This window comes from Pungitius pungitius, chromosome 13 (genome assembly GCF_949316345.1).
Source record: "Pungitius pungitius chromosome 13, fPunPun2.1, whole genome shotgun sequence".
In the NCBI taxonomy this organism is placed as follows: domain Eukaryota; kingdom Metazoa; phylum Chordata; class Actinopteri; order Perciformes; family Gasterosteidae; genus Pungitius; species Pungitius pungitius.
This window is the reverse complement of record NC_084912.1, coordinates 1,315,924-1,388,012: the sequence shown is the minus strand read 5'-3', so window position 1 is coordinate 1,388,012 and position 72,089 is coordinate 1,315,924. Positions and strand designations below refer to the sequence as shown.

General features: G+C 44.4%; 2 protein-coding genes across 2 annotated transcripts in view; one reads left to right on the top strand and one right to left on the bottom strand.

Annotated features, from left to right (window-relative positions):
- The window catches only part of ciao2b (cytosolic iron-sulfur assembly component 2B), a 2,543-nt gene extending 1,147 nt beyond the window's left edge, over positions 1-1,396 (bottom strand). Inside the window, exons 1-5 of the mRNA XM_037466194.2 lie at positions 1,179-1,396; positions 723-802; positions 464-589; positions 329-374; positions 1-240 (exon numbers count right to left, since the gene is read on the bottom strand). The exon at positions 1-240 is cut by the window's left edge and continues 1,147 nt beyond it. Of these exons, the coding sequence (XP_037322091.2) occupies positions 137-240; positions 329-374; positions 464-589; positions 723-802; positions 1,179-1,296 (474 nt within the window). The 5' untranslated portion in view covers positions 1,297-1,396 and the 3' untranslated portion in view covers positions 1-136. The remainder of the gene's footprint in view (positions 241-328; positions 375-463; positions 590-722; positions 803-1,178) is intronic.
- Positions 1,397-21,294: 19,898 nt separating this feature from the next.
- LOC119214400 (contactin-associated protein-like 4) lies at positions 21,295-55,073 on the top strand. Its single transcript, XM_037466156.2, has 24 exons — positions 21,295-21,557; positions 31,304-31,414; positions 34,815-35,008; positions 37,307-37,454; positions 39,086-39,304; positions 40,624-40,799; positions 40,881-41,027; positions 41,143-41,410; positions 41,573-41,722; positions 41,815-41,986; positions 43,486-43,592; positions 43,831-43,950; positions 44,051-44,251; positions 44,368-44,530; positions 44,694-44,821; positions 44,938-45,108; positions 45,623-45,841; positions 46,648-46,887; positions 47,404-47,622; positions 50,426-50,559; positions 50,756-50,843; positions 51,093-51,308; positions 51,548-51,619; positions 52,001-55,073. Exons 1-24 carry the CDS (start codon positions 21,473-21,475, stop codon positions 52,183-52,185), a joined length of 3,933 nt encoding a protein of 1,310 aa, XP_037322053.2. The 5' UTR covers positions 21,295-21,472; the 3' UTR covers positions 52,186-55,073.
- The last annotated feature ends 17,016 nt before the right edge of the window (positions 55,074-72,089 follow it).

Below are 72,089 nucleotides of genomic sequence, written 5' to 3'. Positions count from 1 at the left end.
ACCTGGATTTGTCTCTGTAGATGTGCAGGTGGAAGGAGAGCTTGGTGCAACCTTCTCACCGGTCAAAGACAAGAGTCAAACATCATTGGCCGACCGACGGCTCAGAGCAGCAAAGACGACAGAGCTGATTGGCCGCTCAGATGGTCTTGGTGGGGGTCAGGCACTGGTTGACCACCTCCAGCAGCGAGGAGTTCTCCAGAGCCGCCGCGACTCTCTCTTTGTCCGCCAGCTGTTTGTTTACTGCACAACGCAAGACAAACAGCGTAAGGAAGGCCGCTCGAAATGAGAACGTAACATCCCCCATCATGCATTCTGCTTCTGCATCTACCTGCTTCCTCTGAGGCGTGAGTCCCGGGAGTGATGTGGACATCGATCTGAGAAGGACAAACTCATTCATCTCACATTGTGGGTTTATATTAAGTAATTAAATATGCATCATTAGAACACACACACACACACATACTTTGAACCGGTCTGGCAGGGAGCGTAGCAGCTTGACTTTGATTGACAGACCAATGAGTGTTGCCATGCTGCAATGGGGGATTGTGGGCGTGAACTCGATGCCCACGACGCTCTCTGCGTCATTCACCTGAGGAAACACGAAGCGACGTCATTAACGAACACCACTCAGAATCATGTCGGACATTGAGGTAAAATGTACTTTGGCTTGTTATGAATAACTGCAGGGGGGGGGGGGGGGGGACAAACTAGAGGGTTGGTACCTGCACGCGGACCTGCTCCACCACGTTGAGCTCCTCCAGGGACAGAGGATGCTCCGGGTCGTTGATGGCTCTGATCAGATGTGACTTCAGTTAAAGAATTTAAGGCAACACAACCTGTGTGCGCATGTGCAGCACTCCCGAGTAGTCTGTATGTTATTATTATTAATATGACAACGATTACAATGCTGTTTTCTACAAACGTACAAGGTTAATGAGAACACAATACAATAGTTATATAAATATATATTCTTGATTGCATAAGTAGCTATATTTGTTTTAGCATTAATTCAAGTACCTGACTAATGCTTTACGATAAAATAAGTTGCGCTCTATGTTTAAAAAGGCAGCTTAACGAGCACAAACGTCCCCTGACGGGGGGTCAAACGCGGGGTGAAGTAATGTGACTAACTTAGATAGTTAGCATAGCAACCGTTAGCTTAGGCTAAAACCGGATATCGAATATTTCCCTATCGTCGATGGGGTCGTGCACGTCCTCGTCCTCGTCGTTTGACGTCAGCAGCCTGTCGCCGGACCGCTGGAAGATCACCGGGTTGGCGTTCTCTAAACGGGACATGTTGATTCCGTCCACGTCAATCAAAAGATGTGCGCAGTTAGCGCAGCTATGCTAGCGCCAGTGTTTGATGAGACAACGGAAAGCGACGAGGCCCAAAAAAGCGAAAGAGAAAGTCTTAAAGGGACAGCGCACCCCTCACGTCCTTCAGCGTGTGACTTCCTGTTTGTCCTGCAGATGGCGGAAACTACCCGCTCAAGTCCAAAACGCCTCCAAGTCAGATGTTCAAAATGATGGATTCACAGGTAAAGGCCACAACACTGTGATTCATTGAGCTACCTTAACATCATGGAACTTTGTAATTAAAATGTTCAGTTGGTTTCTATCAAGAACTTTTAACTCTGTGCTTGCAAGCCGCAAATTACGACTAATTTGTGCAATCATCCATTCAATGGTTTATTTAATGTTATATATATATATATATATATATATATATATATATATATATAATGATTTAGCATATAAACTGGAAAATGGGTTTGTCGCATCTACTTTCAGTTTTTCCCAAAAGACCATTCATTTATCTCTCTGGGAAGCATCAGCAGAAGTTGGTGTCCACAAATAGAATTGTCAAACACACTATAACTGTACGCACTAATAAAGAGCCTGATAAGATCTGAACACGATATAAGTACAGCTGTAAATTGTCAGTTTTTTTTTATAGGAGATCGATCTAAAGAAATAACCTTTGGGCAAAAAAATGATTACATCCTTTACATGTGTACTTCCTCCACCGTGTGGGTTTCATCAAGACCGAATCTTAATGAGCTGCTTAAGTCAGTTTGAATGCAGGAGAAGGGTCGATATGAGAAACTCGATCGCAACACGTTCACCTTTTGAAATAAGTTTGCATGCAGTATAATGAGGCTGCATGTGGCTGCTGACGCCTACGTGACACTTGTAATATAAATGTCACGCAGAAGGGCAGCAGCAGAGGGAAAGGGCAAAACACTTTTCTAATTGCTGTAATTTGGACAAGCAACTTGAAGATTTTTCAATCCCACCTTTGAGAAGGAATACTCTTGCACGACAGAAGCCTCTGAGGACACAAGTACGGGAGCCCTGAGGCTCAAAGCGAGCTGGTGTTGGGGCTGATTTGGAGCCCCGATGTGCACTTGGAGTTACACAACTGCAGAATTGGATTCCTTAAGAACAAGAAAACCTGATGAAAACAAGCCTTCCATTATTTCCCACGTGCGGCGTGCGAACCCGAGCGCTGTCTCTGTGACCTCACGCCTCCTGCTGCCACACTCCTCTATAACTTATCTTTAATATTTACATATGATACCTATATTTGCCCTCTCCTCCCTTTGCATTGCAACTGCTGCACAGCAATTTCTCTCGGTATAAATAAAGTTGTTTTTTTTTCATCTCATCAAAACGTGGAGAGGAACCTCTGTTTGTTGCCGAAACCTCGTCAGACTGCAGCCAGCTGGGTTCCCAGATCCCACAACACTGAACGCTTCCATTCTGAAATCTGTGGATCTGTGACGTCTAACCGCAAAGGCCTTTTTTTAACCTGGACGCCTCGGCGACGTGAATAACTATCACGAATCTTTCTATTTTACATTCCAGAAGTGTCTTCATTGTTTCATGTTAATATGCTTACCTCAGAAACAGTGCAACAAGCGATGAGAGACGGCAGAGGATGACTTTCATAAACAGATTAGCCGGAGGACAAGTTTTGGGTTCAATCATTATTGAGAAGAAGTCACAGTGCCGTTAAATTGCAAAATCTGAGGAGGTTTGTTAGATAAAAGGATCTCACTTTTGGACTAATGTTGGAGCTTAAAGCTTTACGCGTAGCATCATCAGGCTCGACCTTAGGTTTGAGGAAAGGTTGTTAAAAATATGAACGTTATGTGAAAGTACACAAACAACGTAACATAAAAATGGAAAACACGTTACAAACAGCTGTGATTTAAACACAGGTCTCCTGGTTGAAGGTCCTGTTTGTTCCAGTCCCACTTTGTTCAAAGCTCAATGTTGTAACAACTTATAATGACACACAAAAAGCAAGCGTGCCGACGTTGTTGCATGCAAAATCACGTGTAAATTGTGGAGTATTTTGTTTACTCGGCCCACTCTCCTCCCGGAAAAAAGGTCAGGAGAGCTGATGAGACGCTTCCAGTTCATTGAGAAAGAAAACGAGCTTCACTTCAGCCACGCTGAGATGAACCCAACTTCAGTTCAGAAGGAACCACGCTTTGGAAAGCGAGACACTTCCAGCCAGTTGAGGTTTATTTATACATCAAGTTCAGCTCTTCAGTGTCCAGAGATACAGCCGCAAACCAGAGAGAGAGATCCAAACACAAGCCCAAACCCGCAGCTCCACCAGCTAAATGCTGCCTCTTACTTTGTTCCTTATTTAACAGACTCTCGCCCACAGCTCCACCATCAGTGCAATGGCCATTGAAGATGAGGGAGGGAGGGGGGGGGGGGGCACACAATAGCTCCCTGATGGCAACATGGAATAGTTTATTGCCACCTCGGCTCTCTGGTGGTGGCAACGCTATCCAACAATCACACACACACACACGCTTACACACACACACGCACACACACACACACACGCAGTGTTCACTTGTGCTGTTGTCAACTAGCACCTCATCGTGCACTGAAGATCATTTCAGAGATTTTGCCTCCTATTTTAACAATTTAATCTGTACTACCAAGGAGCTTTCATGTTGTGTTGGTTCTGGCGCCCCCTGTGGGCTGAAGCGGTAGTGTCTCTAGTGAGACGTAGAAGCTCTGCTCCTGGAGGAGGAGGACGAGGAGGAGAACCCTGCTTTTGTAACTACTCCTGGTTTCATAACCAGTGGAAAAATTCTCACACTCATTTCAATGATTTTTTTTTATTTTTATCATGTTGAGATCACTAAGCAATCAGTTTCCAACGATCCAAGGGTAATTTACCAGAGCTCCCCGATATAAAACATATGCTCGACACGTAACTAAACCAAAGCTTCTCTGTGTGGTCAGTTCAGCCAAGTCCAGAAATCTATGATGGCTCATTAAATTCTCAGCACAATCTTCAGCGCTGGCTGGTATCACGGCTTTGAAGCTGCGAGGGGGCTGAACCCCTCGCAGGTCGTATTTTCCAGACGTTACTGTTTGAGTTAATGCTCCAAATCCACGCCGGCCAGAGCGGAGGGCGAGGCGCCTTTTGCGTTCCAGATGGTTGAGAGACAGACTTTCCACCATTGGCTTTGTTCCCTCGTGTTTTTCTCTGACTGACCGTAAACATTTCGACTACATGTGTGGGAGGAAAAGATAGCACATCGCTTCTTATTCTTATTCTTCCTGCTTCTCATCTCTTTTGGGCTGCAGTTACATTTCAGAGGCTTTTACTGTGGTTGGACCTTTGATTTCTCGCTGCAGGGCCTTTCACTTAATCTTATATTGTATAAGCAGCCCGGTGCTGGAAATACTTCTGAAAAAAGACATTTGAACATCAGAAGGCGGTCAGATCTTCCCGTGTGAGGCCCTGCTGGTGAAAGCATTGAACATTTAGCCTTTAAAGCCACAAGGTGTCGAATGGTCATGTGACTGTAGCATCTTTCAGAAATCTTCCCGCATTTTTTAGTTAGCAGAAAATACAAAAAGCCTCATTTTCACTTAAAAGGCCGTTTGCATAAGTGTCTGGTTGGGTTTGTTTTGTGTGTCCTGAGGTGGTTTAGTGCCTCTTGGTACTCATTTGGAGATGTTTCGTTGTTACTTTGCATCAGTGTGTCGTTCCTTTGAATCTCTTTTGGTCATGTTGTGTCTCGTTGAAGTCTCTTTGCTGTCACTTGGTGCCTCTTTGAGGTTGTTTTGCCCCTTTTCATCATCACTGTGAGTTTCTCTCTGTTGTGACATTTTGCAGGGATCCCGACACATCACAGCGCCATTGTGAAATTACAAAGATAAAGAAAAAATATTAAGAAAATAAAAACAGACACTTTTTGATTATAAAAAACACTCCGCTGCCTGTGAGCCTCAGGACGGCTTCCTGTTTGTTTGGAAGAGGATGATGAATGTTCCAGACATGTCGGTTAACAGAGCTAACCTCTTTCTTTTATCACATGATGAGCTCGATGACATATTCCAGCAAGTGTTCTTATCTCTCCATTCCACAGAAACCACACTGGCCCAGGTGACGAATGATCTCTCGGTTATTGATGACTCGCGGCCCTCCTGCCATTCCCTATGACCTCAGCCTGTTATCACACAGTTTACACACTTTTACACTTACAGGGAACCACACGAGTGGACTCTAGTGAAGTGGACTGCAGTGAAGTGGACTGCAGTGAAGTGGACTGTAGTGAAGTGGACTGCAGTGAAGTGGACTGTAGTGAAGTGGACTGCAGTGAAGTGGACTGTAGTGAAGTGGACTGCAGTGAAGTGGACTACAGTGAAATGGACTGTAGTGAAGTGGACTGCAGTGAAGTAGACTGCAGTGAAGTGGACTGTAGTGAAGTGCACTGTAGTGAAGTGGACTGCAGTGAAGTGGACTGCAGTGAAGTGGACTACAGTGAAATGGACTGTAGTGAAGTGGACTGCAGTGAAGTAGACTGCAGTGAAGTGGACTGTAGTGAAGTGGACTGCAGTGAAGTGGACTGCAGTGAAGTGGACTGTAGTGAAGTGGACTGCAGTGAAGTGGACTGCAGTGAAGTGGACTGTAGTGAAGTGGACTGCAGTGAAGTGCACTGTAGTGAAGTGGGCTGCAGTGAAGTGGACTGCAGTGAAGTGGACTGTAGTGAAGTGGACTGCAGTGAAGTGGACTGTAGTGAAGTGGACTGCAGTGAAGTGGACTGCAGTGAAGTGGACTGTAGTGAAGTGGACTGCAGTGAAGTGGACTGCAGTGAAGTGGACTGCAGTGAAGTGGACTGTAGTGAAGTGGACTGCAGTGAAGTGGACTGCAGTGAAGTGGACTGCAGTGAAGTGGGCTGCAGTGAAGTGGACTGCAGTGAAGTGGACTGTAGTGAAGTGGACTGCAGTGAAGTGGACTGCAGTGAAGTGGACTGCAGTGAAGTGGACTGTAGTGAAGTGGACTGTAGTGAAGTGGACTGCAGTGAAGTGGACTGCAGTGAAGTGGACTGCAGTGAAGTGGACTGCAGTGAAGTGGACTGTAGTGAAGTGCACTGTAGTGAAGTGGACTGTAGTGAAGTGGACTGCAGTGAAGTGGACTGCAGTGAAGTGGACTGTAGTGAAGTGCACTGTAGTGAAGTGCACTGTAGTGAAGTGGACTGCAGTGAAGTGGACTGTAGTGAAGTGCACTGTAGTGAAGTGGACTGCAGTGAAGTGGACTGCAGTGAAGTGCACTGCAGTGAAGTGGACTGCAGTGAAGTGAAGTCCGATGGTTGTAGAAGAAGTGAAAGCGTTTCTATTGGTCCCCTCAGCAGCGGAGCGTCACAGGAGCAAAAGGTAAATGTTGTGGTTCTAACGGCTCGGTAACGAGCAGCAGCTGCGTCGCTCTCCGGCCAAAACGTCCCCTCCGTCATTAGAGCGCATTGAGTCTCCGCTGACCTTTGGCTGTAATTATGGTCTGTCAGCGCCGCTCTCAGTCTGATTCATGTTCGGCTTCAGTGACTCAACGCAGGAAAGAGACGTCCAGAGCAACAGCGTTTTAATCATATATATATATATATATATATATATATATATAAATATATATTTATATATATATATATGTATATGTATAGAGAGAGAGCGCACTGTTTAACCAACCTCCACTAAGGGGGTCTATTAATTATGAGAAGACTACAAACTATTATTTTAATGCTGTTTAGTGTGTTGACTAAATTCAACATCTACTCCGTTCAATGCAACGTGGAAACGTTTCCTTTCCTCCAACCTTTGAACCGAATATCTCTTTTGGATGTAATTTATCAGAATGAGGTCTTCAGTTGTATTAACTTAACTTGTATTTACAAAGCCAATCTTCTAAAGTTGCCCTTATTGTGTGACTTGTAGTTGAAATGAAGCCTGTGATGCACAATGTTCAATTTCACGGATTGATGGAACCAGTACTTGAAGAAATAGTTTTCTCTGTGTGCTCATTTTTTAAACCAAATGAAATACAGACACTTCAGATATATATACAAAGCCTTTTAATGCCAACTTTGGACTTTTCAAAGCAAAACTTGTATGAAAAGGTGTTGACCTTAAACCTTGAGTCCATGCTGTAAATGAATATTTGTCTGTTAACTCTTGACCGTCTTCCTTTTAGTAAGTACTGCAGGATCCGAGCAGCTACTGCGTCCTCTGATTCAGAATAGCAGAGGTGTGGACTCGAGTCATGTGACTTGGACTCGAGTCAGACTCGAGTCATGAATTTGATGACTTGAGACTCGACTCGACAAAACGTACAAAGACTTGCAACTCGACTTGGACTTGAACACCGATGACTCGTGACTTGACTTGGACTCGAGCCTTTTGACTCGAGAAGACTTGCTACTTCCCATGAAAACTGGGGGAAACATTTTCACACCACCCCGCCGCTCTGTTTATCTGCATCTGTCAAAAAAGTGTGCGCCGCCTGTATGCAGAGAGCGCGCGCTGCCTGCACGACATCCAATCACTGCAGTCCATTTGACCGTATCAACGAGACAGCTCGTTCATGGTTACAAAAATCGGGATTTTTGAACCCGGATTCAGACTCCGATGGAAATCCTCGCCAACATTATGTCAACGTCCGTTTTAAAGTAGTGTAATGAGCTGAGTTAAAGTTATTAGTTAATCAGTTATGCAGATGTTTCATGTGTTCACGTTATGCTCTGTTACCAGCTGTAGTTACGCGAGACAACCCGAGTTTTGGGGGGCCGTGTATGCGGAAGTGTTCGTTCGGCGTGGTGACGGCCAACAGTGACCGAAGTTGAGTTGTTTTATATAAATAAATGCAGCGGAGTTGCAAGCCAGTTATCGCCTCCTTATTTACGCTGCAGCATTGGGGTGAGCGTTACAGTACTATAACACAGTCACAGTCGATCCACCATTACCCTTCCCTTCGTAGTCTAGGTCTGTGAGGCAGCGCACCATCACCCAGGGTTCCCCGTCCCCACTATAATAAAAGGACTCGAAATGACTTGAAACTAAAATGGTACGACTTGTGGCTCGACTTGAGACTTGCTGGCTTTGACTTGTGACTCGACTTGGGACTTGCTTCGTCTTTGACTCGACTTGACTCGGGACTCGAGGGCAACGACTTGAGACTTGCTTGTGACTTGCCTAACAGTGACTTGTTCCCACCTCTGCAGAATAGTCATAAAATGCAATGTAATTGATTTTGTGTACATTTGCAATTTGGCTCAGCACGAAAAAACAATGCAAATGCATCAACGGGAGCAGCTCGTAGCGCAGTGTCCAGTATTGACAACTTGAGCCACGGAGGACGCACACAAGATGGATGGAGCCAACCAACATCAGAGTGATTAATGATCCACGTTCCAGAGCCGCTTGTTTGATTAAAGCAAACCTTTGTGACAGTTTTCCTGAAGCGAACAGATCGCTTTTGTCGCCTCAAAATAAAAGAAAAGAAATGAACTAGTTAAACCGGAGCAGACAATTGTTCACGATGTCACAGGTTCCTTTGGAGATCTGGTGTTCTGATCGCCCCCTCAACCAGCAACAGGTGGGTTCATCTATTGATTCTCAGTCATCAATGTACAGACTCAATAGAACAGTAAAGAACTGGAAGGGTGTTTTCACTGTAAGGAACAAAACACACTGTAAGCTTCTGTATTCAGGAAACGTCCCCATCAGCGGTCGTCTACATGTTAGCGTCTCCTATGTCCACTTCTCCTCAGCGGCCTGGTTCTGTGGTTGGAGGGGGGGAAGAAGAGCTCTTTGGACCTCCCCTCCCCCTCCCCCCCGTGTCATTCAACGTTGTGAACAGAGCTCTGAACCTCTTCACATATCAATTGTCTCGGTGCAAAGGGGCCATTTGACTCGGGGAATGCCATGTTCCTCAGTTAATGAGATTTTTCTAGAAAGGCCAATCTGCTGTTTGACTGGCAGCTCTTCCCCCTTTTTAAATTGATCATTTAGCGATACATCAGACACCCCCCCCCCCCCCCCCCACCAGCTGAACCAGAGGGCAACACTCCAACTCCACACCATTAAGTCTATTACTGGAACGAAGGTTATTCATTTCACACTAAGGCAAAGAGCTGCAATCAGGAGAGCAGGAGGAGGCTTACGAAGAGGCACATGTGCATCTTATTACCTGGAGTGAGCGCCACAAAGGACTCACACAGCAGATAAGAGCAGGGTTACTCATTAGAGGAGAGACCCAACCGGGACGCAACGCAAAACCAAGAAATGGCTTCATTTGACTTTTATTTTGTCTTCAGCTTTGATTCAGGTGAAATACGGTGAGCATGGATCACTATCGTGTTTAATATTAAACACTATATAGGGTAGAAACCTGACTGAATGTGGTCAAACTTTACAGGTTTGACAACATTCAAATCATTGATATCACCAAAACCAACTGAAACGATCTGATCGGAGAAAACACGGCTTTACGAGCCAATATCAAATGTTAGAGTTTATTCGAATTATCATAATGATATTTTCCAAAAAATAAGCACAGGTTAAATACATTATTAAATCATTATTCCTTTTTTGAGTACCTAAATGTTTCATAACTAAGTTTGATGTGCTGTCAGTAATTCTCAAGGTGCCCCTTTGCCAGAAAAAAGATTTCATTTTAATTTTTCAAAGGAAACAAAAAGGCAAAAAAAAACGAAAACTCGATTAAATACAAACCAATTTCAGCTAATCCGTATGGGACGGAATTAATAACACAAACCTCCACAGCACCTGCCGTGTGTGTGTGTGTGTGTGTGTGTTTTGACTCATTTTATCCACTTCCTGTGACCTACGGGGTCATAACTTCCTTCTCTTTGGACATTTTATGCCTGGAAGCTTTTGAACGTCTCAGTGTTCAATCTTCTCCGTAACCAAAGACTGTGATTGGACAACGCAGTGTTTTTTTTCTTTTCTTTCCTCCTCTTCACTAATCGGATGAAGTGCCAACGCGACCCAACCTGGCAACCGCAGCCCCCAGGATCCGAGCGCCGCCAATCACCCGCGCCAATCACGGGCAAGGTGAGATCAATCAGGCGGGAAGAATCAATGTTAGCGGCTCCGAGGACTGAAGTCAAGCTGTTTCAGAGCAGATTAGTTTGGGGCTGATTAGCGGCGTTCTGCTTTGCCACACTGCTGCCGACAGGCCGACGCCTCCTGGGGGGGTAGAGCTCCTCTCCTCTCCTCTCCTCTCCTTTCCTTTCCTTTCCTTTCCTTTCCTTTCCTTTCCTTTCCTTTCCTTTCCTCTCCTCTCCTTTCTTCAAGTACTTCCAATGAAACGGAATAACCGCGAGGACAACAAAGCCGGACCAATGGAGGATTTCGAGGATGTTGTGTGCACAAAAGGTGCAGAAAAAACTAATGCTGATGTCGCCCCCCCCCCTTATCCGCCCGGCCTGAAGGGGGGGGGGGGGGCTCAACACCACTAGCACGCGGCCAAAAAACAACGCTGTGAACTCTCTGCTTCCTCGTGACTCATTTCAGAGGCTGTTTGAGGGTAGTTTCTTCCTCCCCCATTGAAGAAGAGGAGTGGAGCTCCTCACTCAGGAATCTGAGTACATTTCAGCTCCGTTCTGCGTCGTCGGCCATCAACGTGATTACACTAATTTGGCTTGTTAACGAGAGCAAACGAGCTCATGCATCACCTCGCTAAAAACACAGATTTTTCATTTGCCTTTTCCTCGCCTGAGGACACATCTCAGAGCATCGTAGGTTGGCAGCGCCTCCGTGAACCGGTTTAACCCGGATTGACCCGGCTCGACCTGCTGCTCAGTCATTATAGAAACGCATGCTGCGCAGCCCGCATGGTCCAAAAAGAGAGAAACCCAAGAGGGATCGCAGACGGAATTACACGAAAAGTCATCTAAATGGATGATCTAGACATCTACATCCTCATCTTTAAATATGCATGAGTCTCAACAACAAGAGGTACAACATCCAACAAATTGTGGTTTCACAATGTGCATCACAAGGCCTTCACATAAACATCACATCAGACGAGTTCTTCTTTAAGCTTCAGCACAGTCCGCTTTTATGAGGAAATGACTCTACTTCTGTGTAGTGACCAGCAGGGGGCGACTCCTCTGCTCCCATAGACGTCTATGAGGAAATGACTCTACTTCTGTGTAGTGACCAGCAGGGGGCGACTCCTCTGCTCCCATAGACGTCTATGAGGAAATGACTCTACTTCTGTGTAGTGACCAGCAGGGGGCGACTCCTCTGCTCCCATAGACGTCTATGAGGAAATGACTCTACTTCTGTGTAGTGACCAGCAGGGGGAGACTCCTCTGCTCCCATAGACGTCTATGAGGAAATGACTCTACTTCTGTGTAGTGACCAGCAGGGGGAGACTCCTCTGCTCTTATAGACGTCTATGAGGAAATGACTCTACTTCTGTGTAGTGACCAGCAGGGGGCGACTCCTCTGCGGGGCGGGGCCACACTGTGATTGACAGCACTCTATGAGTCGTCTGTGTTGTCATGTTACAAGTCAAACCATTTAATGTCATTTTTACAGTTAATAAAAACAATTTCAACAATTTGGTCGCAAAAATGTCGTATTCTCATTGACGTTTCATTAAATGACGTTCAATGATTTTTACACTCTAGATTTTCTCCCATTTTCTGACCTTCTGTCCACACACTCCAATCAGGTGGACTTTCAGGGAGTTAAACACGAGGTTCTTTTTACACAAAGCGCCGTGTTAATGAGGGGGATGATTTCTCTCTGATGATGTGTGACTCCGCCACTGATCAAAGAGAATTTATAAAGAAGGTTTATTTTTTTGTCAAAGCAGAAATTGCTAAATGTGCCGTTTTAACACCAATATACTGTCATTGTCAAATGGGTTGTGATAAATTGGTGCAATTACTGTAAAAAAAACATGCGTTGGGATGTTTTTGTAAATGTCAATGTTTTTGGATGACTTAAAAACTGTTTCTGATCTTGTAGATAAATCTAAAATTTAGTCTGGTAAATTCTCTATAATTTAATATTTTATTTATTTTCACCTCAACATTATATGTCATAAAATACAAATAAAAGATTTTTTCTATTCACATATGGTAACGTTCCTTTTTTAACGTGCCACACAGCAAATGTGTTCTCTTTGAGAACCTGTTTCAACAGAAGAAAAAAGAAAGCAGCATTAATATTTGAAATGCTCCACTGGAAGGAGGCCGTCTGGTTCTCCTGTAAAACAAGGTCTCTCTCTGGATGAGAACACGGTGTGAAGTTCACCTCACACGGCTCCATCTTTACCACAATAGTTTTAAGCAACATTTTAACATTTTGGGGGAAAACACTGATCAGCGTGCAGCGTTAATTCCACTTCGAAAAGCTAAATGAAAGCAGCAGCAGATTAGCTTAGCTTAGCTTCACATAGAGACTGAATGAAGGGAGACTTCAGGGCTAAAGCGGTTAAAATAAATCCACGTCCACACATCACAAGTCGGTTGTGTAATAAGATTCTTTATCTTCATTTCTTTGTCTGGAAGAAGTTGCAAAGCATTCAGAGAAAGTCCAACGAGTTTGTGTTGAGAGAAACATTCACTATGTTGCCTTTGGACTTAATCACTAATCCATCTCTACTATGTCCTCAAAATAATAACAAAATGAATGAATGTTTTCCACAATTGTTCCATGATCTACATGTTTGTTTTATAGTTCATTTCTGTCTCACGTTAGGAAGCATTTCTCAGGATCTCTTCAAGGTGCTTGGTGCTTATTCTGATCTGTAATATAGCTGCAAACTGCTAGTATATATGAAAAGATATATTTAGGAATGTCTACCTGGGAACAAGAGGAATAGATTATGCAATAAATGCTCCAAGGTGACATTAGCAAAACAGAAACAATAAAACAACGCATAATATGGACAATGACACAAAAGGGAAACAAACCAACAACCTCTGATTCTTTGTGACCACAAAGAGCCGAACAGAGGCACTGGAGGGGATCTGATGTGTTACAGTGAATAAGTGCACAAACCCAAATGTGTCACCCTCTTGATCCACAAACCGGGCACCTGGCTCCCAGCCGCCAGAACACGGACCCGGCGAGCCCTTCTCAGCGCTGCACATTTAATGGAACAGACCATAAAATATTGAATGTAATGATGAAACCGAGGCAGCACTCTGTGGGCACATTTACATACTGCTAAATCTGGAATTTTGATAAGCCGTCATCAGGCTGTGCCTTTCTCTCCCTTCCGTCCTCTCAGCAGCACCCGGCTGTTTGTTATGAATAATTCTACCCGTATTTCTTTTCAATGGGATGAAATAACAAAAAAAAAAAAACCTTTGCCGCCATCAGACAAATAACTTTTTATTCACACAGAGCCACACTGGACCCTAAAAACGAACTAATGGCAGAAAATGATGCTGTTGTTCTGCCTCCAAGACAGAGAACACAATGGTTGAGGAGCATTTTCAAGAGGAATGTGTCCTGCACAAGCTGAACCGCAGGAGAGGAGCTAGATGGAGACTTCCACTGATGGACGAGAGGAACTTTCCCTTTGGACACTTTCAGGTGAAGTTGCTTCTCAGGGTTGGGATCTAAAAAAAAGGAGATATAGTCAATGTTGACGTTTTTTCAGACTGATAAAAAGAGAAAAACACCTGTAACTTTTAGATTTAATGATATTTCAATGATTGTAACTACTGCGCAGGCTAAAGAGCGAATCTATGAACCAGGAAGTACAGAAACCACAAGACCCCGTCTCACTGACACGTGACGTCACGTGAGCCGAGGGTTCGTTGGCCTGAATAAGAGAAGCAGATGCAGCTTTCGTATCGTCGTGTCGTGTGTTAGGAAACATCTGGAGCCAACACAGATTCTTGTAAATGTTCCATGTGGGGTCTTTCTCAACTCGTGGTATTCAAACAACATCTGGACGCTCTGGCCTCAGCCGCACACCCCTCCTCTGTCTACCACTCCACATCTGCATTTCAATGTTATTTACTAAAGAACCCCCCCCCACCCGCCCCTAAAAATAAAATCACAAATTCCCAGCTGCTGTTGTGTTGTTTTGAGCAGTTTGAACAGTTGGCTCATACCCCCCCCCCCCCCCCCCCCCCCCTCACACTTAAGAGTGAGACAGCTGGAGGACGGAGGGAGAGGATCAGCATCGACACAGCGAGCCTACGGAGGACCAGCAGGAGAGGATCAGCCTCCTTCGTAGTTTCTCCCCCCGACACCTCGACGGTCATCAAGTCATCGATTAAAGCTGCTCCCAACAAAAAGCAGTTCATCCATGTAGTTGTATACATGTATCTATTTGGTGACCTTTTCTGCAGTTGGTTTCCACAAAACTTTACTCACTTCATTAAGCACTCTTATTTTATATATATATATAAATGGGTGTTTTGACATGACTCCCTTTGAGTAGATGCAGCAGCAGTTGAATGCTGCTCTTCTCTTCACAGCTGGACTTTGTCGGCCATATTTCACGCTACAAAGTGTGTTCACCTCCATTTCATCGTCCTCTAATGGCTGCTGCGACTGCCGATTTGGTTTGAAGCAGGTGTGTGTGTGCGTGTGTGTGTGTGTGTGTGTGTGTGTGTGCGTGTGTGTGAACGAGGAACTGATGACAGGTAAACTTCACAATCACGGAGTCCTTTGAACAAACAAAAGCGGTTAAATCTGGACACAAACCGAGAGCAGTAATTTCTGTTTCTGAAATGTAATCAAAGCTGTTGGATGAGCTTTGATTGTGTCGAGCAGCGACGCGGCCTCTTGTTCCCACATTTAGAAACAGAATAGCAAATGGTGGCGTGGAGCAACCGCCCTGTGAAACTAAAAAGCCTTTGAAGAACATTTAGAAGCTTCTTCTAAATGCTTCACTCTTCAGTGATGGAACGATGAGGCAACAAAGCTCATTTAAAGATGAACGCCTCTCTTTCATGATGCCCAAAAGGTTTCATTTCATTATTTGTTTTAGACAGGTGAAGTTATGAGGCAGGTGCTCAAACATAAATAAATGCATTCATCTGCAATTAAAAAGCTGGCATGTGAACTTCACTGCATTTACCACAACATCGTTGTTCAGATATTTCAGAATAAAAGCGTGGTCGTCGTTGTGCGTTCGAGGCCTGACGTTGGAAGCATGCGATCTCCACCCAAACGACACCTTCCATGTTTGTGTGTCAGAGATCCAGTGGAGTGTGACTACCTGAGAATACCTCGACCCCCCCCCCCCTTCTTTGAGGGCGTGTGAGGCCTCCCAGACTAAAGAAACAGGAGAAACACTCTCACACACACACACACACACACACACACACACCCACACACTCACTCACACACACACACACAAGAGAAGATCTGATCAAACACGGCTTTGTCCATTTTCTTTATGTGAAAATAAACTGTGTGATTTAACGTTCAGATCTTCCCTGCAAGAGTTTTCCCTTCTTGCGTGTTTTCAGAATATTAAGCACTCACAAACAATCTGAGCCTTGTGACAGAACTGTGGATGTGATTAAATAAACAAAAAGCTTCTCTCACATCTTACCTGCTAAAGTTCAGGTGTGTTCAGATGCAACATGAGATTTGTCCCCTTACCTTTCTAGTGCAAGATCAATGTCAATATATACCATTCTCAAAACACCTCATATTTTTCTATAAAGATATGTATATATAAAATGCACATTAATGTGAATCTGCCTATTCAGTCTGATTATATCAAAGTTTGGTTTTCAATGTTTTTTACGGTTTATTTCTTTATCAGACATTCAAACATCTTTAGAGAAACTTAAAGAACCAGAACCATCTAAACCTTTAAGTCACAAGACATACGACATTCGAGACGGACTTGGATAAAAACTGCAACTGGACAAGCTGGTAATTCAACTCGTGCAAAGACAAAAGCGAGAATATACAAAAGTAAAAGTTGCACCTTGAACAAAAGATCACACAAACTGGATGAATACAGCCATCACATCGGGGTATTTGTGAGAGCTAAGTAGCTGCTTCAATTATTTAGGTAAAGTTTAAGGTAGTAAAGTGGTCTAAATAAGAGCAATTAAAAATGAAAAAGGGCACAAGTTGCATGTGAATGTGCTCAAGCACGCTGAGCGCTTTCTAGCATTTGGCAGCCTCCGAATAAATCAGCCACACCAAATGACACGGTGGGTCTAACGATGTATTTCAGCAGATAAACAAGTCAATTATCACGATTTTATCTCAAGAAAGTCTACAGTAGATAAGAGAAACATCTTATGGATCCAGGCCTTTTGTTTTTAGATGAGTTGATATGCAACCAAGTGTACTGTAAAGTTTAATATGAAAAGGGATTTTCAAAATAAAAGTCTCATTGCGCTCAAAGCATTTTTTGAAGAATTTTTTCAAAGTCGAAATATGTCAGGTTAAATGTACAAATTAAAAAAAGGTCAGATTTATTTGGACAAAATCCAGATAATGTCAGGTCCAAAAATGTCATTGAAAAAAGTAGAAAAATATTATACAAAAAATGTGTTTTTTGGTTGGAAAATGTTAAGAAAAGAAAAACAATAAAAAATATGTTTGGTTGAAAAGAATTATGAAAAAAAGACAAAATATGTTAGGTCAAAAAGTTGAATGGAAAAAAGTTCAGGATGAAGATAGTTTGAAAAAAGGGAAAAATATGTTAGTTGGGAGTATTTTTTTTAAAAGTTGAAAAAATAATTTTGAAATTTAAAAAAAAGTCTTAATATTTTGGCCCGGAAAAAATATTTAGACTTTTTAGACTTTTTTGAAGTACTTTGAAAAAAAGTTAAAAAAATAATATTTAAATTAAAAAAAAAGTCTAAATTAAAAAAGACTAAAAAAATGTTTAGGTCAACGAATGTTTTGAAAAAAAGTCCAGATTTGTTATGTTGAACAATTCAAGAAAGTCAGAAAATATAAGGTTGGAAAATATTTGGAAAAAAAGACCAAATATGTTACGCCAGAAAAATAATGAAAATGTTATGTCTATAAAATGTCATGAAAAAAGTTTTTAAGAAATGGGTAAAAAAATAAGGAAAAAAAAATTTGGTTGAAAAAAATTATGAAAAAAAACAAAATTTATTAGGTCAACAAATTTAATTGAAAAAGGTTCAGGATGAAGAAAGTCTGAAAAAAGGGGAAAATATGGTAATTGGAAGTACTTTGAAAAAAAAGTTTAAAAAAATAATTTTGAAATTTAAAAAAAAAGTCAAAATATTTTGGGCCGAAAAAAAATGTACAAATTTTAGGTCAACAAATGTTTAGAAAAAAAATTCCAGATTTGTTATGTTGAACAATTCAAGAAAAAAAGTCAGAAAATAGAAGGTTGGAAAATATTTGGAAAAAAGGACCAAATATGTTAGGCCAGAAAAATAATGAAAACGTTATGTCTAGAAATGTCATGAAAAAAGTTTTTAAGAAATCGGTAAAAAAAAAGAAGGAAAAAAAATTTGGTTGAAAAAAATTATGAAAAAAAACTAAATTTATTAGGTCAACAAATTTAATTGAAAAAGTTCAGGATGAAGAAAGTCTGAAAAAAGGGGAAAATATGGTAGTTGGAAGTACTTAGGCCAGAAAAATAATGAAAACGTTATGTCTAGAAAATGTCATGAAAAAAGTTTTTAAGAAATCGGTAAAAAAAGATGACGAATTTGATTATTGAAAGAAAATTTAACAAATGTTTAAAAGTTGAAAAAGGGTATTTCACCCCCCCCCCCCCCCCCCACCGGGCATGTCACTGCAACCTTTTGTACCTGTTTTATTTTGTAGTTGCCTGCCTCTTGTGTCCCTGGTTTACATCCGGCCCTGTTGTGTCCACCCCTGTGATTGACTGCCGTGTCCCTGATTGTTTCCACCTGTGTCCAATCACCTGCACCGTGGCAGTGTATTTAAGCCCTGTGAGTCTCCTGAAGAGGCCGTTTGTGAGTTCTTGTGAAAATAAGGTATGCAGAAGCCCACTCAACTCACCTGACAAATCGAGCTTTTATGGCACAGTGCGTTGCCAATGAATAGTACTCCAGCAACAGTTGTGAATTCCACCCACAACTGTTACTTAATACAAAAAGCAAAGAATATGAAAAAGTAAGAAAGAAGCACCAAGAAAAACTCATCGAATGCTCACCAACGCCTTGATGCAAAATAACGTTGTGCAAAGTGTTCCTGAAGGCTTGGTAACCGTAAAGATCTGGCGAGGAGAGCCTGGTCCACGGATCTGAGGCGAAGCAGGAGTCAATACATCTGTGGTGTTTTGAGCGAGCCCATTTGATTCTTGAGCGCCGGAGAGATTTGCAGACAGCAGCTTCGAAGAGGTGGTGAACTCAACGCTTCACCCAAACCTCAACGCTGTTCTTTCCCTCCGACCTGAGAGGCTCTTTCCTCCCCTTTTCCAGACAAGTTGAGGGAGAGACAGCGAACTACGAGGCGCTAACACTCGCCAATCAATGAACGCACTGAGTTGGGTTTCTCAAAGAGACTTTTCATTGATGTTCCTTGGCGTTATTCGTGAAGAGAAAGTGTCCAGGTTAGCTTTTCGGAGGTCAGCTGTGCTACAAAGAAAACAACAGTGTCCTCTAGTCAATAATGGAAAAACAAACCCGAGTCGATGTTGCACAGAAAGCCACCTGTGCGTAACGAGCTGCCCGTGAAGCGCTCTGCGTACGGGAGCTCCGCTTGTCACCGCTCACGAGGCATGTGCAGTGAATCGTAAAAAAGTCCTTCTGCTACCAAACTGCAAGAGGATGCAGGTTTTTTTTTTTTTTTGTTCCTTCAGGCGGCCCAATAAACAAGGCGTGACTGTGCAGGAGCCCTCGCAATCATTCACATTCAAGGTGACCAAAGAGTTAGCATTAGCATCTCTTGTGTTCAGTAGTCCTACCTGTGTCTGCTGAAAAAGAATGTGCTCTGATTTGTAGATTCTCAAGGTAAACGGCAAAGTACAAGCACCGTGAAAGTAACTTTTGGAAAAAAACTCTCTGCATAACAATTGAAAATGAAGACAGCAGCAGTTTTGTTTTTTTAGGAAAGCTTTTGCGCCGCAGGACACTCGCACTCTCCTTTCCCTCCTGACTGACCTCGTCTGCTCCTCCAGCACGAGGCTAACGGGCTGCATTTCACAAGCAACCACTTAAGATTTAAGACAGACATGATGTTCGGGTTTGGATAAAACACACAGAAATCTGATGATCGAAAGGGATTAACGAGGTCCGGTGCTCCCTTCAGTGTTTGAGTCTGTTCACACTGACGTGTTCACAGCCGACAGCAGGTTGTGTTGTTTGTGTTTGCTTGGAAGCATCCCTCAGCTCTCAGAGCGAGGGTCCTCTCTCCTCCGGCCGGAGCCAGAGACGCGCAGCAGCTGGTGTGAATATGAAGCAGAGTCGGAGAGCGTCCGTCACTGGCCGCCTTCGTTTGGCATGCAAAATAAAAATGACTTGTACAAAAGCAGCCCCTGGCAGGGCTCGAGTGCAGCTGCAGAGCCAAGCGACAAAGTCGCAGCAAAAACAGACCATTTACTGCCCCCCCCCCTCCTCCCCCTCCCCCCACACACACACACACACACACACACACAAATAAACAATGTCAAACCAAAGTCAGCTGTTTCACTTAAAATGAGCCAAAGGAGTTCAGCAGCTGTTCCAGTTGTCAGCAATGCAGTTAAAAATGAACTCATTAAACCAAAGCAAGTTGGTTTTTTTTATAATAAAGGTTTTTTAGTTACAGATAAAGTTACAAATTATGACACTAAAACTAAAACACAATTAAACATCTCTCCTTTGTCACTGAATTTCCTCCCTCTAATAAAGTCTTTAAACAACATTTTGTCAGAGTCTTTTTATGCCAGATATCTGTAAAGGTTTCAGTGAAAAGATGGAAGAGAGAGAGAGAAAAGGGAGAGAAAAGGGAGAGAAAAGGGAGAGAAAAGGGAGAGAAGGGAGAGAGAGAAAAGGGAGAGAAAAGGGAGAGAAGGGAGGCGCAGTGTGAGAACACGAAGGAGCCGGCGAGCCTTCTGGGGAAGGTGTTTGATTCCCCTGATGCTTGGGAAGATCTGCTGTAGTTATTGGAGCCTCCGTTATAATACTCAATTATAGATGTTAATATTTAATATTTCATTCCCAATGAGCTCACACTGACCTCACAAACACAAGTCTCTCTTCTAAAGAGTCCTTCTCCTGCCAGGCTGCTCGTCAAAATGAGTTCCTCTGGGGAGCAGGAACCCTGTTGCCACCCCACAGCACCTCCAACACCGACCCAGAGCATCCGCCCAGTCAGACCCGCTGAGCCAATCCGGACGTCTCCGCCAGCTCCCTGAGATCCTCCGTGATGAGGCGTGAGGGTGGAGCAGGGCACCAGGCACCATGGTGCTGCTCATGATGAAGAGTCTCTGCAGGAGTGAGGTATCTACACCAGCTTTGTGTGTGGAAACCCAATGTTGGAGAGAGGGAAATGCCTTCTTCTCACCTGGCTTTTATGATATTGTGTGGTGGTTTTCAGATAGAGACGAGTGTGAAGTCTCTGTGCCTCAAATGTACAAAGGCTGGAAGTGGGAAAAATACTCAATGTATTCCTCTTATTTTAATGTCATTTAGTATTTGTTACTTGACATAAGACTCACTGTAAAAATCACTTGATATATATGTATATATATATACAGTCCAGCCCGAAATATATATATATATATATATATGTATGTATAAACTATTTAATAAAAATTTAGAATATATATTGTAATTCTGTACAATATATTCCTGGTTTAAAAGCAAGAAATATGTCACTAGGTTTCCTTCGTTGGTTCGAGCTAAATATACAGCAATAATTATTTGAATAATCACACACCCGGTGGGATGCTTTGACTTCAAGTCCTCCTCCACGACTGAAGTACCGTTCATCTCTCTCTCTCTCTCTCTCTCTCTCTCTCTCTCTCTCCCCCCCCCCCCCCCCTCTCTCTCTCACTCTGCAGTGCAGCCGAGCCGAGAGAGCATCCTCCGCTGTCATCGCCGTGGAGACGGGCGGATGCTGCTTTCCCTGCAGGAGCAGAAGTGCAACGTCCAGGCAGGCATCCGGGAGGTGTGGAGAAGACGAGGAGAGGCCGCCTGTCCCCCCTCCCCTCAGCCCGGCCGGGGGCTTTTTTTAATCTGCAGCATCCCTCACCATGGAGCTCTGGAGTAAAGAAGTGTGGGGAATTGTCGCGCGGGTCACCCTGATACTGCTCAGCTGGAGCGGGGCGGCGGGAGCAGGTGAGCAGGCGGGGAGCTGGTGTTTGGGCTGATGAACGTGTGACAGACTTGATGTTTTTGTCTCTGTGGAGAAACTTTAGTTGTGCGTTTTGTGAAAAGACACTTGATTCAACACACTGGTTTTAGAGCTTTAACACTTTATTGGAAAACATGTTGCTGCTCAACACTTTCCTCTCACTCACACGTAATAAACTGTTACCCTTGAGCAAGGCACGCCAGCCTCAGCACGCCAGCGGCTGAAGGAAGTCTGTGGTTAAACTTTTGCTTGTAATTTAAATATATATATATATACAATATAATATTGTTGTCTTGGTGCTGGGGAGCAAATTGAAATCAGTGTTGTTGGAAGAGACACAAACGACTGTGATCATTTTCGTGTTTGATATTTTTGGGATGCTTTCATGATCCCTCCAGATACGTTTGTTCCTCAGTAAAATCATGAATATAATATCAATGCATTCATCATTTTACTGTAGAGCAAAGAAAGCTGCGTGAAAGTCGTCCCCTGAAGGGCTCAACGGACGTCGCCTGGTCAGTGAGTCGTGAGGGCTTTTAATGGTGTGAATCTGAATGGGACGGAACAGACACGCGTCACATGTCACCCCACATGACATTTATTTCATGCATTTGAACGGATCCCACGTGCCAGCGGGGTCACGGTAGTCAGTTGTTAGTTATTTATCATCATTTAATTCTTTGCATTTTGATTATTTATATATAAATGGTTGTATACTTCTATCTGCATTTTGATTATTTATATATAAATGGTTGTATACTTCTATCTGCATAGACTTCTTTGAACACTAATGTGCTTCATACCTCCTTACTGTCTATGCATCATTCTGTGAATGGGCCTTCAGGCAAAAGCCTATTTCTAAACAGTTTATTTTGACTTAATGTGCTGTGATTCTTGAGAGCAACACAGACGTGTGAATATAATCAAATTAGTGTAAATTTGAAGAAGAAAAAAAGGAAGTCCTCGGCTGCTGTGTATTATTCATGAGACGCTGGAGAAGAAGCCGAGGAGAAGCTTCCTCTCGTATTTCCTCTTTAGCGCCATTTATGAAAATGTGTGTTGGGGGGTGAAGAAGAGCCGTGAAGACGAGGGGGTCGAGGCTGCGTCGAGTCAGTCGGCGATCGGGATTCATCAAACCCGGGGACACGCAGCTTGAGTGATAAAACCATCAGAGTTTGTGACCCATTGATGTTTTGCTGAAGGCCATTCCCACTGGAGCTCCCAAACCCACACTCATTCATCACACCTTCATCGGCTCCTGGTCCGTCCGAGAGGCCGTGAAGTTCAGTAGAGGAGCGGCTTTGAGGAGGTGAACCCTCGTGGAAGGAGGGAGGACATGGCTTTAGGATCCAAACGAGCCACAGGAAGGCTGAGATAGACGTGACCTTTGACCCTGGCATGAAAAAAACGTTCAAATATGTCATAAATCTTTTCCATGAATCCAGAGAGAAACATAATGATGTTGATGATGAAGAGAAAGAAGACAGAGTAGACGTAGATGAAGGATTTGATGATGATGATAATTGTAATGATGATGATGATGAGGAAGGAGAAGCAGATGGGGTAGGTCATGAAGAGGAATATGGTGACAAAGACGATAAAGCTGGAGAAGAAAAATAATAGTAATCATGAAGATTATGACGGATTAAGAGATATTATGAGGATAATATGAGGAATGTTATTATGAAGATGACACTGATGAAGAGAGGAGAGAAAGAAGAGCAAAGAGGGAGTCTGGAGAACAAAATGATGAAGACAAAAACAAAGATGAAGATGATGGCGAAAAGAAAAACGGTGTTCAATTTTTTCCTTCTAAATAATAAAAATGTTGTTTCAGTTAAGACAAAGAACCAATATTTTAAAGCTGTATTCTGTGGAGTGACCAGCAGGGGGCGACTCCTCTGCTCCCATAGACGTCTATGAGAAAATGACTCTACTTCTGTGTAGTGACCAGCAGGGGGCGACTCCTCTGCTCCCATAGACGTCTATGAGAAAATGACTCTACTTCTGTGTAGTGACCAGCAGGGGGCGACTCCTCTGCTCCCATAGACGTCTATGAGGAAATGACTCTACTTCTGTGTAGTGACCAGCAGGGGGCGACTCCTCTGCTCCCATAGACGTCTATGAGAAAATGACTCTACTTCTGTGTAGTGACCAGCAGGGGGCGACTCCTCTGCTCCCATAGACGTCTATGAGAAAATGACTCTACTTCTGTGTAGTGACCAGCAGGGGGCGACTCCTCTGCTCCCATAGACGTCTATGAGGAAATGACTCTACTTCTCTCTTGATTTATTCCCTCAGTAAACATTGTAAACATGAGTTTATGGTCTCAGTCTCTAGTTTTAAGTCTTCTTCAATGCAGCTTCATGTTCATTTAGTGAATGATGGTCCATGTGGAGTCAAACATACCATAAAGAGTGGATGCTTTAGGGCGGGGCCTAACGCTGATCGACACATTTCTTCATGCTTTTGGGTTTCGTCGCCTCGCTCCACAACTTACAGCAAAGGAATTGATCCAGCAACCAGAAAGAAAGGTCAATTAATGGCGGGCGTTTCTGCTTCTGTTGTACGATTGAACCCGTGCTGTTGGTTTATTAACATGGCCCCCTGTTGTCTATCTGCTGCCAGCATGTGTGCTCAGAGAATTCAAACACCAATCTGTCATTTGGTAGAATCTGTTTCCCCGGGCCACGGTTTAAGGAAACATGAAGTCACTGAGGCTGACGGCGTATGGCTTCAGCCTGCGAGGCGCCGGCGGCCCGCCCTCTCGCTCAGATCAGCCGCGGGGTTATTAAGCGGCACCGGTAGCGCAGGCTGCGGCTGACGCTGAACACAGCGGGACCGAAGCCGCGTGGAAGCCACGGCTTTAAGATGCAGCGCGGGCGAGGTGTCTGGCGAGCAATTTAATGACTCATTTAATGAGATGGAAGCCACATAAAGGAGGAGAAAACCTGCAGTTCCCTTCAGAATGCCTGAAACTTTCTCCCATCGTCAACTCATTTTCACAGTGTTGCAGGTCAGTTGTGATTCAATGCAACAAAAATCAGGTTAATTTAGGGATGTTATATTATTTAAAAATAAAATAATGTGGTGTATTTCCTCTCTTTTGTGCAGAAACGTGCAATGTTTTGAGCCAAGGTCCACAGTTTGTAGTAGAAAAAGAAAATAATGTTGTGTGTTGCCCCAAAGATGTGTAGCGATGTAACACACACAGAGCGATGTGTAACTCTGGGGAGGAAGATGTTTTACTGAAGTAAAGCTTTGACCCCAGAGGGGAGCGATTAAAAGAGGTCGGCCACAAATACTCCATCCTCCCTCTGGGCCTCCGGGTCCTGCAGGTCGGCGAATGAAACGCCTCTAAATGAAATGGTACAAAAGCATCTTTAAGAGGAGGTCCTGCTGATGGGACCAAACCGGACCCAACCAGACCCAACCGGACCCAACCAGACTCAATCGGACCAAACCAGACCAGACCAAACCGGACCCAACCAGACTCAATCGGAACAAACCAGACCCAATCGGACCTAACCAGAATAAACCAGAATCAACCAGATCCAACTGGACCCAACCAGACTCAATTGGACAAACCAGACCCAAACAGACCCAACTGGACCCAACCAGACCCAACTGTTCCAGCAGAACATCACTCAACAATCTCTGCATCATTGTTACATGTCCCCATGTTTTGTGTCTCTGCCTTTAACTGTGAGTGGGGGTAGTGTTTTGTTTTTTGTCATGGCTTACAGGTGTGCAGTGCTGGTTGGCTGTTGGCGAGGAGGCGTGGCTGTATAAAACCTGGGGAGCAATCAGCTAACGAGCTGGTGGCCTATATAACCAGCCTGGTTGAGGAACAGAGGAGAGAGAGAAAGAGAAAGGAGAGGCTGTGTTTTGTTGTATGGCCTGGCTGACATTGTTTTGTGTGGGATCTGGTCGAGTGAGACCCAATGGTACTCTACCTCAGTTCTGGAGAAGGGTCAGGTAGTTCAGCCCATGGGTGTACATTTTCCATCACGTAGGTAAACCTTTGTTACACACACTAAGTTAGCTGGGTGGGGTCACCCCTGTACTTTTTGCAATAGAGAGGTGAGCTGGTTAGGGATAGATTGTGTTAGGCAGGGAAAGGGGTGTAGAGCAAAAGGGACCTTTTGTTTATTTCCTTACTTTGACCCCAATCCCCCCAATCCCCTTCTCCTCCCTGATTTGGTTATGTGTGTACCTTTTGTTTTGTTGTTGTTTGTTTGTTTGTCACCTACTAAATGTCCCACGGGGACCAAACACAAATTTTACGTGTCAGGACTCATTTGTTTCAGCTGCACCCCCCCTCCACACTACTTCACTGTCCACTGCTGATTATACAGGGGGCGCCAGCACAGGTTTTTACGTTCCCCACCTGTAAAACGAGTTCCAACCTAGGTGGGAACGTAACATGGGGGCTCGTCCGGGATCTTTTGAATCAGCCTGTGCACACACTCTGTGTTTGTAGCTTTGGATTGTGTAAAGTGTGGTAGTGGGTTTAGTGTGTTTGTTTAGGGTGACTCATAAAATGGCCACCTTTGAGGGAAAAGACTTTCTGGATAACCCTACATGGGAGGGTTTTGAAAATTGTAGAAGAGTGGATTTAGAATCCTTGGCAGCCCAGTTGGGTGTCTCTGTGCCAAGGGGATTTGTTAAGGCGGAGGTACGTGCTTTAGTGTTGGCCGCACTGCTTGAACAGCAGGTGCTAGTTTTGTCTCAACCTGTGTTTGAGGAGGGGGTGGATACTCCGGGGTCCCCGGATAGACCTCCTGAGGCTGAGTATAAGGCCCCGGCCACCTTGCCTCGGTTTGATCCCTTCTCTCCCATGCCTTCTGCTGTACCGCTACAGCTGGACGCCGAAGAGAGGGCTCAGATCCGAAAAGAGGAGCTCCAGCACAAGTTGGAGATGCGTAAACTGGAGTTGGAAGCTGAGAGGGATATCCGAATAAGGCAGATGGATTTTGAACTGCGAAAGTTGGAATTGGACGCAGAGAGGGCGAGGCTTGCCGCTGCCGCTGCCATGCCCACTGGGGGATCTTCCGCTCAGAGCGCTGCAAATACATTTGACATCAGCCGGCATATTGCTTTAGTTCCTCAATTTTGTGAGACTGAGGTGGATTCGTACTTTAGTGCTTTTGAACGTATAGCAGTGGCCTTAAATTGGCCTAGGGATGTGTGGCCACTGTTACTTCTGTAAAACGAGTTCCAACCTAGGTGGGAACGTAACAATCACGTTAGATTTCTCCTTCACAGGGGGAAATGTTTGCGAATCACAAAGCAGAACTTTGTATATTTATAAAACGATCTCGCTGAGCTCAGACAAACCACAACTCAAACTAAAGCACCAATAACGCACATCTTATAAAATAATAGCAAGCTGCTTCTCAGAGTCACATTTTCTGATCCATCAGCACAGAACCATGCGGCCTTTGGTTGCGTTGCTCTATTTTCCACTGAGTCTTTTAGGGTTTTTTGTGCCGTGATTCGGCTGAAAGGAAAAAGCCCGAAGCTGCTCGTCCGTCTCTGTCCAAATGTACAAAGTGTATGAATGAGAGAGAGAACCCTGCTGTGAAAACAAATAATCATATTCAAGTCTTTTTTTTTATCATTCGCTAATAGCTAGCAGCTATTTTAGGACATGTGCTGTTGGATTTGGTGTTTTAATGAGTCTAATGGTTTTAATGATGAATATTGAAGAGTGACAAAAAATAATCCCTTTAGCCGAGGACTTTTTCCTCTTCTGCTCCTTTTATCCACACGTCCATCCACACATGAAAATGCCACTAATATTCTTCCCTATTCTTAATGTTAGCGACTTCTTTTTCACGAGCCAGATTGCGTCACCTTTTCAACACGCCACATGAGGGTGTTTGTGGAGACCAGATGAAGGTTAAACCTGCGAGATTCAGAGTATAAAAGGATCTGCAGCCTCGGGGGGTCAAAAGAGAAGAATGGTGTGTAAAGTATATATAGTATATATATATGTATATGTGTATATATCCTCCAAGTATATGTATATGTGAGCTGATATTAACAAACAGCAGGTAAAGGAAGGTGTTTCTCAAACAGCTGTCAGAGGGAATCTATTGAAGTGATCTCAGCTCTCTGGGTCAAAGTCATCAGTCAGTGGAGGATTTTACAATAATAAAAACCCCCATCAGGATTTCAATGTTCACGCAGCAGCAGCATCAAGAACCTGGAGCTATGACGGAGTAACGTCAAAAAGAAAAATAGAATTGTTAAGGTTTTGAACATGTTTTAATATGTATGTATGTGTTTGGGCCTTTTAGATCCACGGAGGGGGGGGTTGATCCTCTGTCAGATCCAAATGAAGGGTTTGAATGTGGCCTGCGTGACGTTGGAATCGTACTTCTGCTTAAACATACGTGTTGTGAGGAGGACTTTAGTGAATCCCTGAACTCTCCCCTCATGTTTGCGATGCCCTTGTTCTGAATTAGATGCGAGTCCACTGAGGACCTGCATCCGTCAGCAGAGTAGACAGAGAAGACCTCTGAGATCACTGCTGCTTACCATCGACTGCAGGCGCTTTTCCAGCCTTAAGATTCTCCGGCAGAGAAGAGGTCAGGCCCCCCAACCGGGGGGGCGGGGGGGGGGGGGGACTACAGACGCTCTGCTCAGCCAAGTGTATTTTTAATCTGTCAAGAGGGACCAGATCTAGAACTTGAGCTCAGATGTTGTTGTTTTTTTCACACCATCTCTTTGTTTTTTTTATTCAAACCGTTCGGCCAAGAAGGGAATTTAAACCTCAACTACCTCCTCGTCGATTTCAAACATAACAATTTTTTTTAAATGCAGGTAGTGTGCACATACATGTAAAAACACATCAATGAGTTATTTTTCATACATGCGTGGGAAGGAGCAGAAGAATACAGGACTGCATCATCAGCAATGAAAATGTTTAATTTCAAATAGAGGTTATTAACATGTAATAATACAAGTAAAGGGCCCAGAACAGACCCAATACTGTATGCCTCATCGTGTGCATTGGTGCTGTGGGTGTTTGCATGAGTGCATCCACACCTCGTGCAGCAACGCGTGCTGAATAGTTTACACTGGACCAGCTTGAGATGAAGGGCCGGGGTCGTCGTGCCTCCGCCTCCGGGCCGCGGCGTCTCCGTGGCTGTTTGACGGACAGGCTCCTTTGCTCCCGCCAGCGAGACGTGCGGGGAGGGGGGGGTCAGAGAGGTCAGAGCCGGAAAAAGAAACTCAAAAACAAGACCAGTCGGATGAAGTGCAGCCCGGCACAATCAAGGCAAATTGGTTCTCTGGTAGAGACCTGTCAATCACAGCAGCCCCCGCCCTAAAGCATCCCCTGCTTTGTGGTCTGTTTGAATCCACACGGACCGTCATTTACTGAATGAACATCTTGTTGTTTTGAAGAAGACTTGGAGCTAGAGACTGAGACCATAAACGTCTCATGTCCACAAAATCAAATGAGTCCGTTCTTGAGTCCAAGTGGACAATCAACGACCTCGAGATCTGACAGAGCACAACATTTAATTGGAGGGAAGAGCTTCTCGGTCGAAATCTGGGATCGAATTCAGCGCAACGTTTGGCAAAGCGGTGATTTGTGTTGACGGTCAGGGTTCATGTGTGAGGGCAGGTGTGATCACTGTGCTCAGAGACGCATGCATTGAAGGTAACGGTGTGCTTGTCCAACACCCCGAGAGACATTCTCCACCCCGTGAGCGTCCCCCCCCCCCCCCCCCCCCGCTGCTGGAGTGCAGGGAGATGCTCATCGGCTTGATCTGATCGAGGCTGTTGCTGATGCCCCGGAGCAGAGGACTCTCTGTGTGTGCAGGCTGCCTGTGAGGTTGTTTTAACGTTAAACTCACCGACAACAAGAATATTAACTCACAATAGTTTCTATGTGGGCACAGAGCTGCTACGCCACCCGTCCTTTAGCCATTAGAGTCCTCTGTGTCCCTCTGGAAAGCTTCTGCACTGTGTTTTAAACTGTCTCTGCACAGCCACAATTAGTGCAATCACAAGGTAGCGCACCCCCCCCCCCCCCCCCCCCCCCCTCACCCCCAGGCGCGTCCTGCATGGGATCTATTTGCATTTAAATGAAATCATAATTAAGTATACGGATGTCTGTTTTAAAGGCCTTTGGAGTGATGGAGTTGATTAGAAAGCGAACCACAACGAACGAGAGCTTTCAAGGAAATGAACATTGTTTTTGAGCCTGAACAACGTGAATCCAAAAAAAAAGGTAACGAGTGTGGACTCTCCTTGAGCCTCTCAGGAGGAAACCTGCAGGTGGGGGCGCAGAATTAGCCATTAGCTCAGAGCAGCGGATTTAGATGAGAGAGTGGATTATTCTGCACTGAGGCGGCAGCAATAAAACCAAACCTGCTTCAAGGTAAAGCCGCGCACGCCGTTTTTGTGCATTGAGGGCCGCCGGATGAAGAGTGCAATAGTTAGTTTGGCTCCGTGATCAATACCCGGGCCGCAGGTCTGACATTTGTTCAGAGTTCCGATGTGTGACCCGCCTGCAGATGGAGGCGCCGACGGAAGGAAATTACGCTTGTTTTTCTTCAGATAAAAAAAAATAGGTTTCCTTTCCAGATACTATTTGGCCAATCAATAATGTTTTTTTGTGGGAACATTTCAAGGATATAAAGGAGACATACAAACAGAGGGGGAAAAAACTGCAACAATTGGACCAATAAATTGAATGAAGTTTGACGAGGCGGCTCTCCAGAAACAGCCGTGACTGAAGCTGTGGTTTAGTAGAAACTGAAGTGAGTGAGATCTTCAAACGGACCTCATCAAAGCCTGAACCACGGCGCGTCACGTGCTGGTTGCATGTGATGTAATCAGGTAACTAAACCACTCGGTCTAGTTCCTCGGTTGCGTTTGATTGTAATTGACTTTTAATTGGCCTTGTTTTCATGAAGAGGTCCTGGATGTTCCGGGTCTTCCTGTGAGACAGGTTGGGTTTCGATGCTTCTGCCGGCACCGTGTGGTACTGATGATACGTGTCCATATCGTGTCCCTGCACAGAACATCACTTGCTTTAATAGCTCATTGATTTTGTGAGCGTGAAAATCATTTCTGTCACTCACAAAAACCTCCATCGCACCAAAACATGACAAAAAACAAAGATGGTTCTTTCTTGTTTCTGTGATCCGATTAGCTTTGGATCCTATTTGTAAACCACACAGAAATATTTACATTCATGAGCTTTCAAATTAATTAAATTGGACAAACTTAAGTGACCCTGTGGAGCCTTGAGCTGAACACCCCCCCCCCCCCCCCCAATCTGATAAAGGATATCTCCTCTATCAGTGACAGGGAAATATCTCCTGAGAACGCGGGTATCTCCTGGAGAGATTATTTTAATGAAGGATCTTGAGCTGCTGTTACTTTGTTTGGTGCAGATTTAATCGCGTTGCTTTCATATTGGATTCCTGCCAGTTCAGGACTTCCTCCGAAGCTTTGACTTTGGTGCGTCTTTCAGGGGACTTTTGTTGTGTCGGGCTTTTGTTCCTCATTGCGTGTTGTTTGCTGGATGCGAAATAAACAGCGTTCGCCAGAGGTCAAGTTCCACCTGAAACCTGTTGAGTCGTGATGTTCTCTCTCCGAGCCCGTCGGAAGGATGCAAACAAAAGCGGTGGAAGGATGATTTTAACCCGCCTCTCTCTCCCCCACCTCCCCCCTCCCCCCCCCCCCCCCCTGTCCTGTGATCCAGAGGCGTGCCGCCGCCCGCTGGTCTCCGCTCTGCCGCCGGCGGCCTTCAGCAGCTCCTCCCGGGCGTCGGGCAGCCAGGGGCCGGCCTTCGCCAAGCTCAACCGCAGAGAAGGTGAGTGGCGCCGAGGGGCCGCCCGCCTGCTTTCTCTTAACGCACCTCCTGGTGAACACGCTTTCCCACAAGCGGGAGACATGGGGGAGAGGATTCTGACCTCCTTCAAAAAGCTCTTTTATTCATCTTTATTTACTGGACTTAGACCAACGTACGCCACAGTGCGACATTTAACACCAAACCATCTGTTTACGGACCCACACAAAAAGGAACAAAATAGGTTTTTACTGCTGGATTCTTCAGTCGGTTGTCAATAATCAATAAGGTTGTTTACAGATGGTTTGATGGATGCTCACACTTCACTGGTCACAGTGTTTGACGGATATTATTCATCAGTAAATGAACAGTTTCCTCATTTTTTGGGCCGTTTTATTGGCGGCTGAGAGGAGCGAAGGCGAAGAAGCTCCCTTCTGTGGCGCTGTGTCGCAGCATCAGCACCGCTGGCCTCGTAACCAAGGACACAAAACGCATCACATCGGAGGCGAGTCTCAGCGGGACGCCGGCGGTCACATGACGGGGTCGAAAAAACAACCCCCCGGACGGATCGGCTCATTTACACTCGTACCACAGACAGGAAACAGGGGGAGAAGCTCTTTGTCTTCTGCACATTAGAGGATCTGAATCTCTCTCTCACACACACACACACACACACACACACAGACAGACACACACACACACACACACACACATGCTGCGTTCCTCCACTTCGGTCGACCTGCAGATCCGAGTTCAAGCTGCGTGATGAAGGATCTGCTTCTGAAGGCAGAGCGCGTTTGAGTAAGTGGGCGGAAGAAAAAGGGATGAAGAATTAATGGAAGCAGAAGGCAGGAAAGTCCAGTAAGGACACTTTGTTTTGTTTTGTTGTTTTTCAAATTGATTTACAGACAAGAAAAAAACCTTGGATCCATGAAAATACACTCACCGGCCACTTTATTAGGTACCCCATGCTAGTAACGGGTTGGACCCCCTTTTGCCTTCAGAACTGCCTCAATTCTTCGTGGCATAGATTCAACAAGGTGCTGGAAGCATTCCTCAGGGAGTTTGGTCCATATTGACATGATGGCATCACACAGTTGCCGCAGATTTGTCGGCTGCACATCCATGATGCGAATCTCCCGTTCCACCACATCCCAAAGATGCTCTATTGGATTGAGATCTGGTGACTGTGGAGGCCATTTGAGTACAGCGAACTCATTGTCATGTTCAAGAAACCAGTCTGAGATGATTCCAGCTTTATGACATGGCGCTTTATCCTGCTGAAAGTAGCCATCAGAAGTTGGGTACATTGTGGTCATAAAGGGATGGACATGGTCAGCAAAAATACTCAGGTAGGCTGTGGCGTTGCAACGATGCTCAATTGGTACCAAGGGGCCCAAAGAGTGCCAAGGAAATATTCCCCACACCATGACACCACCACCACCAGCCTGAACCGTTGATACAAGGCAGGATGGATCCATGCTTTCATGTTGTAGACGCCAAATTCTGACCCTACCATCCGAATGTCGCAGCAGAAATCGAGACTCATCAGACCAGGCAACGTTTTTCCAATCTTCTATTGTCCAATTTCGATGAGCTTGTGCAAATTGTAGCCTCAGTTTCCTGTTCTTAGCTGAAAGGAGTGGCACCCGGTGTGGTCTTCTGCTGCTGTAGCCCATCTGCCTCAAAGTTCGACGTACTGTGCGTTCAGAGATGCTCTTATGCCCACCTTGGTTGTAACGGGTGGTTATTTGAGTCACTGTTGCCCTTCTATCAGCTTGAACCAGTCTGGCCATTCTCCTCTGACCTCTGGCATCAACAAGGCATTTCCGCCCACAGAACTGCCGCTCACTGGATGTTTTTTCTTTTTCGGACCATTCTCTGTAAACCCTAGAGATGGTTGTGCGTGAAAATCCCAGTAGATTGGCAGTTTCTGAAATACTCAGACCAGCCCTTCTGGCACCAACAATCATGCCACGTTCAAAGTCACTCAAATCACCTTTCTTCCCCATACTGATGCTCGGTTTGAACTGCAGGAGATTGTCTTGACAATGTCTACATGCCTAAATGCACTGAGTTGCCGCCATGTGATTGGCTGCTTAGAAATGAAGTGTTAACAAGCAGGTGGACAGTTGTACCTAATAAAGTGGCCGGTGAGTGTATATATATTCTTTTACGATTCGGCCTACTGAAAGTACAACGTTGGTAGATATGACTTGACATTCACAGGGAAATACACTCAGGTAGAAGAGTGTTGTTCATACGCTGCAAACTAAGTGCCCTGCAGATATTAAATATATATATATATATATTACACATACAGAAGCACCCTTAAAGTCTACATTTTTAATGTACAATAGCAGGTTACAGTGCTTACTGACTCTGTCTGTGATTGGTATTAAGTTAGGGTTTTAAAGTATATATATATACAGTATGTTTGGCCTGAGCTGAAGGCCAAAGGGAAGTTCTCCATGTGATGAAGCTCCACATTGTGCTGCATGAAGCGTTTGTTCTGCATCTCTCTTCAAAGCGCTGATGTCCAAACGTGAAACATCTCAACCACCACTTTGTTCACAACGTCTGACACCAAGCGACTCGGCAGAAAAGTTACTTTCTCACAGAACAAGACATTAACATATTTGCAGAATTCTTGGCTGTCACAGAAAATGGACGACGTTGACGTGGTCTGCTCTTGTCATTAGTGATTAGATCTTTCCGAGTGATAAAGATGAACCTTAGTGGACCTTCCTACGTTCCATTGAAGGAACTGCATCACTTCCTCTGACCCAAAACCAAAGAATGTTTCCCTGCTTTGCAGAAAGTTACGATGGGAACATTTGTTCAGGGTGACCGAGCTTCTGAGTTCAGCTTCTAGGGAACGAAGAACATCCTCTGATATATGAGAGCACACTACAAAGTCCATCCTCCTGACAGCAAGATGTCCCTCCGTGATGACTCGGCACACACGCACACACACACACACACACACACACACCTTCGGACATGTGAATAATTCAGCGTGTCTTCACCTCGTGCTCCTCTTTGTACGAAGGTCTGCAATGAACTGGCCACTTTCATATCGTAGGCGGCTTAATGCCTCGGCTGCACTCATATTAAAGGAACAGTCCTTAAGCTACAGATTAAACTCTTTCCACTGTTGCAAATTAAACATCAAAGACATACATTAATAAACTATTTGTGCTCGGGGCTTTTAAACTTTGGGAAAGTTTGTGTCTGGTAAAATAAGTGTAGTACATTTTATCTTCTTTGAACAACTGGAAACTTTGCATGTATGGATCTGTAATTTGGTATTTTATCTTTTATTTCAGCGTCTCTGTTGACATGATTGATTTCCTCTCGTCTCCTTTGATAATCCGGCTTCTCTTCCTCTGGATGATGAAGATGTGTGTCCCTCTCCTCCCAGGAGCTGGAGGTTGGTCTCCTCTGAGCTCAGACCCATATCAGTGGCTGGAGGTGGACCTGGGCGCGCGGACACGCCTCACCGCTGTTGCTACGCAGGGTCGCTACGGCAGCTCCGATTGGCTGACGTCCTACCAGCTGATGTTCAGCGACTCGGGACACAACTGGAAACAGTATCGGCAGGAGGACAGTATAGGGGTGAGTGTGCTTTAAATAACCTAAAACAAGACTTTATTAAGAAAACACCTGTGAGGATATAAAAGATTCAATAGAGGAATTAGCATAATTATATCAGTGCAAAGGTAAAGCAATACTTAGTAACTAAGTGAGTCATATGGAGGCAACACTAAATAATACACTCCTACAACATCTACCACCGACTCCTTTTCTATTGAGGGGTCCCAGCGGGCCAAAACCCTTTGATAATAAAAAAAAATTGCAATGATAATGTTCCCTTTGAAGAGACGAGACAACGTGTGCTCACTAATGTGTTTGTCAAATTCAAAGATGCAGTAACAAAAAGCTCCAGGATGAAACTCCAGGGGAGGATCTACAGAGCGTGTGTCTATAAAAAAAGATCATTATCGGCCCACCGATGGTTAGAAAAATACCAACGAGGGAAATAATACGCTTCCACACAGCTGAAAAACATGTCGCAGGTATAAAGAGTGCTATATGTGTTACTTTGCCCATATAATTGAAGTCTCTATTATTTCTTTACCATTCACAGTCCTAAAAAGAAACTTCTGACATTGCTTCATGAAATGTGTGAGAAAGGCCTGCAGGAGAAAAAGCACCTTTCCAGGCCGCCATTAGTCGTTCCCCCTCTGTTATTATTATTATTATCATTATTATAATTCCATCCAGCATCCTTAGCTGTTCGTAACAAAATCAGTTGTTGAGTAATCTCTGTAATGATGAACCAGGAAGTAAAAGCTGCACGAGCTCGATGGACCGGAGGAAAACCTTCTGTTCGTCCTCCAACGCAACAGTTTGTGATTTTCATGTCACTTCAGCAGGAAATAGACGCATCTTTTGCAATGATTTTCAACCTTATCTTTCCTGCGGAGACAGAAGTTGGTTGCAGCATGCTGCATCCATGTAAATGGTGGAAACCTGCACCTGTTGCAGGAGTCCAGAAGGAAAACCCACGGCTGCATGAAGCTTCGTTCTATTTACACAGCGGGACTGGGGGGGGCCCTCGATGTAAAGGAAGTAGCCGCTGATTCCCTGCAACGCTCCATCCTCTCGTTATCTGCCTTCTCTCTCGAGTTCTGTTCTCTTTTTCTCTCTTCACGTAAGTAAAAGGTGTGAAGGAAGCAAGCAGATGGTGTCGGGAATAAATGAGTCTCTTAAGCAGAGGATGCCGGAGCCTTGAGTGGCGACAAAGTGCATCGTAGATTTCCCTGCAGGGAGGATGAAGACTCTCTTAATGAGCTTCATCCTGAAAAGCTTCAAGTGGCAGTAGAGGAACCTCTAAGAGCAGTCGAGGCAAACCATGTGTGATTCCTTCCACCTCATTCGTCCAGTTCCATGGAACGACTCGATGAAACATTCTGAACTTTAGCTGAACACAGAGCAGAGAAGAGAGGAAAGAAGAGGTTGCCCAATATAGCACCAATAATAATAACCAGTAACAATTGTGGCAACTTGGAGCAATAAAACACCGCTGTTTACCAGTTCTTAACCAATAAAACTTGCATTTCATTGATTTATGGAATTTAAGAAGTTTTTTATCCTCTCTTCTAACCATGACAGATATTCATTGAGGTTTTTTGTTTGTTGCAGCGAGCATCAAGAGCAGGGGGGGGCATTACGAGTTTTCATAGAAAGTTTATTCATTTATTTGCGGTAAAGTCCCAAAAGGTGAAGAGGAGACGATGCATCGTCAATGAGAGCAGCTCCACGCTCTCTCCTGAGAGTTCTGGACCTGGTTGAAGGTAGCTGGGATGTCATTTCAGCATCCTGCAGCCCCCTTTTCCACAGTGATTGTTGGTTAAATACACAGTATTTGCATATAGATTAAAAATCAAACACAGGGATTGGAGCCGGCATACGGACTCTGGTTCCTCAGTCCAACAATAAAATAGAGAGGAAAACAAGAAAGAAATCAGAAGAAAAGATGATTTAGGGAGTAAATCCCAAAGAGATCAAAGTATTACATTTACATAGCACTGTTTCACTTCTTTGTGTGTGTGTGCAAAGAGGCCGAACTACCCGAAAAGCAAAAAGGACAACGGCAGGAAGAGGAAGAGGAAATGTTTTGGGTTAAAAGTGAAAGTTGCAGAATGCATGTTAATAAATGTGAATGTTAATAAACCAAGGCCTCGAAAACTACAAAAAACATGAAAACTAGGACCAACAGCTTCACAGCTCCAACCTGATGGAGACTCGTCCACCAGGAACAAGGCTCTATCTCCACCAGGTCTCCATCTCCACGCCGTCGCCTCTCACAGGTCGTCTCTGTGGTGTCAGAAGGTGTCCATGTGTCTCCAGGCTCTTCCAGGTAACACCAACGCGGACAGCGTGGTCCAGCACAAGCTGCAGCGTCCCGTGATCGCACGCCACGTGCGCCTCCTCCCCCTGGACTGGAACCCCCACGGCCGGATCGGACTCAGGCTGGAGGCCTACGGGTGTTCCTACGGTCAGTCCTCCATTCATCGGTATGACCCGAGAACCGGGTCCTTTCAGGGTCATTTCTATCATACCTGTACAGTATGTCCACTAATTGGAGACGAGCAGCAGATGGGGGATGAGCCACAGGGGAGATAAAAGTGAAGAGTGGGCAGAAAAAGTGGAACAGCATGAGAGGAGAGGCAGTGAGGCCAGAGGAGGCAGGAGAGGAGGAAGGAGAGGAGGCAGGAAAGGAGGAAAGAGAGGAGGCAGGAGAGAAGGCAGGAGAGGAGGCAGGAGAGGAGGAAAGAGAGGGGGCACGAGAGGAGGCAGGAGACGATGCAGGAGAGGAGGCAGGAGAGGAGGAAAGAGAGGAGGCAGGAGAGGAGGAAGGAGAGGAGGCAGGAGAGGAGGAAGGAGAGGAGGAAGGAGAGGAGGCAGGAGAGGAGGAAGGTGAGGAGGAAAGAGAGGAGGCAGGAGAGGAGGCAAGAGAGGAGTAAGGAGAGGAGGAAGGTAAGGAGGCAGGAGAGGAGGAAGGAGAGGAGGAAGGAGAGGAGGAAGGAGAGGACACGGGGCAGTAACAGAAAGCCTCTTCCTACATATGCGTTAATGAAGGACATGATGGAGTCAAGTCAGTGTGGGAAGTTATTCACAAAGACAATAAAGGAGCAAAGCAGGAGGACATTTGTAAACCAGAAGGTATCAGAACACGAGGGACTCATTTGCACCTCGATGCATGAAATACAGACTTGAGATGTTTTGGCTCTGTAGTGTGACAGTGAATTATCTTTGCAAACGTGTTGCTGCTAAAAGAATTGTGTGAATTGTGTGAACGCTTGTGAAACTTTTGGGAGGCAAACTTCTCATCTTTGACTTTTGAATAATTTAAATTTGGGGGGTTGTTCTGTTTCCAGCAGACGATGCATCAGATGCAGAAAGTGATTAATCTGGGCTGACGTTTCTAATTTGATGGTCCGATAGCGACGCAGCAGGATCAGCACTAATAACAATTATTATTAAGTGTATTATTGTACTACAGTGGCTGCAAAAGTGCTGCGTGACCTTTAATGTGCTCACATTCAGAGGTTTAAACTATTAGCTTCTTTATGAAGTCTCCACAGGTTGCTGATGCTTCCTCAATAACCTTCTTTCTCACATTTTGTGTAAAGGTTATTAGAGGAAGATGTAAGCTGCAGCAAAGTGCCGAGTCAGCTGGAAAGAAGGCTGACTCAGCACCTGCTAACGATCACCTGCAGAGACAGAAAACTTCCACAAACAATGCAGACAAAGTAATACCAATGAGGAACATCATCATTATTATTAATATATTTATGTTTAATAATAATAATAATAATCATATTATCACCATTATTATTATTATTATTTAACCTGTATTTATCGGTCTTGGCTAGAAAAACAACGAGAAAAGCCACTTTAAGCCACAAATAATAAAATAAAACAGACTTCAACGTTCGACATATAATAAATACATTTTATAAAACATTACAGAGAAAATGGACTTAACAACAAAAAGAAAATTTTCAAAATGATCCCAATTCTGGCTTTAAAATCTTGAAATATTTAAAGGTTGATAAATGCGTCTCTTACAGAGACGAGGAGTCGGGGGTCAGTCCTCTGAGTGAAGGGAGCTTTTTGTTTCAGACTCTCACGTGGTGAGCCTGGACGGACGCAGCAGCCTCCTCTTCAGGCTGGGTCGGGGGCCGAGGCGCCCCCCCGAGGGCAGCCCCCCCGAGGGCAGCCTCTCTCTGGCCTTTAAGACCCTGAGGAACTCCGGGGTGCTGCTCCAGGCCGAGGGCCGCGGCGAGCACAGCCTGGTCCTGCAGCTGCAGGAGGGAAAGCTGCTGCTGCTCCTCCGAGAAGGTACCAGGCTGAAACCACCCCCCCCCCACCCCCCACCCCCTCCGACCTCCAACTCATGCAACTTTCATCTGTTTGAATAATCAAATGATTAATTGCTCGTGATGTGCGAGTGCATGTTTGAGTGTGGGGGGGTCGTAGAGGCCACCTTTCCACCTGCGTCAGCTCCTGACCCTCAGAAGCCTGGTGACAGCACGTATCGAGGCTTTTGCCCCCCCCCCCCACATTACAGGAGGCCCTTAGTACTCCTCTGTTTAGAAAAACATTAGCAGCATTTGTTTTGCCCAAAAACCTTTTTATGAAATTAAACACATTATTGTCATTTTAAATGTAATCTTTTGTTCAGTCTTTATTCATCTGTTAAAATCGTTTTATTCCTTAACAGACATGCTTTGTGCTTGTTATTGATTATTATATCATCAAGAAAAAAATCCCTTTGAGCTTGAGTTATCTTATCTCACACTCGAGGGGACGGGGCCTAAAGCATCACCTGCTTTATCGTCAGTTTGACTCCAAATGGAGCATCATTCACTAAAAACATCATGCTGTGTTGAAGGAGACTTGAGATTGAGACCATAAACTCATGTTTAATGGGGCAATAATTGGACTTTTCGGAGCCACAGGTGAAGAGAAGCGAGATAAAGGGATGATGAATGAACCGCCTCTCGGTCTCTCGCCGTCTTCCTTTCTCTCGGCTCCTTTTTTTTTTTTTCAACCACACGGAAAACGTTTTCAAACAATGTCTGATTCATATTTGATGAGCGAGTTCTTCCAGCCGCGTCCTCGCCTCCTGCTCTGGAGGAGGGACAGCATTTACTTTCATTTATTCATGCCGCCTCCGCCCCTCTGTCCGCAGCCGTCACTCTTTGTTACTGCGCGTGTTGGTGCCTCTCTGGTGGCCTCTCACACTGGGATGTGATCCCCCAACTGGGAACGGCACCAGTTCAGAGACCCGGGAGTCGTTTCGTGAGATAAGGAGAGATAAGCATGAGAGGAAAAGGATTCCTGACTTCAGAATCAGGCAATATCCTTTTTTTGGGAACTGTTTATAATGAATAATAGATAATAATGAATAATTCATTTAGAGAAAATGGCCTTTAAAGATAAGTTTATAAAATAAAGACAGGATTTTTAGGTTAAATAACTATAGAGATAATAGATATTTACATGAAACCTCACCACATTATTTTTTGAAAATGTAGTTTTCTGAAAAGTTGAAATCATCTGATGAGAATTTTTGGAAAATGAATCACAAACAAACTTAAAAGAATCACCTGCCTTTGTATTTTGGATGTTTTCATAGCCCCCATCTTCTCCCCCAGGCCGGACGCCGTCGCCTGGCGGGCGGCGCCTGGTGTCCGCGGGCAGCCTGCTGGACGACCAGCAGTGGCACCGCGTCTCCGTGGAGCTCCGGGGGGGGGGCCTCAACCTCACGGTGGACAGCAGCTCGCTGCGGGTGCAGCTCCCACCGAGGCTCACCCACTGGGACCACGAGCAGGTGCCCGTCCGCTCACTTCCGGTGACACCTGCCCTGATATTGGTTCCTATTTGACATGACCCCCCCCACTCGTCCATACAGGTGAGCGTGGGAGCGGGCCGCGGCCTCGGCTCTCGCAGGTCGGTCGGGGGGAGCGGGCATTTCCACGGCTGTTTGGAGAACCTGGTCCACGACGGGGTGGACCTGGTGCAGCTGGCTGAGACCAGAGACCGGCGGGTCACTGCGCAGGTGAGCTGGCTCAGGGTCAGCTGACTGAAAAAAGGGCTTCCAATGTGTGCGGTTTTCCATCGGTTAGTAACTTGCCCCGCCCCCCCCCCCCCGCCCCCCTCTGCATCCACCTCAGGGCGACGTGACCTTTTCCTGTGCCGAGCCCGCCTCTGTTGCCGTGACGTTCACCAGCGCCCAGAGCTTCCTGCGGTTGCCCCTGGCGACGGAAGCGCCGTCGAGGGGCGCGTCGGCGGGGCTTCACTTCCGGACTTGGAACGAGGCGGGGCTTCTGCTGACCTTCGACCTCCCGGAGCAAGAGGGTGCGGCTTGGTTGTACCTGAGCGGAGCCAGACTCCACCTGCACATCCACAAGGCTGGCAGGGCGCCGCTGGAGCTCAGCGCCGGTCAGCGTGAAGCCGAACCTCCGTCTTATAACAGTATAGAAGACCATTAAAACCAGTGGGCCCAATAATAGAAAACCCTTGACCTTCACACGATTAACATCAGAGAGTCCATCGCTGCGTCTCTCTATACGTCATCCCGCTTGCTTTGATGCGTGTCCTCAGGCTCCGCCCTCAACGACGGTCAGTGGCACTCCGTGGAGCTGGTCTCCAGGCGAGGACACCTGTCCGTCTCCGTGGACGGAGGCGAGGGAGCCACAGCTCACGCCAGTCCTCCGTTCCTCGTCACCATGGGGGGGCAGCTGTTCTTCGGTGGTAGGCAGGGCGTCGATGTAGTACATAAAGCACGATCCTCCAACCACCAACAGCAGTCTGTTGCAGGCTCCATGAGGTGTTGTTGTGTGCAGGTTGCCCCGCTGAAGAGAGCCGCCACGACTGCATGAACCCCTCCAAGGGTTTCCAGGGCTGCATGCGCCTGCTGACCGTGCACAACCAGCCGGTGGACCTGATCCCGGTGCAGCAGAGGCTGATGGGAAACTACAGTCACCTCCAGATCGACATGTGTGGCATCTTGGACAGGTCAGACCCCACCCGAAAAAAAAGAGCCTTTGTCGTATTATGTTTTGCAAGAGGAGGTCGACTAAAGCAAAGGTTACGCAACATGCTGGTGGGATCTTAACTTTATTTATCCAGGAAAATGTTGGTTCTTACCAAATTGTCTTCGAAAGTATCCTCAGAAAAGAGCATCTCTCTCACTTTGTAAACTCGGTTAATCCTGTAGATTATTAGACACCACGGATTGGATACAGAGGGAATATTGACAGCCCCCCAACACGTCTCCTCTCTGAGAAAACGATCCGTTTTGCCTGCCACACGAGGTGTAAAGACGTGGGCTTTGCTCTCTTCAGAATGTGATTTCTTTGTGAGAAGTTGTTTGGCTGCGTGGGTTCAGTGGATGCAGAGTCTTCTCCTTTGGCCTCTTGGCTCTCTGCTGTTCACACTGTTTCTGCCAGATGATCGTAATAATGATCTCACGCCTGCTTATGTTCATCGTTGCTTTTATGTTCTCATTCCGACCCTCGGGGGAAAACCAACGTAAAAGTGCCACGAATAACATCCAGCACTGAATAGCGAGGCGAGCCTCCTGAACCCACATCAGAAACACCCAATAGAATCATTTATATGTAAATCTCATTTGATCAGAGGCCTTCACACACCTGGAGCATCAACAGGAAGATGCTGAATACTCACCTGCGACTTTGTTTGAGCAATAACACGCCGCTATTAGAACGTGACGCGGCTGCCTTGTTTCAAATAAGTGTCAGATGATTTTATCCTTCTTCCAACCTCCTGCTCACCGCGTTTAGGAGGTCTACGGGGAGCAAAGGGGGTCTGCAAGGTGCGCACACGTGCAGATAAGCGATGGACAATGAACAATGGACTGGCGGAATTTAAAATGCACCGAGTGCCCACCTGCCTCCATCCCTGCTGACTCTTTTTAGAGAAAAAAGAAAGCAAAGAAATTGGTGTCAAAAAACAGATTTAAACATCTGAGGAGCCTGCTGAGTAAGGCGTTTTTTTTCTTAAAGTGAGTTTTGCGAACTGTGAGATTAAAAATACATGCTGCTCTCTCTCTCTCTCTCTCTCTCTCTCTCTCTGATGTGAAGGTTGAAGACAAGCTAACAACAACGGGGCTGTTTTTTTAATCAGCTAAATCCGACCTCAATGTGTTTACAAAGCTTTGCTCCGTTAAGTTGTGTGAGAAGGATGCTTCAGAGGACCAGGACCACCTCTGTCGTGGTGACGGGTTCTGATCACACACTGAGCTTCACACATTCACTAATTGTGTTTTGCCCAGTGTTGTCACGGTGATAAAAGAGAGAAGAAGAGATGAAACTAAGTAAAGGTGTCGCATCGAGCAGCTTTCATCTTCACTAAAACTTAAGTGGATGTTTTTGCTGTTTTACCCCAACCGACCTGTGAGTGGAACCTGAGCGCTGATGTTAATCAGGTTGACCTGGATGATCAAAGAGTCCCCCCCCCCTCCTCCCCCCTCCTCCCTTCTGCCTCCCTCTCAGGTGTTCTCAGAGCCACTGTGAGCACAGAGGCAGCTGCAGTCAGTCATGGAGCACCTTCCACTGCAACTGCTCCGGCACCGGCTACAGCGGAGCCACCTGCCACAGCTGTAAGCCGTGTGTGTGTGTGTGTGTGTGTGTGTGTGGGTGTGTGTGTGTGTTCACTTGTTGCGTGGAGTGATACCACCTGCAGACATTGCTGTGGGCGTATGGACACATGAGGGAGAAGGAAACTCTTCATTCTTGAATCTAGATCAAACGTGACGGCATGATTGTTGCTTCTTTTTGCGTGTCTACAGTGATGATGATGATGATGATGATGATGATGCTGCGTCTCTTCCTCCCCAGCGATATACGAGCAGTCCTGTGAGGCGTACAAGCACCGGGGCAACACCTCAGGCCATTATTACATCGACGTGGACGGCAGCGGCCCCATCGGAGCGCAGCTGATGTACTGCAACATGACAGGTGGCTGCAAACACACACATCAGAACCCCCCCACCCCGGCCCCCCCTCTGCCGCCGCCCGCCCTTCCCTCAAATAAAGGCTTTGCTTTATAATCCCACAGAGGACCACACCTGGATGGTGATCCAGCACAACAACACGGCCCTTACGGGGGTCCGGCCGGCGCCGGGGGGGGGGCGTCACTCCGCCCACTTCGAGTACGCGTCCGAGGAGGAGCAGCTGGCGGCCGTCATCGGCCAATCGGAGCACTGCGAGCAGGAACTGAGCTACCACTGCAGGAGGTCCCGCCTCCTCAACACGCCGGGTAAAATACCAGCAGAACAAAAGCCTTTTCATTGGTTCCTCTCTAACGGGGTCTACAGAGACCCTCATCAGAGGACTAACCGGCCTGGGGGGGGGGGGGTTGGGTGTGTGTTGCAGACGGCCCTCTGCTCAGCTGGTGGGTGGGGGGTCCCGGTGACGGACAGGTGCAGACTTATTGGGGCGGAGCTCCGCCGGGCAGCCAGCAGTGTTCCTGTGGCCTGGGGGAGAACTGCGTGGACCCCCGACACTCCTGCAACTGTGACGCCGGCCGCGGCGAATGGTACCGTGTGCTTAAGATCACGCCGCGTTCACGTCTCATTACCGAAACTCTACCTTCTAGGGCAGTTTGATTCAGAGTTCTTCATAATTGATATTTAACTTCATTTTCTTCCTCTAGTCTGTGGCTTCCTCTTTAAAAGCGTCCCCCCCCCCCCTCTTTCCAGGGTCAATGACTCAGGCCTGCTGACCCACAAGGAGACCCTCCCCGTCAGGTCTCTGGTGCTGGGGGACGTCCAGAGGCCCGGCTCAGAGGGCGCCTACAGGGTCGGGCCTCTCCGTTGTCATGGAGACAGTAAGTCGAGTCCAGAGCCCTCTACCTGTGTGTAACCCTGGCAACAGGTGACATTTAGCTGTCGTATTGCGTTGAATTCCACAGCCACGACTGAGCGGCTTTTGGTTTATTTGCAGAAAACATGTGGAACGCTGCATATTTCGAGCAGGAGACGTCTTACCTCCACTTTCCCACGTTCCACGGCGAGCTGAGCGCCGACATCTCCTTCCTGTTTAAGACGTCTTCTTCCTCCGGCGTCTTCCTGGAAAACCTGGGCATCAAAGACTTCATTCGGATCGAGCTCTGCTGTGAGTAAAGACCTTTTATTTGTACATTTGTTTTAATTAACAGTTGCTTTCAGAATGGAAAAGATTCTTTCAAAGCCATAAATTACACAGTAATCACATTTTTAATATTTGTAATATGTTTTAGAATATCTGTAGTCATGTGCCTGCAGTTATTTGGTTACTTCAGACATAAAGGTCACATTAAGGAGCTTCTTGTTGTGTGAAAATAAAAACACAACAACCGACAATTATCTCCGTGGCTGCACTTGAGATGACCAGGAGCTGTTAGAGGAGAGAGGAGAAGGAGTGAGGAGAGGAGGAGGAGTGAGGAGAGGAGAAGGAGTGAGGAGAGGAGAAGGAGTGAGGAGAGGAGAAGGAGTGAGGAGAGGAGGAGTGAGGAGAGGAGAAGGAGTGAGGAGAGGAGAAGGAGTGAGGAGATGAGAAGGAGTGAGGAGAGGAGAAGGAGTGAGGAGAGAGCGTTTGAGAAGATGAGAAGCCCCTTTTACACCAACAGTCTCTCCTGCCTCCCGCTCAGCTTCCACCGAGGTCCTCTTCTCCTTCGACGTGGGCAACGGGCCGACGGAGGTCGCCATGACGGCCGTCTCCCCGCTGGACGACGACAGGTGGCACCGCGTGCGCGCCGAGCGCAACGTCAAGGAGGCGTCGCTCCGCGTGGACGAGCACCCCGCCGCCGCGAGGGAGGCCCCCGCCGCCGGGCACATCCACCTGCAGCTCAACAGCCAGCTGTTCGTAGGTGTGTGTGTGTGTGTGTGTGTGTGTGTGTGTGTGTGTGTGCGTGTGTGTGTGTGTGTGTGTGTGTGTGTCCTCGTCTACTGGGGACGTATCGCTACGATGTCTTTGGTCATTAAAGCGGACGATTTAAGCCAGATCCATTTACCCTTAATCTGAAAACCTCAGCAATTACGCCGCCTTTATTCCTCCTGGTCCCTGATTACGAGGATCGTCTAAAACAGTTGATTTCCTTGGACACCTGCATTTACTGGGCTTTAACGCTATTCAAAGCCGAACGACCCCCGTACTCCGTAAGAAGGATGAACCTCAGGGGACAGTCGGAGGTTGCAAAGCGAGAAGTTGGAAAAAAAGGACTTTTGGAGTTTAAATTTCCCCCTGAAGAGAATAATATGTTAAAGTCGGGTTGAGGGAATGTCGACACATCTTTGTCCCCCGAGGTGCAGAGTAACAAATCGGTCTCTGTCCTGATCACAGAGACGTTTCGATAACTGAGGTAGAGTAGGGTCGACTTCATCCTCGTGCACTCCAGCTGTTCTCCCGTGCGCAGTAGAGCGACTTGGAGATAGGAAATAATGAAGACAGAGGAAAGTTTCTTGCATCATTCAGAAACGGGGATAAGCTTGACAAAATGTCAACAGCAACATAAAGCTGTGATGATTTGTAGCTTCAATGTAGAAAATCACAGGTTTGGTTCCATAACGAACAGCTGATCCACACCTCTTTTCACAGAACCTTCATCAACTCATACAAATAGAATGTGGACAGTGAAGTTATTTACTCCAAACCTCCTGCGTGTCTCCCCTCCAGGCGGCACGGCGTCCAGGCAGAGGGGCTTCCGGGGCTGCATGCGCTCCCTGCAGCTGAACGGCGTCACGCTGGACCTGGAGGGCCGGGCCAGGGTGACGCCCGGCGTGCAGGCCGGCTGCCCGGGCCACTGCAGCAGCTACGGCTCGCTCTGCCAGAACCGGGGCCGCTGCGTGGAGAGAAGCAGCAGCTTCGCCTGCGACTGCAGCTGGTCCGCTCACACCGGGGCTTTCTGCGACCGAGGTCCTCGACGTGCACCACCCGCATATTTCATATGTGTATGACATGTTTGACATGATGACGATGATGGCAAACACACATGTTAACACACTGCAATAAGATTATCCCAGCATTTAACCATAGATTTAGTGCAGAAAGTTTGAAAGTATAAGAGCTGTGTGCAGATTTCTTATTGAGTTCTTATCAGACCACACGCCTGCACTTCTCACTTCAGCAGTTATACTTATGCAATAGTTAACAGCCCAGCGGCGAATCACATCCCACATACACACAGGGGATTTAGTTAGCAGTCACATTTTGCATTGTTCTTTTCACCTGGCAGGGTTTTGTGGCACCACGAGCTCAACTAATTAGTCACTGCCCCATGTACAGATCTATAATTACCCATATTCAAATGGGAGGCATAGTGTCCCTGCAAAGCAAACGTTTATCAGCCAAAATCCCCCAAAAAGCACATCCAGCATGAGCGGCATAGCAGCTGAAAATGACAGTGTCTCCTCCCTCCTTCTCCTCCTGCAGAGGTTTCAGCCAGCTTCAAGTCGGAGACATCCGTCAGCTACGCCTTCAACGAGCCGAACCGGAGCAGCGGCGGCTCTCCGTCCTCCTCTGTCTCCTCCGACCTGGACCTGAGGGCGGAGAATCTCTCCCTGAGCTTCAGGAGCCTCCAGAGTCCAGCCCTGCTCCTCTTCGTGGGCTCCTCCCGCAGAGAGTACCTGGCTCTGCTGCTCAACCAGCACGGTGAGAGCCGTGGTAAAGCCTCTGGAGGCTTTACCTCCTCTCTAATGCTTCCATGGATTTCATTGGCTGGCCCTGAATGTTCCAGTGTTTATTGTCAAGTATCATGACACAAGGATGCATATATTTTAGATAATCTATTTGCAGCATCATGTTCATAGAGTTGCATATATCACAGTCACCGTTACATCCAACTTCAGAGCACGACATTTCTGAAACCAGTACCGGAAAATATCTCCCATTTTTCTAAGAGACGAATATTTGAATGCAGTCAATCAATTCCAAATGGTATTTCCTTACACCCTTAAATTCAAATGTTGGTGGCTTGCAGATCCCTTAAATTATAATACAATAAACATTTTTTGACGTATAAAAACGTTTGACTTTCAACGTTTGTTTTGCTTATTTGATACAAGAAATGTATCCTCGCTTCATCTTCTTAACTGTCCGATAAAGTGCTGTATAGAGTTGAGGATTGGTGGCTCTAAGGATCATCCATAAATCCTTCTTTTCTTCTAAAGCAAACCTCCTGTCAGCTTCTCCTCCTGCTCGGCTCCCACTCCTTTCTGTTCTCTTGCTCCATTCCTCCTTTCAACAACGCAGTGTTGAATCAGACGAGAGGCGAGTGAAAGGCAGCTGATAAAGGTTTCTTTTTGGTGATTGAATACTGTGACTGTCTTCAGTGTTTCAGAAAAGAATTTGCCGTAGTCTTTTTTATGGGATTTGTATCAGATTCAGAATATTGCCTTCTTATCTTTTAACAATCCCCCGGGTAGTTTTCATCCATCTAGATCGGAAAGTTAGAACAACAGGTCCGTAATCACTGATGATTACTTATGATTACAGACCTGAAAGCATTCAGAGGCTACTTGAATGAAAATGGAACTCAAAAGGCAAACAAACACCAACATAAATAAATACAAATACCAACACAATATTTTCAAGGCATTGTTTTCTTGTATTAAAGAAGAGGGTTTGAGGTTGTTTTTTAGCAGCTTATTCTAATGTCAGTGCTCATTCAATTTCATGCTTTAACAGTTTATGCACTGAATCCAATTCATCGATTCCTCCTTGTGCTTGAAAATGATCGTACGAAGCACACCAACAAACTGCAAGGGTCAGACGCTACATTGTTACGCTACATTGTTACGCTACATTGTTACGCTACATTGTTACGCTACATTGTTACGCTACATTGTTATGCTACATTGTTACGCTACATTGTTACGCTACATTATTACGCTACATTGTTATGCTACATTATTACGCTACATTATTACGCTACATTATTACGCTACATTGTTACGCTACATTGTTATGCTACATTGTTACGCTACATTGTTATGCTACATTATTACTCTACGTTGTTATGCTACATTGTTACACTACATTGTTACGCTACATTGTTACGCTACATTGTTATGCTACATTGTTACGCTACATTGTTACGCTACATTATTACGCTACATTGTTATGCTACATTATTACGCTACATTATTACGCTACATTATTACGCTACATTGTTACGCTACATTGTTATGCTACATTGTTACGCTACATTGTTATGCTACATTATTACTCTACGTTGTTATGCTACATTGTTACACTACATTGTTACAATACATTGTTACGATACATGTTGCGTAGTTACATAAGTAGGCTACATTATTAATTTACATCGCTGCATTACATTGATACGTTCATTTGTTACATTAAATTGCTACTTTAGTTGTTATGCTACATTGTTACGTTACATTGTTATATTCAATTGTTGCGTTATATTGTTTTGTTACGCTGCATTGTCAAGTAACATCGTTATGTTATTGTTTTGTTATGTTACGTAACGTTACATTACATTGTTACGTTAAATTGGGATCTTATATTTTGTTACGTTGCGTTTCTACTTTACATTGTTACGGATGACAAACCTTTCTAAGAGTTCCGAAACAATCAGTTCGGAAGGTCACGTCTTAATTTCTTTCTTTCAGAAGTGAAAGCTGAATATAATGAATGACTCTGACCGTTTCTCATCCTTGAAATCCCTTTGATGTCTTCCTATGGCTTCTGTAAGAAGAGAGAACTAAAAACTAGTGATATGAAGAAACACATGCTTCTTCTTAGAGAGGCGTGCATGTCAGTGCTGTCGTCACCTGGTGTGACTTGTTCCCCGTGGTCACTGTGGCGTGAACACACTGTGCAGCTGCTTCTCACGCTTCACCTTTTCTTCTCCTCTAATGAGTAAGATACAAAGGCAAGAAGCAGGGCTGATTATAAATACATTATTTATAGCTTACGTAGAAAAATGTTTGAGGTCACCGTGGCCTGAGGGCTTCATGCTTTCACATTTCCAAAGTTATGCTTTTATGAATTCCTACAATGCATTAATGTGGACTAGTTATTATCCATTTGCTCTGTAAAATGGAAAATACGCTTTTCAATGTGTCTTATCATCCACAGCCTGCAGACATTACGCAATGAAATCATTTCTGAATGACAAGAACATTAAATGAATTAACTTCTGTCTGTATATCATTTCTGGCAGTATTTGGCTAATTTTCTTGATGTACATTTTTTTCTGGGTTTATTATTCACCTGCTGTTCCCTGAAATATCTTGACTTCCCTTGAGACCCTTTTTGAAAGTAGACGATGTTTGGAAAGAAAGTTTCACTGGTTCAGTTTAAAAGAATTATAGTGATTTATTAAACTAAAACACAAAGTTAAAATCTTTAATATGTTGACACAATAACAACAAATAGTTGTATTACTATGTCATTTGCTATTAAGTCCGTTGCTGATACTGTGCAGACATGCTGGAGGTGAGATACCGTCTGGACAGCAGCAGAGCCGCTGACATCCTGAGAAGCAAAGTGACGAACCTCGCCGATGGACGGCTCCACGCCGTCGTGGTCAGCAGGAGGGCCGCCGCCGCCTCGGTGCAGGTAATGTACAAGAACACATTCCACTGTTCGCAGGACGATGATAAAAGCTGACCGCAGTGAAACAGTTGGATTAAACTACGCTCTTTACCAGAGTCTGAAGGGAAGGGTCTCCTTTACAGTCTTTCTAATACTCCTCTTTGGTCCTGAATGATAGCCAGGGTTTCCACCCGTTGTAATATATGTTGCATTTTACCAGATTGACCAGAACACCAAAGAGGACTTCAACCTGACGTCCGATGTAGAATTCAACTCCGTCCGGTCGCTGGTTCTCGGCAGGGTTCACGGTAAGTGAGCCTGAAGAGCACAATGATGTACTGAACGCTTCGTCACGATGAGGGGACCCTCAGGGCGGCAGTCTAGACCATGTAATAGCTACAGAACAAACATGGAAATTAAAGTAAATACCGGCCACTCTCAGGACAGGATGAGTTTTATGTGACACATAATCCATCCAAACGTTGTTGAGACGTTTCACTCCAAACCACAAATGTAACTCTGACCTTAACTCGAGTGCACGTACCCTTTCTCTCCAGACTCGGCCGAGTTGGACCCGGAGCTGTCCCGGCTGGCCTCTCGGGGCTTCACCGGCTGTCTGTCCGGCGTCCTCTTTAACTCCGTCAGCCCTCTGAAGGCTGCCCTGCTCCACCCGGACACCAGCCCCGTGGTGGTCACCGGCCCACTGGTCCAGTCCATTTGTGGCTCCACCTCCGCCGATCCCCACGCAGCGGGAACCAGACACCACCTGTCAGGTCAGAGGGCACGCTTCTTCTAGTTTGAGCCCAAACAAAGACCTACCCCAAGGTCATTTATTCCGTTTCCGTTGTCGTATCTTTCCCCAATGCTCCCCATGTCTCTTTGCTTCTCATCCGCTCACCTTCATTTTGTCCTCTTCGTCTACCTCGTTGTTCGTTTGCATTCGACCCCTCTGCTCTTTCCTTTGTGCCTTCACATGCTTCTGTCTCTTTCCTTCTGTGTCTTTGTGCTGCAGGCCAGTCCGGATCCGTGGGAACAGGTCAGCCTGTGGTGAATGCCATCAGGAGGGACTCGGCTCTGATTGGAGGTACCGTATGTTTCTCCCTGCAACCTTTGGCCATTATCCTCAATCGGGATACGAGGGGCGTCTGATGCCACTTTCTGAGTCCTCAAAGGAGGCTTCAGCGCCTTCGGGTTTGGCCCCCTGCAGGAGAGAAAGTGCTCTGGGGCTCCTTTTGTTTACAGGCACCAAAATATTCAACTCAAAATGAAAGACATTCCAGCTATAACAGTCCAGTATAAACTCATTTAATAAGATGGTTACTTCTTCAAATATATTGCTTAAACAATATATGGTGCGTTGACTGATCAAACATAAACTTAAATGACAACATTTGACGGCAATGATGCGGCTTACATGTAACTACAGCAGTGACCTTTGACCTGCGCCCTGTCCTCTGCCTTGCAGGCGTGATAGCGGTGGCGATCTTCGTGACCGTGGCGGCGTTGGCCGTGGCGGCGCGGGTCCTCTACCGGGGGAAAGGCACGTGTCGGGGGCAGGAGGGGAAGACGCCCCCGAAGCCCGACGACAACGGCGGCCGCAGCTGCTCGCGCGGCGGCCCGAGCGAGAACCAGAAGGAGTATTTTATTTAGGAGGTTTGGACTCGGACGGAGACGGAGACGCCAAAAAGCAGACTCTACTCAAACTGAGGCCGAGCAGAGAGAGCCAGAAGTCGTGTTCTCCTCTGGTCTCGTGTCCTGTGGTTTGCAGAGACTGGACGAGGACGCGGTTTGTAATACGTCTGCCTGCAGGAGAGCAACCGTAAATATTTAAAGACGTATTTCCGTATATTGGACTTTAAACCGGTCCTTTCCTCAGGCACGTTGGAGCGATCAAATGACGAACTGTGTTTTTCTACAGTGGGTTTTGTTGGTATGAAAGTTAAAAACAGGTGAGGGCATTTAAATACATTTTTCCAATCTGGATAATGAGTGTTTGGTGTTTTGAGTGATTTACTCTATTTAAGTGGTTGTTTGTTGTTGTTGTTGTTTTTTTTCTAATTTCAATTTTTTTGCACCTGTTCCATTCCGTAGAAAGCACAAAGCGAGGCACAACTCTTATTTATTTTCCTCTGCTTCATTTTTTCTTTCACTTTCCTGCCTCCAGCTCTCGATGTTGTTCTGAACAGTAAAAGTATTGAGTAGGACCCGTTTGCTGTGGACTCTCTGTTCAATACAACAAAAACATCCCATGTGTCTTATAACTAATACAGAACAAATCATTTCATAAGTTTGGAAAACTCGTGTGTTATGTTCCCCCCATCTGCAGTTCCATTTATCAATCTAATCAGATGCATGCTGGGAAAAATAAGACTGAACATTAAACGCTGTGACATGATGAGCTGCAGCTTGCTGGTCCAGAATGGTTTAGAAACCTCAACGTCCGAATCCATCATTTCTCTATTGACACACGTTTACATCATTTAAGCTTCCCACGGTCCCTCCTTCACAACGTGACATTTCGAAAGGCTGTTGACATGAATCTGTGTGTGAGCGTGCGGATGCGTCAGGCTTTATCACACACACAGACACACACACACTCATCCAGACGAGTGTGGCTTCATTAAAGCGCAGACATTCTGGCCAAAGAAGATGTAGAAGTGGACACTGGAGGAACCGAATGCCCACACTTGACTTTGCCAAAAAAGTTTCACAAAGTCAAACGCAGCAGCCAGACTCCTGATATAAACATTTAATGAAGATGCTCTGAACAGAGGAGGAGATCTGCTGTGATGTCGTTATGTGGGCCGGATAATTAACAGCCGCCTGCTATCAGATCAGAGACCCCAGCGGCTCCATCGGAAACCCGCTGGTCATAAACGGACCTCAAGTCGATTTTGAAAAGACTGCATGTTAGTGGATTTTAGTTGGAAACATAATGAGTCACTTTTTTATGAGATAGAATTTGAACCATTGTAGGAGGTTACATTGACCAGTCTATAGGGCTTTAAGTTGGGCTCTGAAGTGACTCAATCTACAAAAGGATCACTCGCCATATTGTTCAATTAAATTGATGTTGGAGCTGACAAGTTTCGCTCCTCATGTGTTATTGTAATCATTAATATGAATTAATCATTTTCATATTTATTAATGTTAAAGTGTTTGGAATTCAAATTACAACATGTTAAACAAACCGATGTGTGGCTGATTAACTCACTTCCTGCCAGTAACACATGGGGTTCAGATTCACAGATTGCAACGACTCGCCGTGCACATCCACAGCTGAGCATCTGTTTCTGTCCTCAGCAGAGGTCGGGGTGGATTGAAATGTGACCGCAGCTCCTGCATCTAAGATGTTTGTCTTGGCTCACTTTCAAGCTCACTTAATTCAGCCCGTGAATGAACAACAAACTGCTGAGGATTAATCTCCAAAATGCTGCCGGTCTGTTGGGAATATTTATGAGATTAATGCGGTTTCACTCGCATTAGGTGCTTAGCTGCATATAACTCCTAAATATAGACAACAGTGGGAATAATGACGATGAATAAACCCACCCAGAGGATGTTGGGCTAATCTGTTGTGCCATGATTACCATTCTAGAGGAGAGTCTCACATCACAGAAGATGAGAAGGAGTTCATGGCTTTGTGTTTGAAAGGTTTGTGTTCATCCAGAGCCTTTCATCACGGAGCACTTCAAAATATTAGTTTCTATCATCATTTCTTTTGTCTCTCTGCAGCAGACCTTTTTTATTCTAATCTTGCTTTAATTATTATTATTCTGGCTAACAAAGGCCCTAATGAAATGGGCTTTAGCTACTCATCTCACCTGTCTTAGCTGACACACCTGACTTCCATTACTTGATTATCTCAAACCTTTAAATACACCTCTTTGTGTATTTAAAGTGGCCGTGATGAGGGAGTTAGAGTGAAGGTCAGCCTCTCGGCTCAGATGCATCTGATGAGACTTTAAAATTAAGACTTCTGATGGGGTTGCTGATCTAAACAAGAGAATGTGGGACAAGATACATTACTACAATGCTGATTTGAATCTGCTCCAAGAAGTCATGGTTTACTTTGTGGGGGATTTGGGCAAAACATGAAACCTTATATTAACCATAATATGTCATGGGAAAAAAGTAAAAATATATTAGATCAAAAAAGTTGAAGGAAAAACGTTAAGAAATATAAGGTAAAAATATTTTGAAAGAGAAGTTTAAAAATATCAAGTGTCCGGGCAGTGGAGGCAGTGATGGATCACCGTTTTCCAGACGCTTGAACTCGGACAGCGAGATATTTCAGCTAATCGGGAAAAGAAGTCCTACACCTCGGAGCAGAAAGTTTTCCAGCGTGTGATTCTCTGATGTGGACGCCATCATCCTGTGGGACAAAGGAAATTGAAAAAAAGTCAAATACTATTAAGTTGGAAAATATTTTAGAAAAAAAAGGACAAATGTTAATTAAAAATAAAAAGTAAAAAAATAATAGAAAATAGAAAAAAAGTCAACTATGTTTTGAAAAAAAAAATTAAAGGTAAGTAAAAATTAATTAAGTCAAAAATTATTTTGAAAAAAAAGTCAAAAAATGGTCGAAATGTTTTGAAAAAGAATATTTTTTCAAAGAAAATCTGATAAATTAGGTGAAAACATGTTAGTCAAAATGTTTTGGAAAAAAAAGTTTAAAAAAATGTCATGGTAAAAAAAAGTCAAATGTTTTCCAAAAAGTCTAGAATTAGGTAAAAAATATTTTGAGAAGAAAGTTTTAAAATATTTGGGTAAAAAATCTTTTGGGAAAAAAAGTCAGAAAATGGTCGAAATGTTTTGAAAAAGAATATTATTTTTTCTAAGAAAATCTGATAAATTAGGTGAAAACATGTTAGTCAAAATGTTTTGGAAAACAAAGTCAGAAAATGGTCATTAGGTCAAAAATGTGTTTGTCAAAAAATGTTTGAAAAAGAATTCTATTAATATTACGTCAAAAATGTTTTGGAAAGAAAATAAAATATTAGCTCAAAAATGTGTTGGTCAAAAAAAGTTTTGGAAAGAAAAGTCAAACTATGCTGTGTCAAAAAAATTGAAGGAAAAAATTTCAAGGTCAAAAATATTTTGAAAAGTCAAATAATGTTGTGAAAAAATTTTTAAAAATATTAGGTCAAAATATTTTTTTAAAGAAAGAAATATTAGGTCAAACATATTTTGAAAAAAGTTCCAAAATGATTAGTTCGAAAAGGAGTTTGAAAAAATAGTCAGAGTATGTCATGGGAAAAAAAATCCCAAAAATGTCAGGTCAAAGGAGAATTGAAGAAAAAAAATGAAAAGTAAAAAAATATTAGGTCAAAAAATATTTTGAAAAAATATTCAATTATATCAAAAATGTGTAGGTCAAAAAATGTTTTGGGAAAAAAAGTCAACATTTATCAGATCAATTTTTTTTGAAAGAAGTCAAAATATTTTGATTCAAAAAAGTTGAAGGAAAAAAGTTCTTGGTCAAAATTTTTGAAAAGACAAAGAATGTTGGGATTTTTTTGATTAGAAATATTAGGTAAAAAATATTTTTAAAAAGAAGTCAAGAAATATTAAGTAAAAAATATTTTGAATTTTTAAGTCCAATTATTTTAAAGTCCAAAATGATTAGGTCGAAAAGAAGTTTGAAGAAATAGTCAGATTATGCCATGGGGAAAAATATATAAAATTGTATTTAATATAAAAATATTAGGTCAAAAAATGTGTTGGTCAAAAATGTTTTGGCAAAAAAGTCAAAATATATCAGATCAAAAAATGTTTTGAAAGAAGTCAAAAAAGTTGAAGGAAAAATATTCAAAAATATTTTGAAATGGAAAATATTTTGAATGTTAAAGTCCAATTATTTTAAAGTCCAAAATGATTAGGTCGAAAAAAAAGTTAACATCATATAAACACTTGTCTTCCATCGCCATTTGTCAAATTAATTGATTAATTTGTAGGGTTCCTGCTTTAAGAAGTGTTTTTTGTGTTACTTATCATGTTGTCCTTAGGGTTAGGTTAGTTATCCCTCTTTTTAAATCTAAATCTTTGATGAATGTTGTCCATAACACAGAGCCATAGGGGAAGCACCATCTTCCACTTCTCAAAGCCATTTTTGCACTTTGTTGGATTGTAAGAAGCCATATCATTACATCTGTAGCCATGCACAAATTCATTAGACACCTATTAGGGGGGGGGGGGGGGGGACAACTCTACATGGATTCCACCCGAGGCCCGTGTTCCAAGTCAATCACAATCACCGCCGTCACAGTGCTTTTTCCCCCCTGTGCATTTAATCAGTTTTTGCTGTGGCTCAAAATCAACCTCTTGTTCCATATTTATAGCCGGGCCGCGTGCTGAAAGGTCCTTTCCTGCCCCTGCATAATTATTCAGTCGCTATAAAACATCAGTTAATGCTGTTTGTGGCTCAAGGTCACAGCCAAGTGTCCGGGGAGTGGAGGCAGTGATGGATCACCGTTTTCCAGATGCTTGAACTCTGCAGGACAGCGACACATTTCAGCCAATCGGGAAAAGGAGTCTTTGTTGACAGAGATGGCTGGAGACTTTTCCAGCGTGTGATTCTGGACGCCATCATCCACTTCCTCTAATGGGCTGTTGCTCTTTGGTGGACCCATCTGCCCGTACTCACTACTAATGAATTTCCCTTGTGCTTCTCTATATCAGCATGTACACAATCACTACATTGTTGTTCATACAAACAGGTGCTTTACATTACAAGTTGTCAGCACATCCTGTCTCCTCCTCACTGGATACTCAGAGAGGTGTAGCGCACCGACTGCCTTTCAATTACCTTAATTGTTTGTATAATATGAGCAGCTTGTGTGTACTGGTTCACATTGTTATGTAAAAAAGAATAATATTTAATGCAGCATCAACAATTACTCATGTTCTGTCCAAGCACCGTGCTTGGGTTTGAACTGAGTTAGTTCGTTGCGTTATTTCAGTCACGTAAATCGATAAAGCCGATGATTCATTTGGGGCTTCACGCGACACGGACAGCGGCCTCCTGGGTGATGCTCCTCCCCCCCCGACGTGGATGCACCGAGACTTCAATCACAAACGTGTTTTGGCATTCATGAGAAACAAATGTAATCTGTGGGAAAAGGAGGTCCATGCGTCGACAGAGGAGGGTTACGTGCACATGCAAATCAAAAGCCATCACGGCATAATCAACTAGTCGGGAATTGTTAGCAAGAACAGCTTTGACCCAACCTCGTGAGACGAGGGACTCTAATGGAGCCTGCAGGTTCCATCCGGGACCGAAGGACAGAAGAGACTCGGCTCTTTGTTCCAGACTCGAGGCTCCTTATTTCAGATGGTTGGACTCGTCTTTTAGGAGGTGTCTCAGGTCAGCACGGTGCAGCAGTGGGTCCAGTCGGGGTTTAGCTCGTTCGTTTGTTGAAGTGGATCCTTAGCTGGAAGGAGGGTCCCTTGGCTTCCCCCGGAAACAGCGCACTCAAACATAGTTGTGTTTTTATTCGTCAGAACGCATCAATAATAAACCGTTCCCCTTCCGTCTTTACTGCAAAGCAGGGGAATCACCGTGGAAAAGCAAAACAGTTCGCTGTTTCTCGCTGGTTGGGTTTCTTTTTGTTCATTCACAGTTGAGCCGTAAACACACAAACACCCGGAAGGTGTTTCTTCAACAGCCGCCTTCCCACTCAATTTGCCAGCCGTGCTGCGGCTTGATTTCTTTATTTTCCAACTCCCATCTCCGGGGTCTTTAGCGAGCACAGCTCACAACTCTCCAGGGCCTCCGCAACATGGAGACGGCTCGATGCGAACATTAAAGGGCGGCGGATCAGAGGCGCTGAGCCACGTTTTATTATCAGGGAAGCGGGAAGTTTTCAAAACAAGAGTCAGACATACGAAAAAGTCTGCTGCGTCAGAGGAATTCTTACTTTTTCTCTGCTTCTTTGGAGAGGAACGTCTTTGTGTTTGCATGGTGACAAAGACTGTGTGTGTGTGCGTGTGTGTGTGTGTGTGTGTGTGTGTGTGTGTGTGTGTGTGTGTGTGTGTGTGTGTGTGTGTGTTTGTGTGCAAACAACCCAACATCTGAATAACCATCACTCTGTCTTTTTCTACCATATGGCCACATTTCATATTCAGCGATGACACAAAACTCTGATCCAACAAAGCGCTCTGATTAAATATGATTAAATATATCACGCATTCACTAAACACACAGCGGAATCCTAATTAGTGGAATTAAATCCACTCTCGGCCCGAAAAAAACGGCACCTGCAGCCGCGGCGAGATCTGGAACCGATCATGTGATCGTCGTCCAGAGACCAGAAAACAATCCTTTTCTCTCGATGGAGAGAAAGAAGCCAAGCAGTTTGGATTTTTATTTCAGGAATAAGTTTTCTTCATCACCTTCATATCATGCAGTGATTTTAATACTGTATGTAATTAATCAGAAGGGCAGAAACAAACAGAACAGAAACATTTATTATTTATTTGATTTCCCATTATTCCATTTTTTGAGGGCTTTCATCTATTTATTTACGATGATTGGTTTTGGTTTTGGTTTATTTATGGTCCAGCAGTCACATCTCTCACCATAATCGTTATTGATTGACAGTTTATTATTTGTATTGTGAGTCGAGCTCCCTCTGAAACCGGGGTAAATAGAACAAAATATGAGGAAAGTTAAGGCAATAATCTTATATGGTTATTATTATAATAACCTCACAATCCTTGTACTGAAGGTACAGTGATGAATTCTGCCACTTTAGTTCATCTTATGATAACGAATCCTGGATTACTGGCGACTGTCATTCATTAAATGTATTAAACAGCTGAATGTTAAATGTTCATCATGTTTTCTTTCCATGAGTCTAAAAGAATGTTGCTGAAACAAAATAGCCCCAAATCTAAAAAAAACAACTGGTACATAAAAAATAGTGTTTTAGCGTGAAATGTCTCCCCTTGGAGGTTTTGATGAATATAATAAGTTATATTAATTGACATTCACTCCTTATAAAAACTCTGGATTCCCCATAGACGCGACACACGGCTGATTGCACTGATCCCCTTTTAATTAATTCTCAATTAGCCCAGTAAACTGCACTGAACTCTAAGCAGGTGCTTAAGTATCTGATACAGTTTGAATCGTATAAAAGCAGCTCTTGCAGGGAAAGGCATTCAGGTCGATGGGAGTCATGTCCCTGGAGGTGTGTCCACCGTCTGGTGGGTCGGGCTGAAGGACGCACATCTTTACACGATGATGCTGATGCTCCCTCAAAGGCCAATAAAAGCAGATCAGCCCTGTGATTGATTGATTGTTCAGTTTGTTTGTGACATCAATAAGAAGGACAAACACATCCAAGGAACGTCTCCATGAGCACACATAGATAGTGTGCTTGTGTGGACACAATGCATGTGTATGCATGTAATATATACGTATATATGCACATAATACATACCACACGTGTTGCATAGTCTACTATTAGCAGGAGACTCTGCATTGTATGTGCAAAAGAATCCCCAATAACACATGGCATGTTTTAAGATGTTCATTAATCTGTACACATGTAGACACAAATACACAAAGATGTATTAATAACCTTCCTTTTAAAAATAAATATATTGTATATCTCCCCGGTTTGTTGGTAAATGTTAAATGAATGAAGACATTTAGTAATTCACCTGCTGAACGACGCTCTGCTCATAAGCTGATTGATCAGTGGAGTTAACATTAACAAGTTCCTCCTTCTTTTTTACTACCTTTGGCACAAATATATGTCAAATAATATAAATAAGTTTGCCTTAAGCTTGTGTCTAATATGGATTCTTGGACACCGAAGCCGGACTTGTGTCCCTTTTCAAGCCTGAAGCGGTGATTTATCATTGTTATAATATATATATTACAATAATAACCTGATTACTGTGAGGACGTACGTGTACTTCTTTCTCAGGTGCTGCTGGAGTTTTTGTACGGAAACACAAACAGAAATCATATTTCTGTAAGACGTGACACAAAGCGTTGTGTGAGGGTACATCAACAGGTATGCTAACAAATAGAGACGCAATCTGCTGCACAATAAACAGTTAAATACCACCTTCTGCTTACAGAGTACTGGATCGGTACCTGTTGCCTTATGAAGAATGAGTGCTGAGTCCACAGGTAAACCTTCCTTCAGGTAAACCACAAACCACAGCAGGAAGAAAATAACAAATCAAATATGCAAAAAACATGATCACTGACATCATTGATAAGACGAGAATGGAGTTTAATGAGTTTTAATAAAGTAGCTCTCGTGTGAATAGAATCCCTTCGACTCGTCCTGCGTGTGCAGGATTCACAAGACGAGCCGACGTCCGACAGCTTTTCCTCAAGTCCGAAGAGAAGATGAGGAGGCAGAGACAGATCTGCATCGGGGCTCTTTAGACACTAGGTGGCACCGTTTCATCACTTATCTGAGGGCGTTAATCTGATTATGGAGACGCGGCCGACCTCAGAGGACTCATAATGTGACACGGTGCTGGTGACGTGGACCTGGTGGAGTCCTCAAATGTCGTCCCTGTATTCCTGTCCTCTCTCCGGAGGACGAGGCCTTGGCCGTGCTCTCCTCCGAAGGGACCCGTCACACAGACGCGGCGCTTTGAGTAGCTCGCTGCTCACGATTAGCGAAAGCATTTAAGTGAAGTATTTATGTGACGGCGAGCAGCGAAGAACTAAACGTGATGACGCATGATGGAGGGAAAGAGTTGGTGTTTTTTCTGGGCAAACAGCCTGTTATATGTGTCGCTACTGTCTCTGTGGCCCCTCCTCCCTTGTTTTTCCCCTCAGGTGCCAATCTGCCTGCACCTGGGTGTCTGAAGAGAGCAGGCCAATCACCTGAGGGGGGCCCTGGTGTTATAAAGGGAGATTGAACAGTTCTTCTAGAAGAGGTTCCTGTGGTTGTCATTCTGACCCAACAAGTGCAGGTTTGTGGTGAGAGATTGAGGACAGCAGGTACGTTGGGGTACCAGGTACATGTGTGCATTCACCTGGGAGCTTTCTGTCTGGAGACATTGGGTTGTTGGTTGGTGCCCCCTCTGTATTTTGGATGATGTTTTATAGATAAGTACAGGAAGCCATTTTTGTTTGTTTCTTTCCCAGAAGTAGTTAGCTAGGCCTAATTTTATTATCTCGATATCTATTTTTTCACATATTCCTTGAGCGTCCTGTGTTGGTTTCCCTCGTCACCGAGACAACTGCCAAAAAGGGGACGTAACACAACCCCATAAATCTGCACCCGGTCTGAGCGTGCATCAGCCCCTCCCTCACTAGAAGACGTCCTAGAAGTCCTTATTGTTTGCAGCTGTCCCCCGAAGGCCTCGGTCTCTCCTAATCATCGGAGCTATTTTGGGATCTCCTGCTCTGAATGAGTTTTTTTTCTTTGCTGACTCTGCGAGTTTCTCTTGATGTCAGAGGCTCCGTCACATTAGGAGGGTTGGCACAGTTTTCATGTGTTCCGAACCTTATTAAGAAAGTAAAGGCTTTTTTTTCCCAGTCTTTCCCTTTGGTTGCACCCTCCGAAGTGGTAGAAACAAGTGTTAGTTCTGAGGTTCCAGCAGTTTGTTATGATGGCCACAAAGAGACACAGAGATTGTGCGTTTATTTCACCAACAATTACAGATTGAAAGGAGCAGTTTGTCGTTTGGTTTCTTCTCCATTTACAAGGCATTTATGTCAAATGGTCCTCGACCGAGTCAAAGCCTAAAATCCTCAACGTTCAAACACTCACTGGAATGCAAACTGTATTTTAAGAAGAAGAACCAGAGCAGAAACACATTATTGTATCTCAGAAAACCTCTCCGCTTGACCCGGGGAGCCGAGGATTTGTTTCCGTGGTCCCACAGGAGGAGGCGAAGCGTTTAGGGAGCAGCCCGAGGCGGCGGAGGAGAGCGCGGGGCGTGATTGACAGGAGGCAGGGACGGGAAAGGTCTGCAGGACGGGTTCCTGTCAGAGTGAAAGCACTTAACAAAGTGCAGGAAACTAATCCCCTCCTGCGAGGCCTACGTCTGCTCTCGGGAGAATCTAATGTCAAACCCTAAAATGCCCTCTGAACTTTGCCCTGAGGTCAGTCCCTGTTTGTGTGTCTGCACCACGTTCAGCTTCAGGGACTCCAGAGGAAAGACGTTTGTTGAAAGTGAGAATTTGGCCCATTACAAATGGAGATGAAAGAATATTTTACTTGAAATGAACTAAAACAAGTGACCAGTCCACCAGCACGTAGCAGCCGAAGGCTCCTTTATTCATGAGACACAAGCAGAGCGCTGCTGACATCTTGTGGCATCTCACTTCCAGCTGGTAAAGGTCCCATCGGATTAGTTTCCTTTGAAACAGCTGTGGGTTTTAGTCACTGCGGCCTAGAAGACGATGTCACAACCACAGAGGGAAACGTTGACATGGTTTTATAACCACAAAGGGAGATTATTCCAATGATACCAAGATAAAACAAACCACACTTAATAATAATAATAGGAAACCACTGTAACCAATCAGATCAAATGGATTCATTATGTGCGGTTAAAGCAGCTACAAGCATCTACTATACCATCCTCCACTTAAACACACAAACACCAAATGTAACATTCATGAAAACCATGAAGTATAATGTGACATAAATGTGACATAAACTAGAAAAGATAATTGTATTTCAGCCATTACGACTGTGCAACAACAGTTTGACACACACACACACACGCACACACTCCCCCCCCCCCCCCCCCCCCACACACACACACACACACTAGCTCACCCTGCTCTCTGGGAACTACAGGAACTGTTTTTTGCTGCTTGAAATCAGAAAACTAAAAGACAGAGTGGGTCATAATTTAATTGAACGTCATTTTAATTCAGACAAATGGCAAAATAAATCAATAAAAATAAGGGCCAAGAAGTCCTCCTGCTTTGTGTAACTCACGGTTGTCATGGATACAGCTAGAGTTCGAAAGTCATCAATGTGTGGCGAGGCTCTCAATGCATTCAATACTCTATAAATAGAAGGAAATATGCTCTCTGCAGTTAGAGACCGTTAACATTCCAGCTGAATGAGTCTGAATGAGATGAAATGCAACCGGACTGCGTTCATGTGAGGTAAAGAGAAACAAATGTGTGTATGTGTGTGTGTGCGTGTGTGTATGTCTGGGAGGAGTTCGCAAAAACATGTTTTTCACAAAATTCAAAATGGCAGACATAAAACTGTAGGTGCATTTGCATACCATGATTGACTTTTTTGTAGAGCACATCCAAGAGCACCTGTGTTCAAAATTTCAAGTCAATCGGTAAAAGTGGGCAAAAATGTCCCCAGAGGGAGCACTTTTTTTCATCCCCAAATTGCGCGATTTTTGATCATTATTGGTGCTCTTTTCTATAATAAATAGCATAACTTTTTCTTTTAGCAAAAATTGAAAACGGGTCCCACAGAGCCTAACACAACAAGCTACAATAACAAAGAGACCAGTAATACAATTAATCACATAAAGTAAAAATTATGACAACATGCTTTTGCAATGTTCCCTTACTGTCACAGACAGAATTAGTTTCTTTCCACCTCAAAGGAGCCTGAAGCCTGAAGTCGGGCCTCTCTATTACCCCCCCCTCCCCCAGTCCCTAGCCCCAATGAGTCACTTGGAGACCGCCTTCTCGGCATCTTGACGGGTGATTTGGCTGGTCATGGCGTTTTTCTTTAAGCCTCCTTCAAGAAACAAATTTAACGGTCACTTTATTTTTTTTTATTTAACCAGGTAAAAGTCCCATTGACATCGAGATCTCATTTTCCAGGGGCGACCTACTTACTTCATATGTGCAAACACAACTCTCAGCCAAGACTGTAAAGACAACTATGTTAAAGGAATAGTTCACCAGACAGTTTCTGGTATTATAGTATATTTAAGAAATTCATACAGGTTTGAAACAACATGAGGGTGAGTATATGATGACAGAATTTTCATTTTAAAGTGAACTATTCCTTTAAGAAAAGCGCTATATAAATCAAGATTATTAATAGAAATACACACATTCTCTTAAACACACACTAAGCACCTGAGAGACATGTGTGAACACACTGCTCAGCCAGGACAACAAACGCTCCATTAACAATGTTTAAAATCGACATGTTTATAATGTTAGGGTATTGTGACACCTTTCTATTATCAGTACAACTTAAAACATTTTCCACATGCACACCTACCATATATTACTTCATACAGTTTTACGGCCTTGCACTCTCTTCCCATTTCGGGCCCACAAAGTTATACTGCCTGGACAGGCCATGATCTAGAAGGAAGGTCATCATCCTTTTTGTACAAATATGTATATATTGATCTGAAATATAGCAAATGAATTTTAAATTCATTCAGATAAAATTACCAAACATATCTAAACAAACAAAAAATATATTTGTCTTTTTATTAATTTAATGAATAAACTAATTATATAAAACTATTGTCAGTGCACTACAAATAAACTGGTTCTATGCCTTTACTTTATTAAATTTATTAAAATACAAGGTTTAAGACATCTATTTTACTTTGGTTAGGTACAGCCTGAGACATGACAAAATAACAATAAATGCTTTTTTGAACAAAGGGTGAACAAACTCTGAATTTACACTAAACTCGCTTCTTGAAACGGACCCCTGGAGACACCTCATGCAGCGCAACAATAAATGAACACAACTCTCATTTTCAAACACAAAGTTTATTTTCACTGCAAAAGCAAACAACAGGGAAGGAGTGTTTTAAGTGAATGCTACAAGATTATGATAAAAACATTTCATAAGGCACAGAGTAGGCAGATGGATATATAATTTAGGAATAAAAGTGACTTGATGAAAAACCCCATTTGTATAAATATCATAATTTTAAAAATAGACACACTTCACAGAATGAAGCACATCAATACATACATTAAACATATAAATATTCAATATAAATATATAGATATATATATATATATATATATAAATATATACCAAAAGTATGAATTTATAAATATACGTAGTACAGATAATATATTATTAGATGCTATACCTTGGCAGGATAACATTATTTTGAGTCATTTTGTATTTATCTCAGTAGTAATGCTACAGAACACTGGAAGCGCACTCCCTGGTGCTCCAATACCAGTCACATAGCTTCCACAGCTCAGTTTTACTTTAATACCAACATGAGAGTCCAGTCAGCAGCTAGCCTAGTTAGCAGCTAGCCTAATTAGCTTAGAGAGCAGTTAGCCTAGTTGGCAGTTAGCCTAATTAGCTTAGAGAGCAGTTAGCCTAGTTGGCAGTTAGCCTAATTAGCTTAGAGAGCAGTTAGCCTAGCCCAGAGACACAGTGGTGAATAACTATGAGTAACAAATGATTTTGGAGTTCGGCTGATTTTTCAGACTTTCTAGAACATTCTGTAGTTCTTCTTCTCACAGGTACAGTTATTTATTCCTTTATTATTGATTGCCCCCCCCCCCCCCCCCCCCCTGGATGGATGTGTCAGTGGTCGGGGAGGAGGGCGAGTTAGTGGCTCTTGGTTCTCAATGTGCACTCACTGGTGCCGCAGAGAAACCTCTCAGCTTCCACAGCCTCAAGAACTATGCGTCGGGCACCAAGTCGTGACAGGCAACTAGCGGCTGTGCATGTGTCATCTAGACCGGTAACAGTCACAATATACAGTACGGGTTTTGTTTGAGATAAAATGTCTAAAGGTCTAAAGACTAAAGGTTCGTATTAGACACCAACAAGTACTTAAATAGAAAAATAGTGCAAAGTTAGTCATAAGCTTATAATGCTATTACGCAGAGGGAAATTGTTAAAAAGAAACGTACAGTAATACAGCAGTGGATTTAAGTTTGAGCATCAAACTTATTTGCTTAAGAAATACTACTACTACTACTACTACTACTGCAGTGATTCCCTGTGTAATGTGAAGACTTCTACCCACGCAGCTGCTCCACTTCAAGCTTCTAGCTGCTGAAGCTCCTCATTGCTTTCATTCTCAGGGGAGCCGCGGCCTTTCTTTCTCCTGCAGAACCAGAGCAACAACAGAGAATCAGAAAAGGCCCAGACCAGTTTACTATTCAGTGTCTAAAGACAACGTTTGATATTATTAAAAACACACACACACTTTAAATACTTCATTTCATTCTTATCATATTCGTTGTCTCGCATCAGTTGAATACAAAGTAACAAACATGAAAGAATCTGATTAAACGTGTTGTTACCTGTTACGAGAAGCTATGAGCTTGTAGCAGCCCAGAACCAGAACCAGAAGACCCAGAAGACCCAGCACGACAGCAGTGATTTTTCCAGCAGTCATCGAGTGAGTCTCTGCCATGAGAACAGAAACCGTGCAGATCACAATCTGACTTCTTTTAATCCACTTCTTAAAACCCATCATCACAGAGAGCTTCATGTGGAGCCGCTTTCACTGCTTTGATTTTGTTATTTGAGTTCTTAAGTTGTTTCTATTGTTCTGTTCAATCAGGGTTTAAATGCTTTGTCCATCAAATCAATTTGTCAACTAAACAATAAAGTCATGTAATTAATATTAAAATTGTTAACAGGCAGCATTTGGACTTACTTCATAAGTCTGACAGTAATCCTCAAATACTTGAGACTTCTTTAAAAACAGATTACTGTATAATATTATATTACATATAAGTAATACGTATAACATTGTTACTCAAATAGGAAGTAGGGACACATTGGTATGACTGTATGACCCCTGGTTCACACTTCAGGCCTTTCTGCTCAGTTCAAATGTGGTTTTAGGTCTGAATCATAACACTCATGTATCACACCTCGTCCAGGTTGTAGCCAACAAATATAAATATACAAATATAAAACTACAAACACCACAGTCAAATCTCACTTACATCACTTAGTTATGTTCCTACCTCCTTCCTTTGATGCCCAGGGGTTTATGGTGCAATTGACTGAAAAAACAGAACAAGACATTGACTTGAGGATCAGAAGGATGAAGCATTCTATAATAGTTATTATTATTAATAATATTAAAACTCACAGCTGCAGGTCACTTCGTGCTTCAGCTGAGCAGAAAGAATAGATTTCTCATCAGTAATGTGCAGACTAAAAGGACCATGTGTGTGAAGTTGTTCACAGTGAATTACCCCATCCTCACAGGTCCTGGCGTAGTACATCTTGGGGCAGCACTTGTTGATGTAAAGGCTTCGGTTGCAGCTCCTCACCACCTGGTCAGTATGGCCGGTGGGGTCGGCCACTGCGTCTCTCTAAGGTCGACATAGAAGAACAGACACTCAATGATTGGGGGGGGGTCGTGGTCTATTGCTAACAACCTGAATATAAGAGTGCAGGCTTGCACTTACTGTGCCATTCATCCACTGGAAGTCACACTTTTCCCCACTGAATTCTGGGACACTGTAAAGGGTGCCTTCTGCGTCCCGGGTGACGGTGCACTGAGTGTCCGTAGCGCTGCAGAGCTGCAGAAAGAAGACTGAGGGAGGACAAAAAGAAAAGAACATGAGGAAGGAAGGCTCCATGCTGGCTCCCATGGTGTCTAAGCAGGTGCTGGTCCGACATCGACCAGCCTCCCCCCAAATATCTAAGGTCTGTGTTCACTGACTGACTGTCAGGATCCTTGTCTGACCCGGTCTGTCTTTTGCCTGATTTCCCCCCAAAGTCTCCTTCCCTCATGCGTCATCCCGTTTGACATCGAACACACACAAAGGACAAAAAACACATGGACACATGGATGTATGGCGCGCCATTACCTGAGGAGTGGCAATAAAGGCACAGCAGAGATGCTCTCGAGTCTCAAGTAGAGTCTGAAGTCACCGTGTGTGCGACTCGAGTCTCTATCGAGTCCGAGTCTCAAACTCGAGTCCCCATCTCTTATCAACGTCCCTTTTACCGTAAAAAAAACATTCCAACAACTTTTTACTCCTCATTTACTCGCTACTTAATTTTTTTGTGGTTTTTCCCCATAAAATGAAAATGCGAAGCGTAGCCGCTAAACCGGAAGTACGTAGATTTTCACAGTAAGAATCGACGCAACCGTCTGTAATGACACCCCTGCGGTAGATGGTCAACGCTTGCCTGATCAAATTTGATGTGGTTGAGCCGGAATATTTTATTGTAACAGCGCATATTTTGCATTGCGCGGTTCTTTTGTTGTCGTCTTGTTTAAAGGTTTTGTAACCAAAGCTCACGACGAATGGCCCAGCAGCGGCCGGTGCGCAGCCAGCAACATATGTAAATGTACGTGTAGGCAGGTAACGGCGGGAGCGGTATAGCGAGCTCAACAGATGTTTCCTAAAATTAAACATTGTTAAACACACACTTCCCCCCTCATGTAACACGCGCTGTTCCTTGTAGCAACATGTAACCTCTTATAGACTTTACTCGTCCTGCTACGAGGGCTCCACGCGATGAATGAAACACGCGCACTACTCACGTGTAAAAGCCATCGTCGCGAGCTGCATGCTGATCGATACGTCACGAGAGTCTTCTGCCCGCGATCCAGAGAGTTTGACAACTTTAACTTGACTTTAACCGAGTTTCCTGCGTCTGTGAGGAGCGGGGTTGCTGGCGAGGATGCTGCTTCGCCTCCGCTTGGGTAAATGGGGGAGGGGGGGGGGGGGACGAGGTGAGGGGAGGGGGCGGTGAGGGGGAGGAGCAGCGCGCGGCTGATGTAACCTGCTTTACCATAGTATTAGTAACTATTTCGTCATTCCATAACACCATAAATAAAAGCTAAATAATGTATACAACAGAAAGACATCAAAGAGCACATTGAGTATCTGCGTCTTCCGGTACGACGGAGCCGGCTGAGAGAAGTGGTCACGTGAGACCTGGACTTGTCAATCACTGATGGAATTCCCCTGAAGGAGGAAAAGTTATTGGTTAAACACACATCACCCCACCACCACACCATGGTGTGATATCTTTGTGGGTTATAATAAGCACTTAAGACGTAATTATTCAGGACTGTCAGAACACATGAGGCTGCTCGCGCGTCACCCGCTCCGGAACTCAACAGCGCAGTCATGTGACTTCAAGAACCAATCACAGCTCAGATCACCCTCTACACGAAAAACCCAGTCTATTACAGGCCTCCATTTTCACATTCATGACCCATCTGCACAAACACCCCTCCTTTTACTCCTTACAAATCCAGTCTCTTGGGGGCACTTCTGAGTCTGGACTTCCCCTTTGAGGCCCCCCCCCTGATGGAACAGCAGCTGTGCTGGCACTGCTGAGCGGAGGGGAAATAACCTCTCCTGGCACTCAGGTGAACCTTCTCTGAGATGACGGGGTCAGGGGGGTTTTCTATTTTTATCAATACAACTTTCAAACTGATTGGGACATGGAGTCTGCACGCTGTTCCTCTGGTCGTCTGCAAGCCAGTGAGGGAAGCCAGAAGAAACACGTCTCGTCTTCCAGTTGCTTTTGGTTAAGGCGCATACTGATGAAGCATGTATCAGTTCCGCAAGGACTATTGACCTCTGGAAAGTGTGTGTGTGTGTGTGTGTGTGTGTGTGTGTGGGCTTGGCACATCAAACTCGTGACTGTGAGTCACCTCCTTTCACTGTTCTCATTTCCCACTTCTCTCTGTGGTCTTTTGACAGGTACTTAATTCATTTACTGTTGCCTTCAGCACACTGTCTCCATGCCTCACTGAGAGAAAAGCACTCAGCGAGATCGCGACTCTTTGCTGTCCTGGCTCCCAGATGGTGGAATGAGCTCTCCGATGACATCAGGACCACAGAGAGCCTCTACATCTTCCGTCGAAAACTCAAGACACACCTCTTTAGACTCTACCTTGACCAAAACACTAGCAAACCGTAGCACTAACAAATGATAGCACTTAAATTGTACTTACAATGTACTATAATGGCACTTTTCTATAACATGTTTTGAAACTGCTTATTTGATGAAAAATGTACTTTCTTGTTACTTGTTCTTCTGAGTTTGTATCTCTATGTGGAAATGCACTTATTGTACGTCGCTTTGGATAAAAGCGACAGCTAAATGACATGTGATGTAATGTGTCATCCCCGTTGGTTTTGTTTTGCCATGTGCTCGTTGTGTGTTCTTGGTCCCACCTCCAGACTCCGCCTATTGCCACGCCCCCCCAGCTGAGACCTATGAGGAATCGTCACTGGCTGCACCCCCCTCTTTCAGACATCGAACACACACACACACACACACACGCGCACGGGGCAATGACGTAGCAGAATACTTCATGAGCCAAGTGGTTAAAGACTGGACAAAAAACACATGGACACATGGATGGAGCGCGCCATTATCTGAGGAGAGCCAATGAAGACACACACACACATTTACGCACACACACACACGCGCGCACACACACACACACACACACACAACTTCCCCCCTCATGTAACACGCGCTGTTCCTTATAGCAACATGTAACCTCTTTCAGACTTTACTCGTCCTGCTACGAGGGCTCCACGCGATGAATGAAACACGCGCACTACTCACGTGTAAAAGCCATCGTCGCGAGCTGCATGCTGATCGATACGTCACGAGAGTCTTCTGCCCGCGATCCAGAGAGTTTGACAACTTTAACTTGACTTTAACCGAGTTTCCTGCGTCTTTTAGGAGCGGAGTGATGCTGCGTGTGTGTTTGTGTCCGAGCCGGCACTCATTTGGTGAAGGAGGGGGGGGAAGAGGGAGGAGCTCAGAGCGCTCAGCTGATGCAACTCCAGCCAACTTGCTGACTTGGCTACACTGTCACCATAGTAATAGTAGTAAATTATTTTATTTCCTATTGAACTGATTGGTTAAACACACATCACCCCACCATGAGGGATCAGATCACACCATCACACCATCGTGATGGGGTGAAATATCTGTGTAGTCACGCCTCACCTCACTGTGTAGTCTCCTCCACCTCGACACGTTTAAATGTTTTGTTTGTCACGGGAACGCTTTGCCTCCTTCCATCATCTCCACAAAGGAAAAGCAAAATAATGTCACCACTTTATCTAGAGAACAGAACAACAAAAGAGCATCAACAAAAAATCAGAATGTGCCCATCATCACTTTTTTGTCTCCCCTTAGATTATATCTCCCCTTAGATTATATCTCTCCTCCATTTCGCTAAACAATCCTTGTACATTTTTTGGAAACAGATTATTTCTCACTTCATACATTATAAGTGCCGTCCTGAATGGGACCAGATCCATAAATTTCAACATGTGTGATTTTATGAAGAGTGGGTTTGTGCGATCTCTGTATCCTGTTTTATTTATTTTGTCCTTATTGCTCTTTTCTGTATTGTGCATATCGGCTGCAGAGCGCCTTTGTGAGTGTTTCCTCAGACTTCGACACAATAAGTCAGACATGGCAAAAATAATGAGTGATATAGAGATTTATAATCCCGGATATGTTTGGTTTTCCACAGAATTGCCGAGCACTTTGCCAGTTTTACTTGTATGTATCTTACTTTATTATCCAAAATCACACCAAGACAATTTATTTCCTGTATCCTTTCTATTTTAGTATTGCCTATTATCAATTCTATATTAAAATCTATTTTATGTC

Bases quoted from the DNA above. Each gene is read 5' to 3' on its own strand.
- LOC119214400 (XM_037466156.2), top strand. From the start codon at position 21,473: ATGGAGCTCTGGAGTAAAGAAGTGTGGGGAATTGTCGCGCGGGTCACC. The intron at 50,560-50,755 runs GTAATGTACAAG...GCATTTTACCAG, and splicing joins CCGCCGCCGCCTCGGTGCAG to ATTGACCAGAACACCAAAGA. The intron at 50,844-51,092 runs GTAAGTGAGCCT...CTTTCTCTCCAG, and splicing joins GGTTCTCGGCAGGGTTCACG to ACTCGGCCGAGTTGGACCCG.